The sequence below is a fragment of the Rhinichthys klamathensis genome, unplaced genomic scaffold (assembly GCF_029890125.1).
Source record: "Rhinichthys klamathensis goyatoka isolate OS25496 unplaced genomic scaffold, OSU_Roscu_1.1 h1tg000424l_1, whole genome shotgun sequence".
Lineage (NCBI taxonomy): Eukaryota > Metazoa > Chordata > Actinopteri > Cypriniformes > Leuciscidae > Rhinichthys > Rhinichthys klamathensis.
The window spans coordinates 542-72,630 of record NW_026606922.1 but is presented as its reverse complement, the minus strand read 5'-3'; the positions used below and the strand labels follow the sequence as shown (position 1 = coordinate 72,630).

The 72,089-nt window shown below is 38.0% G+C and overlaps 4 protein-coding genes across 5 annotated transcripts; 3 read left to right on the top strand and 1 right to left on the bottom strand.

Moving 5' to 3' along the window:
* The first annotated feature begins 11,402 nt into the window (after positions 1-11,402).
* Positions 11,403-23,945, top strand: smarcb1b (SWI/SNF related, matrix associated, actin dependent regulator of chromatin, subfamily b, member 1b). 2 transcript variants are annotated; one of them, XM_056235619.1, is made up of 9 exons: positions 11,403-11,534; positions 12,924-13,035; positions 13,177-13,285; positions 13,645-13,782; positions 15,582-15,709; positions 17,067-17,233; positions 20,658-20,848; positions 23,285-23,416; positions 23,533-23,945. In XM_056235619.1, the coding sequence occupies exons 1-9, from the start codon at positions 11,451-11,453 to the stop codon at positions 23,570-23,572; spliced, it is 1,101 nt and encodes a 366-aa protein (XP_056091594.1). In that variant the 5' UTR covers positions 11,403-11,450; the 3' UTR covers positions 23,573-23,945. The 2 variants fall into 2 exon arrangements, with proteins under 2 accessions (XP_056091594.1, XP_056091595.1); XM_056235620.1 differs by lacking the exons at positions 23,285-23,416; positions 23,533-23,945 and adding an exon at positions 22,834-23,278.
* Positions 23,946-30,949: 7,004 nt separating this feature from the next.
* Positions 30,950-56,391, bottom strand: mmp11b (matrix metallopeptidase 11b). The gene is made up of 8 exons (XM_056235623.1): positions 56,059-56,391; positions 46,904-47,205; positions 41,247-41,390; positions 38,927-39,060; positions 37,989-38,227; positions 37,701-37,905; positions 34,922-35,182; positions 30,950-31,483 (listed from the first exon to the last, which is right to left on the bottom strand). The coding sequence occupies exons 1-8, from the start codon at positions 56,200-56,202 to the stop codon at positions 31,356-31,358; spliced, it is 1,557 nt and encodes a 518-aa protein (XP_056091598.1). The 5' UTR covers positions 56,203-56,391; the 3' UTR covers positions 30,950-31,355.
* A 7,936-nt stretch (positions 56,392-64,327) lies between these two features.
* Positions 64,328-67,660, top strand: chchd10 (coiled-coil-helix-coiled-coil-helix domain containing 10). The gene is made up of 4 exons (XM_056235621.1): positions 64,328-64,461; positions 64,995-65,226; positions 67,148-67,289; positions 67,473-67,660. Exons 1-4 carry the CDS (start codon positions 64,418-64,420, stop codon positions 67,490-67,492), a joined length of 438 nt encoding a protein of 145 aa, XP_056091596.1. The 5' UTR covers positions 64,328-64,417; the 3' UTR covers positions 67,493-67,660.
* Positions 67,661-68,192: 532 nt separating this feature from the next.
* ddt (D-dopachrome tautomerase) lies at positions 68,193-70,736 on the top strand. Its single transcript, XM_056235622.1, has 3 exons — positions 68,193-68,353; positions 68,478-68,653; positions 70,454-70,736. The coding sequence occupies exons 1-3, from the start codon at positions 68,246-68,248 to the stop codon at positions 70,524-70,526; spliced, it is 357 nt and encodes a 118-aa protein (XP_056091597.1). The 5' UTR covers positions 68,193-68,245; the 3' UTR covers positions 70,527-70,736.
* Positions 70,737-72,089: the final 1,353 nt, after the last annotated feature.

Here is a 72,089-nt window from a genome sequence, read left to right as displayed (position 1 = left end):
AGTCGATGAGAAAAAAACGCGCAAGGATGCATCTTGTCGTCTGTGGGAGAACGTTGGGACAACACTGCACCTACTCCCACCTCCGACGCGTCGACCTCCACCACGAACTGACGTGTGGGATCAGGGGCGACAAGGATGGGGGCTGAAACAAAGCGGCCTTTCAGTTTAACGAACACAGCCTCGGCTGTGTCCGACCACCTGAACGTCGTTCTGGGGGAGGTCAAGGCAGTCAGAGGTGCGACTAGTTGGCTGAAGTTGCGAATAAAACGCCGGTAGAAGTTGGCGAACCCCAGAAACCTCTGCAGGGCCTTGCGGGAATCTGGAGTTGGCCACTCCACCACAGCCTTAATCTTCTCAGGGTCCATCCGCACTCCCTCAGACGACACAATGTAACCTAAGAAAGGGACAGACTGTGCATGAAAATCGCATTTCTCCGCCTTGACAAAAAGCCCATTCTCTAGCAACCTCTGAAGCACTCGTCGAACGTGTTGCACATGTTCCTGGAGAGACGAAGAAAAAATCAATATGTCATCCAGGTAGACATATATGAACTGATCGATCATGTCTCGCAACACGTCATTGACCAATGCCTGGAAAACTGCTGGGGAGTTGGACAGCCCGAACGGCATGACCAAATATTCAAAGTGCCCCCTAGGGGTGTTAAAAGCAGTTTTCCATTCATCCCCCTCCCTAATGCGAACCAAATGATAAGCGTTACGCAAATCCAATTTTGTGAAAACTGACGCTCCCTGCAACCTCTCGAAAGCTGAAGACATCAACGGCAAAGGATAAGTATTCTTTACCGTGATGTTATTCAACCCTCGGTAATCAATACAAGGTCGCAGAGACCCGTCTTTCTTCCCCACAAAAAAGAACCCCGCCCCCGCTGGAGAAGAGGAAGGGCGAATGAACTTGGTTGCTAGAGAATCAGAAATATATTTCTCCATAGCCTCTCTCTCAGGAACAGAGAGTGAATACAACTTGCCCTTGGGCGGAGACTTACCTGGCAGTAAATCTATAGCACAGTCATAGGGACGATGCGGAGGTAGAGAAGCAGCGCGAGACTTACTGAACACCTCCTTCAGGTCATGGTACTCCGCGGGCACGTTAGACAGATCCCCTGCTTCCTCCTGAAACACAGAAACAGGCACAGACGAACAAGCAGACACAAGACAAGACTTATGACACCCCTTGCTCCACTCCAGCACCGATCGGTGATGCCAGTCCACTCGGGGGTTGTGTTGGATAAGCCACGGGTGACCAAGTACAATGGGTGCCAGGGGTGAGTCCAGAATATAGAATGAGATAGTTTCAGAGTGATTTCCAGAGGTAATGAGGGTGACATCTTCAGTGGCAAGGGAAATGGTGGGTAGCTCTTGTCCATTGAGTGCGTGAACTGAAATCTTGTGAGTGAGTGGTTTGAGTGGAATCTGAAAATCTTGAGCAAATCTGTAGTCCATAAAATTACCTTCCGCGCCCGAATCCAATAGTGCCAGACAATCGTGTTGGTGAACTGACCACCTAAGCCTTACCGGAAGGAGCGTGGAGGTTGATGTAACAGCTGATGAGGTCTTCCTGGCAGAGATCCCACCCGATAGTAGCCTCAAATTTACTACCGGGCTGGGCCTTTTACTGGACAGTTGTATGCAAAGTGACCCGATCCTCCACAATAGAGACAAAGGCCCTGGGATCTCCGCCTCTCCCTCTCCTCCCGGGAAAGCCGAGCTCGACCCACCTGCATGGGCTCCGGATCGTTGTTGGGACTGACCACGTCCCTGCCACTGGACCGAAACCTGTCGACGTCTCCGAAGGTGCGGGTGGATTTAGCCCGGCGCTCAACTCGAGCCAACCGAGCGTCCACCCGCAGCGCCAAGTCAATGAGCCCGTTCAAGGTGGTGGGCAGGTCCAGGGCGTAGATCTCCCTCTGGACGTGGTCAGCCAACCCATGCAGGAACATGTCCCACTGCGCCTCCTCGTTCCATCCGCACTCCGCCGCCAGGGTTCGAAATTCAATAGAATAGTCCGAAACCGATCCTCCCTCCTGTCGCAACTCTGCCAGGGTCCTAGCGGCCTCACGCCCAGAGACCGCCCGATCAAACACTTTTCTCATCTCGGCGGCGAGGGTCTGGAACGAGGCGCAGCATGGGTGTTGATTCTCCCACACCGCCGTTCCCCATAGCGCCGCCTTCCCCGTCAACAGAGTCAAAGTAAAAGCTACCTTCGCCTGTTCGGTGTTAAAGGTGCGGGGCTGTAGTGAAAAGTGCATTGAGCACCGAGTGATGAACGCTCTGCAATGGGAAGGTTCTCCTCCATATGCTTCAGGAACAGGAAGGCGTGGCTCTGGCTGGGAAGCACTCTCAGGTGGTGTGGGGGGAACGGCTGGTGTGGGCGGCGCAGTGGGAACTCGTAGGCGTTGGATCTGCTGGGTGAGCTCGGACACCTGCGTCACTAGGGCTTGTACTGCGCGTCCCGTACCGCCGATCTCTCTCTCTTGGGCATCCATTCTGCGAATGCTATGGTGGATGAAATCCTCCAGGGATGATGAAGACGCACTTGCTGCTTCCATCTGTTGGTCAGTACGTTCTGTCATGCTCGCGGGATGAAAGACAGGAAGCAGATGCAAGTTACTCTTTTAATGGTAAATATGAGACGAACACACAGTACAGCCGATGGTGAAGTGACGCAGGGGCTTCGGTGGCCAGGACTCGTGCAGACGTGCAGTGAAGACGTGACGACAACGAAAACCCCAATCCACTTGAACACGACGACGAACAGGAACACCAGGCTGGACAGGACACAGGAACACCGACACCGAGGACCAGAGACAACGTACTGACAAGGATGTAGAAACAGTGGTAAGCATATATAGGGTTGAGAGATTGCGTGCAGCTGGTGAATTGATGATGATCAGCTGGAGCGGATCCGGAGTGCCAATCATTCACGCCCACACGCACGTGCACTCATACAACAACATAAACACGAGACTAGAAGAGAGCAGAGAATACGTATACCGTGACAAGAACGTTTTTTGGAATGGCATGAGAGTGAATAAATTCCCGGTATATCGAATTTTGACTTTTGAGAGAACTATCCCTTTAATAGTGACATTTGTAATAGAATAGTCCTCTTAAGTGCATCAGCTCATGAAATTTTGTCTCATTCTCATCACTGAGAGGTTCAACAGATTTTCTGTGGAATTACATTGAGATTTGAGGGCCCAGAGCGGCATCATCAGGATAAGGAGGGGAATCATTTTTACTACTAAAGAGTCACTTGAATGTGAGCCATCCCAAATGACATATTAAAGTGCCTGCCTCTCTCTCATCTCTTTCTCTCTCTCTCTCTCTCTCTCTCTCTCTCTCTCTCTCTCTCTCTCTCTCTCTCTCTCTCTCTCTCTCTCTCTCTCTCTCTCTCTCTCTCTCCCTCTTAAAATTCATGCTTTGAATGCTCATTTGCACTCACGACAACAATGCATCAATCACAGTCGTAATTAAAAACATAATCATAATCGTCTGGATGGGCTCCTAGTGTTCAAATCAAACCCAGACATTTCAATATTAAAGGTATTGAAAAATAGATTTATTTTAACAAAAATCTGTTTTATTGATAATTAACCTGTACATTTAATTCTCAATAGAAAGTTCTACTCTGGCTTGAAATGCATTTGGATATCCACTTCCATTTGATAGAAGCACGCAAACTGTAGCACAGAAAATCGATTACTGGGAATCCGCAGTGAAAAGGATAGCAGCTCACAGCTGTCTAAAATGCTGAAGGGTTGAGCTGAAAAAAGAAGGGAGTATAGTAGGCCAAAACATTGACAAAAATGGAACTAGAAAAGAAAGGAAAGAGGAGTGAAGACGTCTGGCGGTTTTCCAGGGCCATCTTTAAAGTGTCAACAAGATCAGGCTTTGGAAATATTCACAGATGATATCATGGGAAGGGGCAGAGGTGTTATTGATTTTTCTTCTCATGGCAGTTTATGAAATGTTTGCACCTACACTAAACAACATTGAGGCTGTAGTCCCATCTGACTTGCATAGAAAAGCATCTGACATTTTACGAAAAGCAGCAATGAAAACCTTGTATGCATAATATTAGCTTTAATAAGCCCTAACCAAATATCAAAAAGCAATGTCATTGTTATAATTCAAAGTTGCATAACTCTTATTTAGTGAACGACAGTCATGAGGGAGAGTCATGTTGATGAAGCAAATGGAAGTGACCTCTAATTAGTGTGTCTCAAGATTAAAATGAAGGCTGTTGGAAACTATGCTGTCAAAGGAGTGATTATTGTACCATAAATCACACTGTTTTTTTTTTTCAGGCAATTGCACAAATACAATTTCTAATTCACACCTTCTAATCTAATTTTTATAATTCAAAACAACATTGTCATTGTTTTTTATATCATCAGTATAGCAATTTGTGAAATTTAATTAAAAAAATAATGTTTTTTTTTTTTTTAGAACTTCTTAAAGGGATAGTTCACCCAAAAATGAAAATGTTGTCATCATTTACTCACTCTCAACTTGTTCCAAACCTGTAATGAATTTCTTTCCTCTGTTGAACACAAAATAAGATATTTTGAAGAATGTCGTTAACCAGAAAGTTGACGACATTGTCTTCCGTAGTAGGAAAAGAAAATACTATGCAAGTCAATGGCTACCGTCAACTGTCTGGTTACCAACGTTCTTCAAAATATATTTTGTTGTGTTGTATTCAGCAGAACAAAGAATCTCGTACAGATTTGGAACAACTTGAGGAGTAAACGATGACAGAAATTTCCTCTTTGGTGAACTATCCCTTTAAGATGCGGTCATACTTTTGTTTGTCAAATTTCCATTTCAATAGGAATTTGCCTGATTGGCAATTTGGCGTGATTCAAGTTCAAGTTGGTTCAAGGCCAAACAGGTTCAAGTTGGTCACCAACAGATAACTGCTTGTTTTGAAAGTTACTTCTGTGTGTGCTGTGTCATACGTCACTACAATTAACTACAATTTCGTCTACATTTTGCTAATGTGATGTGAGCTTTAGTATTTGGTTTGTCCTCTTCAGTAAGCCAGCTGCATGAACTCCACAAATATTTGTAAAACATGATGATCGTGTTCTCCAGCATGATTCTCCATGAATGATCCTATCTTGTGCTTCAATGGAAGCATTATCCATGAAATTTAATTACCTCAAGCACAATCTGAAATATCTCCTGTCAGAATGTTTTTTTGTTTTCATTTTTTTTTTTTTTTAAATCCTTAAGCTTTCTGTTTTTTCCCCAGGCTTATTTGATTTTGAATACCAGATGTTCAATGTGGTCTCAGACATTTAGTTCCCACTATGGACGATTCCTGGTCCTTTTGTTTTTTTACTTGAAAGTGCTTGCCAGCACTCCAATCCATCTCTCTAATAAAGAATAAAAGCTTTCTGTAGGGTCAGAAACAATCATGCCAGTGCGCATGGAGCCTGGTATGTCCATATGTGCACTAAATTATTATGTCAGGAATTCATCATAATAATTCCTTTCAGGAAGACGGGTTTTTATGTCTGCAATATTGAATTCATTGGAAGTCCTGCGTGCACTGTAAAGTTTATGGCCACTGTGAGTGCTGGATTATGACCAGAAATTGAAAAAAAAAAATGTTTTCCTTCATATGAATATGCACTTACACACACAGAGAAGTATAAATATAACATTTTCAGGGAAGACGCATTTAAAAAATGCCGCAAAACGCACAATAGCACACTATTGACAACAGAAGGTGCCTGTATTTGAGAAATATGAAATGTGCCTGCATTTCATTTCATTGCTTACTTTGCAGTTCTCTGCTGGCTTTGAAGGCTTTGGCAGGCGTTCGAGACATTCTTTTTATGCTGAATCACACATAAAAACATTCAAACTGAGTAAATACTCCCTATACACATTTCAATAGTGAATGAGGGCTGACAGACCAGGGGAACTGAGTAACTTCCAGCATAGTCTCACTGAAACCATCTCAATGTTATGAGGGCATAAACGTATACGTAGGCTATAATACGTTTGGGGTTGAGGAACATTTATACAAGATAGCCATCTAGTGTTCATAGCAGACATGGACAGCAGAATCTAAAACGGGACAAGACTTGCCTGGAAAATAGATGCAAGTGAATCTTATCAATTAAGTCTCATTTGAATTTTCGTGGTTAGTGTTTAACACCCCTAAAAGCAAAGATATATCATTTATAAGCTACAACTAAGCCACTGCGGATAAAGGTACCTTCTATTCAAACAGGCAATGAAGTGTTATATCTGTGGGATTATCCCATCGTTTCATTAGGATTATAAACCAGTATGAGGGCAAATTGCTTGAAAATCCAAAAACCGACTGAGTAAAGAAACGCATATACTTAGATGGAGGTTTCTATTTCCTCTGAGGCTCAGTTCTGTCTTTTCTATTATCTTCCACTATGTTTGAATCTCTCAAACTATCTAAGAGGAGCACTCTTGTAAAATTATGATTTTCTTTATTAATTGACTGAACAGATTGACCATGAAATGAGGCCACATAACACTCTGGGCCTATTTTGTTTTGCAGAAACAATTATAACAGTAGTGTCCCTTAGATTAGGTCTTTGCTGTATAGAACTATCTTTGTTTAGGGTATTTTATATATTTAATAAAAAAAGTGTGATAGAAAGACAGACAGACAGACAGACAGATAGATAGATAGATAGATAGATAGATAGATAGATAGATAGATAGATAGATAGATAGATAGATAGATAGATAGATAGATAGATAGATAGATAGATAGATAGATAGACAGATAGACAGACAGACAGACAGACAGACAGACAGACAGACAGACAGACAGACAGACAGACAGACAGACAGACAGACAGACAGACAGACAGACAGATAGATAGATAGATAGATAGATAGATAGATAGATAGATAGATAGATAGATAGATAGATAGATAGATAGATAGATAGATAGATAGATAGATAGATAGATAGATAGATAGATATGACAACATATTACATTGCTTTAACTCATCAAAATGAACAGCAATTTTCAACTTTTTTATGTTACACAAGATTTCAATTATTTTTTTAAGTCAGTTTAATGTAATTTAAGTTGAAATGACTTTGTGTTGGGAGGCCCTGCGATAACCACCACACAAAAACCACCCCCACCCCAAACCCCAGCCCCACCATCCCTCTTCCCATCCCCCATCCCCCACCCCCCACCCCCAAAAAACTGTGATGTGAAGTTAGTTTAAAAAAAAAACATGGGGAGTTCATTTTGGGTGGTATATTAAATGTTTTTGCCAAACAGTTTACAACATCGATTAGTTTTGTTTCACAATTGTTTCCCCAAAGGACACCAAAGGATGATTAAACTGCTTCAGGAAGAGTATTTGTGAATCTTATTGGTAATGACTGATTATTAATGTTCCAAGCCAAAGGATAATGTGAAGTTTAATGGATCATGTTTAATGAAAATATGTGTTTGCGTTAATGAAGCGAGTTCAGGCTTTGACCTGTGTTAATGGTTTAGATCAGTGAATGCCAGCTTCTATCCATCAGGGCTATGTTTCAGGTGTCTGTAAAGTGCTGCAGATGTAAGAGTTTCACCACCTTTTTAGGAAATACCACCACAGGAATGTAGAATGAGCAAATTTCTTCTTTCTAATGGAAATGTCACCTGATTACCATTTTAAAAGGTCTGTTTTAAACATTTATGTCTGTACCCTTTAATCGCAAGCACATTTTCCTCCAAACTTCCCAGTCTAATTAGCATAGTGACTATAGTCACATAATTGCAAATACATTTAAATAATTTGACTTTAGATTAAATGACTCACAGATATCAAGCAAGATGTTCTTCAGTGAAACCCCCCTGGGCTTAATGGATAATGCTGTTTTAATAGTCTCTCAGTAAAGTAAATATTTTTAGCAGCCTAATCCTTATTGCCCTTTCTTTTAGCGTGTACCGTGTTGTTTGTAATTAATTGATTGAATATTGAAGTAACACAACTTGAGCGAAAGGCCACAGCTGGTTCTTAAAATGCAAGAAGCACAGGAACACTTTTCAAAAATTGTTACATTTAAAAAAGCAGTTTTATTCAAATTAAAAATTTACTTTTATTGTATTTGTTCATGTTCCTGTACAAGCATGACAAGCAATGGCAAACAAATGATGACTATATAAAATGTATACAGCCTGTTAAATTACTCTCAAGTTGGCTTGGAGCATAACGTTTTTAGTAATTCCATTACATGCTTTTTGTATTACTTGTTTAATTTATTTTTTAGTTCAGTTTTAGTTTTAGTTAGTTTTAGTTTTATTTATTTCCAGTTAATAATTTTAGTGCTTCAAATATGGACCTATAATGCCCCTTTTTACAACATGTAATATAAGTCTCAAGTGTCTTCTGAATGTGTCTGTGAAGTTGCAGCTCAAAATACCCCACAGAGATTTTATTAAACCATGATGTAAATGCCCATTTTTGAGTGGAAGGAAAAACATGCAGTTTTTGTGCATGTATCTTTAAATGCAAATAAGCTGCTGCTCCCCACCCCACTTTCCAGAAGAGGGCGGAGCCTTTATAGCTCCTGCCTCAGATACTACTCTACGGTGGCCGAGACAGCTCAACGCGCTGCAACTGAAGCAAACACATGCAAATAGAGAAAAACGTGTGCAAATAGAAAAAAACGCATGCAAATAGAAAAAAACACATGCAAATAGAAAAACACTCGTGCAAATAGAAAAAAACACCAGCAAATTAAAAAAAACATCTTCATCAGTTTCACAACACATGTGTGCTCCAAATAAGGAAACGCGCTGCAAAAGTTCACAACACAACCAAATACAGAAAACGCGCTGCAAATAACACAGACCACAACGGAAATGTTTCCAGGGGAACCAAATAAGTGACGAACCCGGCTGAGACGTGCTTGCTCGTGAGCTTCCCTATGCCATACTCCCTTCGAAGGGCAGATTGCAGAGCCCTTTTGGAGTGAGCAAACCTCTAGTGTGCTGTTAGGCAGCCGTGTGGAGCGCACTTGATGAAGGGAGCAACTAAAGACAACGTGGGATGTTCCCATGACAACGCAGCACGGTGTCCATCAGCTGGTCTTACGACAGAAATATGATGCTGTTAACATAACGGATGCAAATACATTTTTATTTTTAGTTTACAAAAAAAGCTTTTAAAATATGTGTTATATATCTGTGTCTCAACTTTAAAATTTAAATTTTGGACCCTACATTACCTAACATTTCTTACGAAACTTTTCTTTATGAAAATGTAATAACATGAAACAATTTGTACAGTGTAACTGATGTAACTTATAGATAAATATCTTTCCTTCATGTTTTTCTTCTTTATCTTTTTTATTTATTTATTTTAGTTTCCAGCTCATTGTTCTTTTCTCATTTGTATTATGATGACATTGAACATATTGTTAATACATTTTGTACATTGTATACAAGTTGTATGTCATAAAAAATGTAATCTGTATGTTTTGCACAAACAAATAAATAAATAAACAAATAAATAAAGTATAATTTTAAGCTGTAAGCACCAGCACGCATAGATTTATGGATATCTATGCCGCCACGTCCCAGCCGGGTTCGTCACTTATTTGGTTCCCCTGGAAACATTTCCGTTGTGCTCTGTGTTATTTGCAGCGCGTTTCTGTATTTGGGTGGTGTTGTGAGTATTTGGAGCACACATGTGTTGTGAAACTGATGAAGATGTTTTCTTAATTTGCAGGTGTTTTTTTTATTTGCACGCGTTTTTTTTCTATTTGCATGCATTTTTTTCTATTTGCATGCGTTTTATTTTATTTGCATGTGTTTTTTTTTTCTATTTGCACGCATTGTTTTCTATTTGCATGTGTTTTCTTCTATTTGCATGCGTTTTCTTCAGTTGCAGCGCGTTGAGCTCTCTCGGCCACCGTACTACTCTGCCAAAAACTAAAACATCTGTTTGGTTTTGATTATCATATCGCGGTCACGCTCACGTGACATTGCAGTTCTTCCTCAACATTAAAGTTTTTTATCTGCATGCATTTTAAAGCCATATCGGTATAAACTGTTACTTGTGATTTAGGCCTATATGGTTTGCTGAGCGCACACCCCCGAAGCATGCGCAGTTGCGCACTGTCACCGGGCACGCAGTATTGGTTCTTTGGGGATAGAAAAGAGGACGTGAGGAAGAGCGCAACCAAAAATACATCTGACCACCATGTTGCTGGCTGCGATGACTGACACTGACAGGTTCTCTGAGAGGCGGTGCACCGATAGCCGCACCCTCATCGGCTCTGGCCACACCCCTTCGCCATGGCACGTGACCGAAGGAGAAGAGAGGTCGTTTCGAGGGGGGAGGGAAGGGTAATGTATTTGATTAAAGATTATAAGGGTACATGAATTTAAAAAAAATAATGAAGTGCACAGATAAATCATTTATAATAAACACTACAAGTATATAAAAAGAAGATTTGTCAAATTTGATTTCATGCCGACTTTAAACTAAGTTATTTTTCACATCTTATTGCGCTTCAACTTTCAAATACACTCACATAAACTCAGTTGGTTATGTCTGTGAATGTAAACAACAAGTAAAGAAATCGCATACAGTAGTAGGCTATACCTGCTATGCTGTTAATAGCCTATGAATCAAACAACAAAAGAAAAACAGAAAAACTCTCACTGCTCTTGATTGAATAAATGTATAGCTTTAATAAAAAATATATTTCTTACTTCAATGCTACTGTTAAATGCTCTGGTGAAGAGATAAACATGGTGGACTGTGTACAGCTCACTCAGGGCGGGGTCTATGCTAATAGGGCAGAGTCCATTAGCAGTCGGGGGCATCACAAATGCTCATCACAAATGCTAGAATATTCAAATGCCTTGTTCTGAGACTTCTTATGAAAGAAAAAAAAGAGAAGTGGATTGGTTTTTACCATTATAGGGTGGTTGTGTGTGTACACACAGTGCCAACAAACATTTATGTTCAAATGTAAAAGTGAATTTTGCATAATAGGTCCCATTTAAAATTATTTCAGTTTATTGCCAACTTGGCATCATTTCTATTTTTGTTTGTTTAGTAGACATAAAAAAACATGTATGTTAAAAATTTCAAATGTAAAAGTGAATTTTGCATAATAGGTCCTCTTTCAAATTATTTCAGCTTATTGCCAACTTGGCATCATTTCTATTTTTGTTTAGTTTCAGTTTTTAATCATTTATAATAAATAGCCTACTGCAATATTCCGTAGAAAAGTAGACTGTTTTTAGGGCTTCCTAGCCTTCCTAGTACAGTAACATATCCACCAGTGAGGTGTCCTCCAACGGCAGGCATTACTGCACGCCTGCAGCGTTGCGCCCCAGAGCATGAGCTCTTCCCACCTCGCCGCTTCCTTTATACGCATGCGCGTTGTCGCTCATTGTGTTCGCAAAGATGGCGTTGAGTAAAACATTTGGACAAAAACCAATAAAATTTCAACTCGAGCAAGATGAGGATTTTTACATGATAGGTTCAGAGGTACGTTTTCTGTCTCACGGAGAATTGTGCGTATTTTTACACCTGATATGCATTAATGTAGCCATCGTATTAACACTAAAACATCTTTGGCTTGTCTTTGTTGGTTGTTGCCAGTTAAAGATGCTGACATCTGCATATCGACGTTATGAATGAATGATTAAATGATCAATAGAGCTTGCAATCATTCCTGTTTCTCTATAAAGTGAATTGCATATCCGATTTATAAAATTCAGATTTGAAGTGCGATATTTATATTTGGGCCAGACAACTTGGCAGATAACGTTATAAATATAGCAGTGTTTCGTTTCAATAATATGTTAAACATGTTAAAGCGAGTTCACGCAGAAAATAGTTGTGTGATTATTTACCCTGTTCCAAACCTTTATGCCCCCCATTGGAACACAAAAGGAGATGTTAAGAACAATTTTAGGAACTGACAGCCTGAGCCTCAGTCTCCATCTACTTTCATTGCTTCTGTTCTCACAATTCAAGTGAATGGTGACCTAGAGTTTGTAATAACAGTGTGAATGATTTTAAAACTCTTTCAATTTAAACATTATTAAGTGTTTCCATGTGCATTATGTCATACCATGCGCATACTATACTAACGTTACTCTTACTATTTTTAGCACCTCTTTCTATGCCAGAGATAGTAAGAGTAGCTGTGTTTGCGAATACAGCAATGCATTTCTTTTAAAGGGATAGTTCCCCCAAAGATGAAAATTATTTCATACTCACCCTCATGTTGTTCCAAACCCCTAAGACTTTCATTCATCTTCGAAACACATATGAAGATCTTTTTGATGGAATCTGAGAGATTTCTGTCCCTCCATAGACGGCTACGCAACTACCACTTTAAGTTCAAAAAGAGATTGTTAATCTGATCCATGTGAATAAAGCGGTTCAGTCCAAAATGTTCTGAAGAGACACGATTGCTTTATATGATGAAAAGATTGAATTTAGGCTTTTATTAAACATTCATCAACTCACACATCAGTTGTGGTAAAGTAAACGGAAGCTCAAGCATGTTCTTGACGTGCAAGAACTAATGAGGTTCATTCTCGTGTTGATATGATATCTACACAGCTCCATCTCGCGCCGGTTTTAAACAGACCGCGAGCGCTACCCTGCATTAGCAAACGACAAGAGAAACAAAGCCATCGCGGTCTTCTCACAGGTCCTGTCCTCATCTTAAGATGCAAAGAGAAGTGTAATAAAATAAACACTTCAATTTATATTGTTTTTTTTTGTTTTTTTTTCACTAGTCTGAATCAAAGTCATGTTATGGGAGCAAAATAGCCCAAAATCTCAAAATTGACCAGTTAATGAAAAAACAGTATAGTGTCTTCTTTAAACACATTTAGTATTTACTTTGTCTTTGCTTTTTAGGTTGGCAACTACCTGCGTATGTTCAGAGGCTCTCTGTATAAGCGGTACCCGTCACTATGGAGACGCCTTGCGTCCGTGGAGGAGCGGAAGAAGATTGTAGCATCATCACACGGTAAGTGATTCCTTTCCCTTTGAATGATATTCAAAGTCTTAGTTCCAGAAAGCACCTGTAAGCAGCACCTACCTCATAGTCCATTAGTCCTGCTTCTTGACAGCAGTTTGTGCAGTGTTTTTGTTTTACACACAACTTTAGCCACCAGTGTGACCCTGCTGAAGGCGTCTGAATGTGAGGAGATCTTCGAGGGGAATGATGAGAAGTACAAGGCAGTGTCCATCAGCACAGAGCCGCCGGCGTATCTCAGGTGAGAAGTCTGGGGGTCCTCGGTTATGTGATGTACAGGTCTAAATGGAGAACAAGAAATTATAAAAATATAATAAATACAGCACCAAGTCAACTGGGGTTGTTTTTATTAATACACATATGAACACTTCCAGTCAGTTTTGTGAATAGATTTTTTAAAAACTATTTTATAGCAGATTTTATCTATGTATTCTTTATAAATTTATAAATTTTATGTGTTTTATATATATATATATATATATATATATATATATATATATATATACAGTATATATTTATTTTATATATACTATGTATGTCCCCAAAAATATAATTTTCTATTGGAGTTTATGTTGTTATAACTTTGTATCTGAAATTTAGGGAGCAGAAGGCAAAGAGGAGCAGTCAATGGGTGCCTACCCTACCCAACAGCTCCCATCACCTGGACGCAGTGCCTTGTTCCACCACTATCAACAGAAACCGAATGGGACGTGACAAGAAAAGGACATTTCCATTATGGTAATATGAGTAATGAGAGTTTGACAAGTACAGACTCTGTTTTTTGGCTTTTCGTCCACTTCTGTTAGCTTTAAAAAAAAAACATTCACTACCATTCATAAGTTTGGGGTCAGTAAGATGAATTATATATTTGCTAACCCCAAACTTATGAACGGTCGTGTATGTGTTTGCGGTTTTAAGGTTTCGCTTAGCTTTGCTGCTCTTATTTGTGTTTTATGTGTTGTTATGCAGGTCTTACTATCTTCTAATCTGGTTGTTCTGTAAAGCACTTTGGTCAGCCTAGTGACTGTTTTAAATGTGCTATACAAATAAAGTGAACTTGAACTTGTTCAAAAGTTTTGGGGTCGGTAAGATGTTTTTAAAAGAATTCCCTTGTGTTCACCAAGGCTGCAATTATTTGATAAAGATACAGTAAAAACAGTAATATTGCAAATTATTACTACTTAAAAGTTATAATAATAATAATTTAATTATAAATATTAATACAATTTATTACTAATTTAAAATGCAATTTTTCCTGTGATGTCAAAGCTGAATTTTTTGCAGCCATTACTTCAGTCTTCGTTGTCACATGACACTTAATAAATAATTCTTAAATGCTGATTTCTTTGCGCAAGAAACATTTCTTATCAATGTTGAAAACAGTTGTGCAGCTTCATATTTGTGTGATGCATTTTTTCAGGATTTTTTCAAGATTAAAAAGTCTTACTGACCACAAACTTTTGATTGCTAATGTATATGCTTGCGTACTTCTAAATGTTGACAATTTCTTTCTGGGAAAACAAAGCATAATTGATGCTGTCTGCCTCCGTTTGAAATATTTCAGTAGGAAATATGTCAACACAGGAAAGAAAATGTGCTCATCAAGCCATTTCACATCGGGTCTTTAAACATTTCTTAGATTCGACCTGTCAACAATCATCGGCATGTGACTCAATCTAAATACCGGTATAATTAAGAAATGTAAAACTCTGGATAATTATTTAAGCAACCGTTGATTGTTGCATGATGTTATCAGGACATTATCGAAGCAGAGGATGTTTATTAAGGAACCAAACCACATTTCTGCTATATACTTCCCATGACTTAGTTGTTTTGGGTCAGCAGATGAAGCAATAGTCCAAAACACTGGCTTGTTATTGCGAAGATTTCTTTCAGGTTATGTTTATCACTGACAGAATCTTTTCTGATTGTAATGAAAAGCAAATACCCATGATAGGCTAATTTTCCTTTGGACATGCTGAAGTTCCTTCTTCCTCATTTCCTACACGAAAAGATAACCTGATAATGGTTCAAACGCTCAGAAAGTCCCAGTTTTTAAGACAAACAGAAATTAGCCTGATGCATTTGTGTTTGTAGGTCCTCAATTGACCTACATCATCTTATCCCAAGAGGAAGTCCTTTGGGGGATATTTAGCTGAATGTAATGACCCTTGCAATATTGTCAAAATACCCTTCTGAGGACTGTGGTAAATGTCAATGATTGGCTTTAAATGAGACAGTTCAGACTCGAATGCCACCATCCAGCTGTTGGTTTAAAGCAATGCTCCAAAACAACTTCATTCTGCTGTCATTACTTACAAGACAAGCATTTTAAATCCCTCACATAATCATTACATATGTAGGTTGTTAAACTTTCAGGCATTTGTTGTTTCAGGAAAGGGCAGGACATGAAGGAAACATGTGGGCAGTTGTTCAGAATCAGAGCCCTGGTGTGGAGTTGAAGAGCACATGCTGCAGCATGGTGCTAATTAATTATAGAGTGTGTTTATGGGTCTCTGCTTTCTTTCAATGCATAGTTTCGATGACCACGACCCGGCAGTCATCCACGAAAACGCATCCCAGGCAGAGGTCCTGGTGCCTATCCGCTTGGACATGGAGATTGATGGGCAGAAGCTCAGAGATGCCTTCACCTGGAACATGAACGGTAATTTCATGCACATTATTTTCATGACAGTTACGCATAATTTCCCCCCTAAATAGTCATTACAGTAAGGTGCAAAACTCTCATTCTCATTACTTTAATAAAGAAATGAAAATCATTAAGTTCAGACACAATCTGTCTGTGTGTGTTTTAGATGCTGTGACATATTCTTACGATTTAAAGTAACTTTTCTATATATTTTAGTATATTTTCATTTGCAGTATCTCATGGTCCTCCAGAAATCATTCTAATATTCTGAGTTGGTGCTCAAGAAACATTTATTACTTTTAATAATAATATGTTGAAAACAATTGTGCTGCTTCATACATTTTTTTTCAGGATTCTTTGATGCTTACAACGTTCAAAAGAACAACATTTGTTTGAAATAGAAATCTTTTGTTACAGTCTTTATTGCACTTTAATGCTCAATTTAATGCATCCTTGCTGAATAAAAGTATATAAAAAAAATGTTTTTTCAACAAAAAAAAACCTCACTGACTTAAAGGGATACTCCACTTTTTTTGGAAATAGGCTCATTTTACAACTCCCCCAGAGTTAAACTGTTGAGTTTTACCGTTTTTGAATCCATTCAGCCGATCTCCGGTTCTGGTGGTACCACTTTTAGCATACATCATTGAAGTGGACAAGACCATTAGCATTTCTCATAAAAAAATGACCAAAGTGTTTCGATATTTTTCCTATTTAAAACTTGACTCTTCTGTAGTTACATCGTGCACTAAGACCGACGGAAAATGTAAAGTTGCGATTTTCTAGGCTGATATGGCTAGGAACTATACTCTCATTCCTGCTGCAATAATCAAGAAACTTTACTGCCGTACCATGAGAGCAGCAGGCGTAATGATATGACGCAGCTGGGGACTATTTTCAGGCGCTGCGTCTTATCATTACGCCTGATGCACTGATTATTGCAGCAGGAATGAGAGTATAGTTCCTAGCCATATCAGCCTAGAAAATCGCAACTTTACATTTTCCGTCGGTCTTAGTGCACGATGTAACTAAAGAAGAGTCAAGTTTTAAATAGGAAAAATATCGAAACACTTTGGTCATTTTTTTATGAGAAATGCTAATGGTCTTGTCCACTTCAATGATGTATGCTAAAAGTGGTACCACCAGAACCGGAGATCGGCTGAATGGATTCAAAAACGGTAAAACTCAACAGTTTAACTCTGGGGGAGTTGTAAAATGAGCCTATTTCCAAAAAAAAGTGGAGTATCCCTTTAAGGGTTTTGAATGGTAGTGTATGTTTTTGCTTTTCATTTGCTGTTGAATGCAAGATGCTTTCATACTAAAGACATTTAGTTGTAGAAGTTTTTAGAAGTGTCTGCTTTTGCGTTTCCAGAGAAACTTATGACTCCAGAGATGTTTGCTGAGATCCTGTGTGATGACCTGGACCTGAATCCTCTCGCCTTCGTCCCTGCCATCGCCTCAGCCATTAGACAGCAGATCGAGTCCTACCCTACCGACAGCATTCTGGATGAGCAGACAGACCAGAGGGTCATCATTAAGGTGTCTTTTACAGTAGTACCCAAAAGCACATTTTTAATTTTTATATTTTTGGACTAAATTAGACTTAATTAACTGATCAAGGCCTGATTAATATTTGTCTGTGAAATGGTCTCTTTATGGCAGTGTTCACACAGCAGCAGAATACGTTTTGTCAGTCCTGTATTTGAGTCTTTAATACAGTTACGTTCACACACAGTTCAGTTATTTACGGGAGTTACCGCATTCTATACCCGAAATCACACCTGTACAATTTCAGGACTCACAACCACATTTTCGAAAATCCTGTGCTGTGTGAACGGAACCGAACGTTTCACATCATACAGTGCGAGAGAGCCGCTCTGCAATGCACAAACGCGTGTCAATCGTGTGTTGCAGGTTTTCAGGTTTTTTGTGGTTTTGCTTTTGGTAACTTACAGTGATGGAGATATGAGCTATGTGTCATCTGAAGGTTTTAGATCCAGTAACTGTTCTGCTCCCGTCAGTTTTGTGTTCTACGCATGACTCAAATGCTCCGCTCTTCACCCAGATATAAAAACTGCTGTCATTTAATGAAGATTGGACTTGTATTAAAAGTGATAAGACTTTTTTGGACGGTCACTGTGGTTACTAGTTAGAGCAGTGGTTTTCAAACCCTGGGTCGCGACCCTCGGGTGGGTCGCGAGAATTAAAAAATGGGTCGCCAGTGATTTAAAAAAAAAAAAAAAAAATCCGTTTTCTAATTAAATTAATATTAATAATAATAGCTTTGAAACAACGAAACAAACTGAATGCTTCTCCTGACATGCGTCGCGTGTTGCCCTCTCGTCCTGCGAACCGGCTTGGGAACAGATTATGCAGAATAAGCAGGCCCTTCTCATTAATATACACAAAACACGCACTCGTTCGCTCCACCCGCAACACACACACGTTCGCTCCATCGGCAACAACACACTAACACTCGTCGTTCCTTCCTAGGGCTGTCAAAATTAGGCTACTCAAAAATTAAGTTCTAAAAAATCCCTCTAAAAAAACACATATGCTATATTCGAACTATTCGAACATCTGGTTGTGCATTTTGTCAATGACGCGCATTACGTCAATAACAGGTCAAATTAATACAAAGAGACATAACTACTTGTTTAGGTAGTTTATTTAAGTTTAAACATATTTGACAACGTATTACCTACACAAAAACAAGTAGCCTAAATCAACTAATAGCCAAGACCGCAGACCTCACTCTCGCTAGGCACTCTTTCTCTCTCTCTCTCCCTCACCTCACGCTCTCTGCCCATAACGGTTTAAATGAACAACAACAACAATAAACAAATGTTGAGTGCTGATCAAGAGTTTTGTGCAAGCAATTTAAGGTTGCGACTCTTGTCCCAAATATAGCAGGCTTCATTCAGTGATTGAAACAAATATTATTAACATTAATTGAAGTTTTAAAGGACCGACATTGAACGCGCCGAGCGAGCTGTGCTGTGGTAAACATGGAACTTTTCCTTGACATGAAACGGTAAATAATCAAACCAGTGAAGCCTGCGATGCATGGAACTGCTGTATCTAACCTACCTTATTCATGCAATAAATAAGAATAAGAAATAAAAAAACTTTCAGCTGTGCCAGTGCGACTCTAGTGACCTGTCCCTGATCCCTCAGGCAGCGCACTCGCAAAGCAGACAGCCGCGCCTCTGATACCGCGGGCGTGTTTTTCCACATTCAAATATTAATTTTCACATTCGAAATTCTGTTTTTTAAAACTATTCGAATATAAAGGCCTATTCTAATTTAGAATATTCGTTGACAGCCCTATTCTCATTTGAATTATAAATAAGTTTGCTTTTAAACTGTGTGTGATTTTGGTTGGGTGACAGTTAAGTTTGACAAGAGTTTACAGTTTGACAAAACCACAATGTTGTGTTTTAACAATGTTGTGTCGAGTGTACACAAGTATAAATAAACACTTTGCAGTTTGAATGATGTCCTGTATGAACGACGGAGTATATTTTTTGTTTCCAGTGACGCGCCTCACACACACACACACACACACAAATACACCATTCCAGGCTTGACATCGCAGCCTGCTCATTATAGCCGAAATAAAAATATGACAATAAAATAGTCAACCTAATATAAAAATCACACTGCTCTGTTTAAATAGTCAATTCGTACCATTCAGCGTAAGCACCGCTCAACTGTGATGTTTCCAAGCACATTTTTGCGCATGTGAAAAGGATGATTTTTTTTCCTGTCGATATTGCAACGTGAGTGAAGTTGCTACAACGCCTATAATAAAAAATAGTTTACCATCAAATACATCGCGAATGTTAAAATATTTTGATTCTAATGAGAGAGTTAGGCTACGTGAGCATAATGCCCCTTTTACTTTCCCTTTAAATTATTTCGTTTTGGCTTGTTTAGTAATTATTTTTTTATTCTTGTTCTGTTCTGTATATAATGAATATTACATTTAAAGAGTTTGTTGTGGAATATGTTTTGTGTATTTGTATTTTTTAAGCATTCAGCAAACGATAAGTTATTTATTGGTTAAAAGTCCTGTATGTAGGCCTATAGCTTGATCAAATTATTTCAAAATCGACTTTGCGTTGCAATCGCGTCAAGGATCAGCAAGTGCACGTGCATAATCAAAAGTAAAGTGGTTAAAAAAAGTGCTTAAAGAAAGGTTAAAGAAAAAAAAATTCTGTGCACAAGCCTATGGGTCGCGTAAAAAAAGAAAAGAAAAAAAAAGGGTCCCTCTTGAAAAAGTTTGAAAATCACTGAGTTAGAGAATACAGGCTTGACTCCCGTTGCACATTCATACAGACAGTATTCGAGGCGTTACGGTAAGTTGCTGTGTGAATGGGACATTGAGACTCACACCTGTTAGTGAATCCAGTTGTTAATCCCAAAAACGAAGTGTGTAAATTTAGTCTGTTGAAAGCCAATCATAATGCATGTGGCTAACTGTAGGGATGCACCGATATCGTGGCCGATACGATAATTCTTTATATTTAAAAACCGATATGTTGGCTGATAAATCTAAATCCAGATCTTTCTATATTTTTTGAGAGCCTAAACAAAAACAAAAGTCTCACCATTAAATCCATTTATGGTGGATAGAAGCACACAATTATAATGATATTCTCATTATAATTTTATGTAGCCTTAGCCTATATGACGGACTTGCACTTTACATCTTGCACTTAACTGTATTTTCCTTTTTGAAGTGATTCCAATCATATTTCAAGCAATTAAAAACCACCATGGCGAACAGTGCGCATCTGAAGTGTCTCAGCTGAAGGAAATAATCCATTATTTTTCGGCCAAGTTTTCTTATTGGGCCGATAACGATAAAAACGAACATATATCGGCCGATAACGATATGGGGGCTGGTATATCGTGCATCCCTAGTTAATTCCATTGCTGACCTGCATTGTGCTTTCAGCTAAACATTCATGTGGGGAACATCTCTCTGGTGGACCAGTTCGAATGGGACATGTCAGAGAAGGAGAACTCACCAGAAACGTTTGCTTTGAAGCTCTGCTCTGAGTTGGGCCTCGGAGGAGAGTTCGTCACCACCATCGCCTACAGCATCCGCGGACAGCTCAGCTGGCACCAGAGGACGTACGCCTTCAGGTGGGCAACACGCATGCACTTCCAATACTGGTCAGTGGGTTAATGCTCACCTAAAAACATCAGTTCTAGTTCCATTTTTATTATTTTGCTTTCTCATATAGATGAGCAGAGCTTCACAGTGTGTGAAAACTATTGATAGAAAATTCATGTGCCTTGGGGCTTTTAGTTTCAGGATGATGCTGGTCCATTTTTATGCAGTAGGTCATAAATGAAGTAGCTTGATGCACAAACCCCTCTAGAAACACTGTATTCCCCGTAGAGTCATTTTAGGACAGTTTCTTGTTTTCAAAATCACTGCTTGCCATGATTTATATGTGCTGACATGATCTCCAAACTCATTTATAAACCATACAGTGAGTGTAATGGAAGACTCGCTGTGGTATTCCCTCTGCGGCTCACTGTTGAGACATGATTTGTTCTTTAGTATTTATACCGCCACTTCACTGTCATAAGGCAGAGAATAAATTATTTCCCTAGCCTGTAATATTGCCTTGGAATTTACCCAAGAATCAGTAGGTATTTTGTAAACAGACTAAAAACCTATTCACAGTTTTCGCAGAAGAATAAAAAAAAGAAACTATGCATGCCTTGACAATGATCCAACTTCTTTGCGTGTAGGTTGAATTTTTTTCCACTTGCCACAAAAACCTATTTATCAGTGAGAAAGATGCTTATATGGGTTATGTGTCTGGGATGGCATTCTAATCACTGTCAAGCAAGGAACTATAAAACTCATAGCAGCAACAAACAAGTGGAGTGAAAAAAATGGTTATGGATGAGTACAGAGGATTGTATTTATTAAAACATTTTTAGAAGTAATAATAAGTTGATTAGTAGTAATAAATGTTTAAATAAACTTATTAAATAAAATAAGTAATATATATTTTAAAGAAATTAATTATATTCAGCAAGTATGCAATAAATTGAAATGGAACACGATTTCTATCTTAAATTCTTTTGAACTTTCTGTTCATCAAAGAATCCTGAAATAGTATCAGGTTTCCGCAAAAATATTTTAAGTAGCACAAGTGTTTTCATCATTTATAATAATATGAATCAGCATATTAGAATGATTTATGAAGGATCATGTGAAACTGAAGATGGAAGTAATGATGCTGAAAATTCTGCTTTGTCATCAGGAAAAATTGGCATTTTATGATTATTTCACAATATTGCTGTTTTACTGTATTTTTGATTAAATAAATGCAGAATTGAACGTAAGAGAAGACTTTAAAAAAAAACATACAACCCCAAATTTTGGACGGTAGCATATGTCTCACATGTATGGTGTTCTTGCATGTAATATTTACATTGATATCTGTGTTTGTTTGTGCTGTACTGTATTGTTTGACCTGTATCTATATCCTGTGTGTCTGTAGAGATGTCTGGGGCCTGGTTCCATTTTAAACAATGATTTACTGTGTTATATAAGGTTGTATGAAGTGGAATTTCCATAATGTGGTCATATATACACAAACACACACGGCATGTCTTGTTTACGCCGCGAAATTAAGACCATCTTTAATGCGGTCTGAGCCTTTACAATCTCGTTTATTTGTCCGACAGCAAGCAGACAACCGTTTAAGCATTGTGACTTCTCTTTATTGTGCCCTAAAGTAGTTTTATGTGTTTCTCTTTCCTCCATTGGTTATAAAGTAACATTTTCTCCCTGCAGTACAGCTTAGATTGATTTCTGCTTCCATAATGATTCATAATTCAGTTGCTTTTCTCTTGCATGGCTTGCAACCTTACTTTTGCCCTTTAGAGGTCGGGGTTTGTGGGGGCGTAACCAGTTAGAATTACATTTTCACCATGAGATCATGCTGTCTGTAGATCATAGGTGAAAATGGCACATTATTCGCTTTGTGGTTTAGTTAAAATGTTAGAGTTTTTGTTTCATTCTTTGTGATTAACTTCATTGCTTTTTGTTTTTGCTTTGCTATAACCTTCTAATTGTTTGCTTCTCCCACTGTCTGTTCCAATAGGTCTGATTTCAGGTCAATATGCTTCAAAATTTCTTGATCTTCTCTCCCTCTTACCCCCCACGTTTCATACCCTGGGAAGCTGAGTACTTTCACCTTTTCTTATTTTTGTTATATCTTTGCAGGACTTGTCCCTGTGTATTGACATTCCGATAATGCCTAATTCAGTTTTCCTCCTAAAAATGACGTAGCATAAACCTAGTGATACCAGGACAGACTGTTCTGTTTGACCCCTGCATGTGCTGCCACAGCATGGCTTTGATATCTGTATGACGGTTAAAAGTAAATCGTATAATTTATATAAACCGTTTTTCTTAACAAAAGTTGAATAGGTATTTCTAGATATCAGTCTTCACCTTTGTGCCTCAGTGGTCATCAATGATGCATCATTGGTCTTCAATGATGTTTAAGTGATGCTGTCCTCTTCTGACCCCATCTGGCTCATTTCCTGTAGTGAGAACCCATTACCAACGGTTGAGATTGCCATTCGGAACACAGGTGATGCCGACCAGTGGTGCCCTCTGCTGGAGACCCTGACAGACGCAGAGATGGAGAAGAAAATCAGAGACCAGGACAGAAACACAAGGTGACAAATTAGACCTTGCCTACTAGACACCTTTTTGTTTATTTTACATTCGTTTTATATATAATGAATTCATATGTATTGCACCTGAATAATATTGCTTTCTTTTAATTTCGCAGGCGTATGAGACGACTTGCCAACACCGCCCCGGCCTGGTAAAGACAAGACGTTACTGATGCTGCCACTCAATAAGCTCAGTCTCTCGAATGGCCTCAGGGTTGCTGGAGGCCTTTGCACAGATCCACACAGCTCTAGATAACATTCCTCCAGCCTTCTGACCTCCTCAACCCATACAGCATTACACACTTTCTTAATACCAGGCCTTTAAACTCTGATCTGGCAACCTCGCGGAGGCTGTTCGGGACGTTGCCGTTTATCTGGTCTCCAGTTATAGAGACCTCTGTCTAGTCTGGTTGTAAGAACAGGACTTTGTTGAGAAGGTTTGATTGAGTATTGTGTTTTTCGTTAAAGGTGCTAATGCATACTATGAACTTGACTTGCTTTTTTTAAATAAAGACAATGGCAAATTGTATTCTTATAGTTCTCTGTGTATATATTTATATAAATATATTATTAATATTATTATTATTAATAAGTACAATGATCTCAGTCATTAAAAACCTCTAAGTATTTCAAAAAAAAAAAAAGATTATTAGATAATATTTTAATAATTAAATGTCAATGTAAATATAATAACAATAATTATTATTTCCAGGAATCATGGAAATGAATAAAATCTTAATTTTATTTTAATTTCTATAGTGAATTCTGTTTTTTCTACTCTTCACTAAAATGTTGCACTTTGAGTCATACCAATTCCTTGCTTTAAAGCTGTGGGAACTATAAATTTGTTTTGGTTTATATTGGTATGCTTAAAAATAAGTTTTTCAATGTCTGTTTCAGCAGTCATTTGTTTAAATGTTGTCGTATGCTGTCTCATTCTGTGCATTAGTTCATCAGCTGGGCCCAGAATCTGTTCTCTTAACCAGATACGTCATGCACAAAGAACCGCTCGCTTCAGTTTCCAAAGCATGCTTTTGAAATTTGAGATGATGTGTTTTTAATGTGTATGGAAACTGGAAGCAGTTCAATCAAAATCCAGAAAGCCCTCATTAGACGATGCCTGTGATAGATTAAGCATTCCTATAACCCCTGTGCCAATCTATCACAGCACATGCAATTGGTGGTTCTGTAGAAAGTAATGGAAATAATAAATACACTAGAGTCCCAACCCCCTTGACATTAGTTGTGCGCTTAAGAAAGAATCAATGACATTCAATTTTTTATAAAAGTTCATGAATCCTTTTAAGCAAGCACTAACATACATTGAGTAAACAATAGGTCCATTTCAGACGTTTTATATTATTTGTTCACTGAATATTTGAAACCTATAAAATAAATGTAAATGGAACATACTGATGCAATGTAGGAACTTTACCTGAACATGTGTTACTGCATGCCTAAAACTGGAAAGTCATTACACTTTTTTTTCTTTCCATTATTAGGGTGTTTTTCTTTCTTGCACTTGACCACTAAAACCAAAGCACAAGCATCTCTGTGTGACTGTGAAGGGATTTCACGTGATGTGACTAAAGTATAACAAGAAAACACTTAGGCTAATAGGCGACTGAAGTAACTTACTAGTGCTGAACCACAACGAAAAAGATTTTTCACAGATACGACATTTCTGTGTTTTTCAAGCTTAGAAACTGTTCACTTAAACCAGTAAACAAACAAACTAACGGAATGGGTTTGGAAAGAAATGCTGCCATTTTTCTGTTATGTACATTGCAGCTTTGACAAATATCACCTTGTAAGTTTGAAGGTGAATTCCAGGTGCGATAATCAAGAGGCGCATCATCGCTGATCGCAGAGCTTTTTAAAAACTCTTCACGTAGCCTGAGGTCATGCTTGTACCAAGACTCGAGAGATATAGCCTCGCATCCAATTTGGCGTGCTCTTCGTCGGATTCGTTTGCATGTTATTCGAGAATGGTTGGGTTTATCAAAAAAGCTTTTCAAAACTTTTTGCCAGCATGGTCTGAAGATGATTGAATCGTCTTGAGCCAAGGAATCAGAGGAAAAAAATAATTTTAGTTTCTAGCCCTTATGGATCAAAAGTTATTAGAACAAACATAAGTGAAACTTTGACTTGTAGACTCCAAAATTGCTGTGGTTAATGTTCAGACTGTCCTCTATCTCTATCTGTGTGCCAAATTTCACAACTTTTTACCATACGGTTATGGGCTGCCATAGACTCAAGAGCGGAAGAAGAAGAAGAAAACTGGCAGATACAATAGTTGCCTATGACCCCTAATAACAGTACAACCCAATGAAGAGATGTATATCCTTCACAGCCTCTCTTTCATTCGCATTTAAAATCAAAGTTGGCGCTGCTGTGACGTATTGCTTGTTTGTCCTTACTCGAACAAACAAATTGGACATTTCAGTCTTATGAAGATCAGCTATCAGTAGAAGTTGACAGTACATGATTAACAAACTGAAAATCTGACTTGTTGCTGACTTTTAATCAGATCATGATTCGGACTGATTAGGAACAGACATGATTCTGAAAAGTTTTTATAGGTTTTATTCTGCAGCAATCATTAAAAGCCATATGTTTTTCAGTTGCAATGTTCTCTGTGATTTATAGGAAATATGTCGACATACAAACAATCTGCTTTTTAATTTAATGAGAGAAATATTGCAGGGGTCGATCGGGTCAGCTGTGTGCGCATGCTTGTGGTTAGACCTGTGCAGGCTTGTTTTATCCTGAAGGCAAACGTCCTTCAAGTTCAAAATGCAGACATGTGTTTTACAACATACTCTTAGAAGAAGTACATGTGTATGCGTAACAGCAGCACTTTAAGACGTCTGGCACAGTGTCTGGCCTCGGTGACTACTGAAAAAGAAAACAATGCCACTTTATTAATATTGCAAGAGTTAGTCTTTAATCATGATGACAACATGAGTGGTGTTGACGTGTGCAAAAATCAGTTACTCAGCAACTGATATAATGGGTTCTGTCTGGTTGCCAGAGTGTTCTGGGTGTTAGAAAACCTTGAAAATAATTTCATTTTTGGAGGATGTAATATGCATAATCAGAACTAGAGGCTCTTGAATGAAAAGCATGAAACAAAAATGCTTCTGAAATGTTTTGACTGTTAAAGAGCCCCGCAATCATTTAGTGTAAGACTTTCTATAAAGTTCAGAGAAGTGGCTTTCTTCTGTGAAAAAAAAAACACAAAGCCACTCATGACTCTGGTGAGCCCATTTAGTAAGCACGGTTATGAACCGATTCTCTTTCAAATCCTTGATAACGCAAGAATCTGGGTTCATTTCGTCCAAAGCAGCCCGAAATCTGTAATCACTAAAGTGAAACCCTACGAAACGTGTTAACTTGGTGAAGGATGGCGCCAACAGATGCTTCACATAAAACGGAACCGAAATAATGATGTCATCGTGTTGCAATGTCATTGTGCTACAAATTTGCTCTGTGTGATAGAAGCGGGGGAAAGGGGAATTTCAGTCTGAAACCGAGCCAAGACAGCAGGATTCTGGAATTGTCTCGACAGGAGGGTCTGCGGTACACTGCCCTACAAAGCAAAAAGGCAGTAACTACGCAGAGTGCAGAACAGAGAAAAATGACTTTAAAGTTATCCTGTCATCCAGCCTAAGTAGTTGTAGGTAGATTATTGGACATGTGGCTGTTTTGTTACTTTATATTAGATTATTCTTTGTACATATCAATCCTCATATTTAATTTGATAATTTACCCCTATTTTGCAGTTACTGTATTCTTGCTTTGTATTACTTACCAAAAATGTGGCACCATATTAAGGAAAAAGGCAGTAACTACAGATTCTACAAAAACTATTTTGCCACAACTTGGGCTCTGAGTTTGATAAACTGTGTTTGAAATAATTGGAACCATTTGGACAACATTTTCAAAAAATTTGTGTTGCGAAACTAGTGTTGCGGAGCGGGCGTGTTACGGATATGTGGTGTAAATTTTTAGTAATCAAAAATCATGTCTAATTAATTGAAATCATGAAACTTTTATTATAAACTTTTATTAAACTTATACCATATTTTAAAAACAAACATTTTTGGTCAAACAACATGCTGCACAATGAGCTTTACTGTGAACAATTGTGATTATTCCTTTAAAAATTAAGTTTTAATCTTAATTTATTTGTATTAGTGTTAGTATTATTACATCGAGACGTTTCTAAATTCTACTGTACAGCAGTAATATATTTCTTTCAAGTTAAACCGAACTTTTATTTTGACGGGTTGCCGTGAAGACCGTGTCCTCATATAGGCAAAAAACAGCTCGAGCGTCACACACGTGCTTCAGCGCGCGCGCGCGAACAATTAGGGAAAACACTGCATCTCATACAAAATTTGTGCGAAGTTAGAAGCCGTGAGGATGCCGCGAAATCAGCTGTGTGTTCACCATGGCAACAGTAACTACACTACGCAGCAACACGGTTATTTTTTGTTAGGTAAAACCAAAGTCCTTCTCTGGTAAAACATAACAAGAATACAGTAATGGATGTTACTGTACTCTTGCTTTGTTTCACTAGGGCTTTTTGCAGTTACTGTACAAACGACTACCATTTTTCTCCAAAACGACACACATTTGAGATAAGATGTTTTGTCACATAACAAAGGATGCCTTGAATGTAGGGTTGCCAACCGTTCCGTATAATACGGAATCGTTCCGTATTTGACACATGAAAGGCTTGTTCCGTATTGAACTGATACGGAACGCACTTTGTTCCGTATTTTTGAGAATCAATTCAGTGCAAATCCATGACAGACGCATAGCTTCTATGTCAGACAGACTATGATGAATGAACGAAGACCCGCTGCTATAATGGCAAATTCGGGGACTTGGCGCCACCTTGACGGGCTCTGACGTGTAATGACGTAGAGTTGGCTCATTGGTCGCACGTCAGAGGCGCCCGCGCCATTGGATGTGCAGTTGCCGCAGCACAGCCTGAGCGAGCCAGACACTCAATGTGCAAGCTGTGCAGCTGCAAATGCGTTTTACAGGCTTCAGTTAATCGAGTAAAATATGTTTCCGAAGACATTTGTAGGCTATGATAAGAAAAACTACTAAAATTAAAAAATATATTTTTTTGCACTGGAAAGAACATTCTAGAAGTCTAATTCTATTGAATAAGTTCGCACAAGGCTACAGAAAACGGTTGTGTTTATTTTTCTTCAAATGCAGTCTAAGCCGATGAGTTTCGAATGTTATATGTTGTTAAAAATAAAACGTATTATAATCTAAACAAAATACATGGTTCATTTTTGGCAAAATGATCATGATAGCCTTTATATATCTGTGTGTTTAAGTCTTGTATAATGATGAAGCCTACTTTGCTATTCTATAAATATATAGGCCTAATAAGTTGCATTATAATATGATATAAAATGTATGAATTTCAGGGATTAGTTTTCGAAACACCACCACCCAGACCACCCCCCCCCCCCCCCCCCCCCCCCCCCCGTTCCTTATTTCCATTTCAGAAAGTTGGCAACCCTACTTGAATGTCATGAAAATGATAATAACTCATTTTTGACCAAAAAATGCAGTTACTGCCTTTTTGCTTTGTAGGGCAGTACAGCCGTCTTCCATTTCCACCCCAAAACCTCTGATAGAACATATTAGAACCAGAGGGTGGGATGGACACTTTTGGCCCATTTCACTTCACCACAATGTTATTCCCATCGCATTTCATGTGATGTACCATATTGCGTCTGATAACGTTCTGTGGTGGAAATGACATTTAAAACATTTTTAGAATAAAATTACATTTTAGATTATCCAAAAATTGTTAGAATTGAATATATTTTACATAAAAAAAATTATATTTTAAAATATTTAAAACATTTTTTTTTTATGATGGATTGAGTTAAAATAAAAGTCTGAGTCAAGGACAAGGGTAAAAAAAAATAGCAAAAATAAATAATGAAGGCATAGTGATTAATTTCCAAGATGTGATTCTCATATAAACAATAAAAACTAAAGTATGTTCGTTAAATAAAAATCATAAAAGTGCCCGAGGGTTGAAAAAAACACACACAAACTGATAATATTACAAGCTGTAAAGGAAAGTAATTTAGGAGCAAAAGCTCTATGCAGAACTTTTGATGATTCATATTATCAAATTATCTCTGAAATGAGCCCAGACAACAGATAATTAGACAGAATACAATAAACAAAGAGAGGCTTTTATTGGAGCTGGAAATGTAATACAGTTCTTTTTACAAAATATTTACACAGTAAATGGATCATTAAAAACAATAACAAGAGAAAGAACTGATTACATGTCAAAAATTATAATAATAGTGAATGATAAGTGTACAGTTTCCTTAGATTAAAAGCCATCATTACCCAGGCTATAAGGAATACCTCAGTAGCCCCACTATGCAAAAAGTTTGATTGGAATTACACAACATGTGCACCAGTGACCTGCACTGTAACATAGACATTATCACAATTGAAGAAGAGGTCTTCATAAGTCCTTTACACACTGACAGCCATTGTGAAATTGCCATTTCTCATTGAAAATGAATGAAATCACTGTCGGTTTGAAGAGCACTAAATGCCTTAACAAACAAAATTAAAAACATGTTTAGCTGGATCTACAAAGTCCAGTAAACACTGGTAACTACATTTTTATCACCTATATTTGTACCAAAAGTGCCTCTGAACTTAAACTGCTAATGTAAGTAGATATGTGCACTTTTATTTTGAAATATTTAGGGCATTAAAGGAATCTTCCAGATGTGACACATTTTAGCAACAGCACCTGACACGCTGTCTATTACCAGTTCTTCCACGCATTCCCACCACTGAAAAAGAACAATTTAGATAACGTTACAACTCAAAAAGCACATTTTTTTGGAGGAATTACTCTTTCTATTAGCATACCTTTCTGCTTTAACCCCCTTAGGAATCACTTGTCTCATAGACTTCCATTGTAAGTGCATTATAGTTAATGCTTTTTTTTTTTTTTTGCTTTTTTTTAAGGGCACAAATATTTTCTGTGGTAATCAACAGCAAGTAACTGTTTTTAACCCATAAAATTCTTTCAAATTGCCAAATAATTTATCTAATGGCATGGCACAATATGGTATTTTGCTAAAAAAAAATACTGTTTTCCTAACTCTATCAATACTGCCAAAAATATACAAAAATAAATAATCAATTACACAATACGTACGAAAAATATTGTAAGGCCAGAATTTCCTGAGCGATGAGAGTCAATGTGTTGCAGATGAGAAGCAACAGTCAATTTCCGTATAAGTTTAAAGGGATAGTTCACCCAAAAATAATAATTCTGTAATAATTTACTCACCTTCATGTTGTAACAAACCTATATGAGTTTCTTTTTTCTTTTGAACACAAAAGAAGATATTTTGAAGAATGTCGTTAATCAGACAGTTGATAGCCCCCATTGACTTCCATGGATTTTTTTTTTCCAACTGTGGAAGTCAATGGGTGCCGTCAACTGTCTGATTAACAACATTCTTCAACATATCTTCTTTTGTGTTCAAAAGAAAAAAGATACTCATACAGGTTTGGAACAACTTGAGGGTGAGTAAGTAATGACACAATTTTCATTTTTCTATCCCTTTCTATTCAACTATCCCTTTAAGTGGTGCATATGTAGCATCTTGAGTGACAGACTGAGTAGATACACAGTATCTGCTTGAAACCACAGAAAAGTGTTTAATCCAGTGGTCAGATATGGAGACTGCATATCTGACGCTTTACTTGATTTTAAAAATAACCCTGCTCGAATAACTACACTTGAGCTTGATTGATTCAAAACTGTTTGTGGGGTACTAGTTGCACTAGGTGTGTGAAAAAGATGAACAAATTAGAAACTAATTTGCTAATTATGCCTAGTTGCACCCATGATTCATTGATACAGGGCTGCAGAACAACGGAAGAAATCCATGCCAATATATCGTGGGTATCCCTCCAGAACCCTCACTTCCACTGGGTCAAACTTCCAGTACTGCTTCCCTCTCAAGAAATGGGCGAAGCCTGTGGCGAGATAAGGAACAGAATGACTTTAAAAACTCTTTAGTTTCCATCAAGAATAACCTTTGTAATTTCAAAAACATTTAAGAAACTATGTTTACATGCAACCTAATAATGTGTTTATAATGAGATTCAGGCAATACAACGTATTGCAATAACAACTGTGGAGTGAGTGAGTGAGTGTGTGAGTGTGTGAGTGTGTGTGTGTGTGTGTGTGTGTGTGTGTGTGTGTGTGTGTGTGTGTGTGTGTGTGTGTGTGTGTGTGTGTGTGTGTGTTTGTGTGTGTGACCCATGTAAACACAATACCTAGATCAAATTGACTAATCTCATAATCATAGTAACTACAGTATAATCATAGTATAATATGTGGCATTAATCACAATATACAGGCATGTAAACATTTTAAAAGCATCTATTCCATTCTGACCAAAGTGTGCATGTGCTTGTGACGTACACTGATGACGTTGTCATGCGCAGATTCGTAAACATAGTGGTTAAGGTATTACATTTTTGGGTTGCTGAAGAAACTGAGTTCATGTTGATAATGTCGCGCGACATGAATATAATAAAGTGTATTGATGGTCAAAAACATTGTAATAAAGACATTTGTAGATTAAAACCAGTAACACGGCTACTGTACGTGAGGTATGTGAATAACAGTGGTAAAAATAACCACCATTTTTTGTGAATAATCAGAATAATAAAAATTGCATGTACACATGAGTGAAGAAGTTTACTCGTGTCATGTAAACATCTTACTGCGATTAACAGTTTAATTCCCCCCCCAAAAAATGATCCCATAATTTACTCACCCTCAAGCCATCCTAGGTGTATTTGACTTTCTTCTTTCAGCCAAACACAATTACATAATTATATAACACAATTATAGCCATATAAAAAAATATCCTTGCTCTTCCAAGATTTATAATGGGAGTAAATGGTACCACAGATTTTAAAGCCCAAAAAAGCACATCCATCCATCATAAAAGTAATCCATATTTTTAACTTTATAAACTAAATTAGGTCAACATATGATGTTCTCCCATCACCGCAGAACCTAAACCTCTGGGTAGGAGAGGATCCCTCTTGTCCTTTGTGTTCATCACCTGCCACATTAAGGCACATTTTGACAGGATGTAAGGTGGCTCTTAGCCAGGGTCGGTTTACTTGGCGCCATGACCAAGTACTGCGATGTTTTGCTTTAGCATTAGAAGGCAAGCATAGTATGACCGATAAGTTGCCGCCTGTTCTAGCAAAACATTACACGCAGAAGACAATATTCCTCCGCCCAAGCGAGGAACCACCAAGAAAAGGTGTTAACACCAATTCTCGCCCAGGACAACTGGAAGCTGCTAGGGACTGGAAGATGCTGGCTGATCTTGATCAACGGCTTATTTTTCCACCTGAGATTGCCACCACTAACCTACGACCAGATATTGTTTTGTGGTCTGGATCAGCACGCATTGTTCAACTGATAGAGTTAACAGTGCCATGGGAGGATGCGGTAGATGAGGCATATGAGAGGAAGAAACTGCAGCATGCTCATCTGGCCACTGAAGCAGAACAGCGCACTAGCCCACGACACCTCAAGAGGGCTCGACAGTGACTCTGGCGTCCCAGAGTCACCCCCCTCCGTCCCCCACTCAACTCAGCCCAGCTTACTGACCTCTACATAGAGGTTTTTGGGGGGGGAATTAAACCTTTAATCGCAGTAAGATGTTTACATGACACGAGTAAACTTCTTCACTCATGTGTACATGCAATTTTTATTATTCTGATAGAGTTAACAGTGCCATGGGAGGATGCGGTAGATGAGGCATATGAGAGGAAGAAACTGCAGCATGCTCATCTGGCCACTGAAGCAGAACAGCGAGGATGGAGAGTCCAGGTTTATCCAGTGGAAGTGGGTTGTCGAGGTTTTGTGGCACACTCTACAACCCGGTTCCTCAGAGACATCGGATTCAGCGGCCAAGAGTTGCGTCGCACAGTAAAGAACTTATCTGAAGCAGCAGAAAGGAGCAGCAACTGGCTGTGGTTGAGACGGAAAGATTCTAGCTGGCTGTGTACAGGCCGCCACGCTACGGTTTCGTACAATTCTTGAAAACTTGAAGAGTCTGTTGGTTTATTTGTATAGGTTGTATAGTATTTACAGTCATTACATTCCTGCGTATATTGCGTGAATGACGGGTGGTTGGGCAGATATTGTGTTTTGCGGTAGGTGGTATGCCATACGGAACCGTTGCCACTGAAACTGCATATGAACGCACCAGTGGGGCTCGACAGCCTTAGTCAAACGGGTTGGCGCGTATGGTTGGGTTGCGGAGAGATTGTGAGATTGTGGTTAGGTCTCAGCAGCAGGAGGGATGTAGAGGTCAGTAAGCTGGGCTGAGTTGAGTGGGGGACGGAGGGGGGTGACTCTGGGACGCCAGAGTCACTGTCGAGCCCTCTTGAGGTGTCGTGGGCTAGTCGACGAAACACTGAGGACGGAAGGTGCCCACTTGAAGACCCTAGAGATGTCCCCTACTCGGCTCAATCCAGACGGTTGTCGTGCTGGTCCACTAGGGAGACCACACTGTAGTTGCAGCCGTCGTGTATGCTGACGTGCCAAGTACACTGCAGCCGTTAACGCCGGACAGAAGGGGAGTCACACCACCATATGGAAAGAAGCGTAAATGGATGGAGAAGCATAGTTTACTGTAAAGCTACGTCTTAGTGTTGCTTATCTTGGCGAAAGCCGAGTACAAATCAGCATGAAGTTTTAACATCTACTCTCGTGTAATGGAAATCATAATCACTGGCTTCCGGTAACGGCCGTACGCGAGTCTAGTTTCGGCAGAAGAATGAACTCTGACCCGACGCATGACGTATTGACAAACACGGAAGCACAGAGGATAGAGCAAAACAAAACACCGGTCACAAATTAAAAGTCGAAATTGTTTGAACCGCTAGAGGCATCTACTCTCACCTAAGCTTACGCTACTCCTACATCCTACGTCATGCTTCAGGTCAGAGGTCACTCTTCCGCTGGAACTAGACTCGCGTATGGCCATTCCCGGAAGCCAGTGATTATAGTTTATAAAAGTTAAAAATATGGATATTTTTCTTACAAAAACGCATCCAGAAGGCCTTTATCAAACCACTGGAGCCGTATGGATTACTTTTATGATGAATGGATGCTCTATTATGGGCTTCAAAATCTCAGGTACTATTCACTCCCATTATAAACCTTAGAAGAGCCAGGATATTTTTTAATATAACTTTGAACTTTGGGTTTGGCTGAAAGAAGAAAGTCATATACACCTGTGGCTTTGAGGGTGAGTAAATTACTGGATAATTTTCATTTTTGGGTGAACTAAGTCCTTAACTCTGATTATTGGGGGAAAAAAAAACACAATATTGGTGGGCATGTAAACTTAGTCCATGTCTCAGTGACAACCGTACCGAATCGGTCCTGGAAAGCAGCATCAATGTCACTAGGTATGCCTCTCCAGTCTGTCATGCTGCGAGGGTGGATGCTGTCTACACGGTTTTCCTTCAGGTTGAATCGCCAGTAGCTTCCTTTTTTGAAGAAGTAGATCTTCTGGGCCTTATCTTCCCCCCACATAAGGGCTGCCTGGATGTCGTTCACTGTTAGACCAAGTCGGCGTACAGAGTCTGGCCCTGTGATCTGCCGCTCTGCGTCAAACACCCAGTAACTCTGGCCTACAGAGAGAATAGTGGGTGAGAGAAGTTACATTAACCAGCGGCTGATGAAGTTTCCATTCATCTCTAACCCCTGCTAAAGCTGCTCAGTTTACTGGATAATTAGGGCAACAAAGGATATCTGAATTATAAATTGTCTCAATTGGGAATTTCAGATTTCCAAATTCACCCCTCTTACATGGTGTCCCCCAGGGTTCTGTCCTAGGTCCCCTGCTGTTCATAATTTACATCCTTCCTATTGGCCAGATAATACAACATTATGGTATCAATTACCATTGTTATGCAGACGACACTCAGATTTACATTCACACCAATCCCACTCACACATTGTCATTATCCAATCTGATTAGCATCTTAAATGCCATTAACAACGGGATGATTCAAAACTTTCTCAAACTTAATCAAGATAAGACAGAAGCTATTCTTATTTCCACCCCTAACATTCTAAAAAAACTTAAACATCTGCAGCTATCCATCCCTGGCTATTTCACTACAACTTCTGCAGAAGTCAGAAATCTGGGCGTAATCTTTGATTCTACTCTTTCTTTTGAGTCACATATTAAAAATATCACCAGAACATCTTTCTTTCATCTCAAAAGTATCTCCAAACTACGCCCCTCGCTCAACTCATCTGCAGCAGAAACACTTATACATGCATTTATCACATCAAGGCTTGACTACTGCAATGCTCTATTTCTCGGCATTCCGGAAAAAATCCTAAATAGGCTGCAGTATGTCCAAAATTCTGCTGCAAGGCTGCTTACCCGCACCAGGCCCTGGAATCATATTACTCCTATCCTCCAGCAGTTGCATTGGCTCCCTGTCCACTACCGCATCCATTATAAAGTCCTTCTCCTTGTTTATAAATCCCTACATAATCTGGCCCCATCCTACCTATCAGATCTCCTCACCCCATACCTGCAATCCCGCACCCTTCGCTCTAGTGATGCGTGTCTCTTAGCAGTTCCTACATCTCGACTTCGCTCCATGGGTGACAGGGCCTTTAGTGTGGCAGGTTCTAAAATGTGGAATGCCCTACCACTTGAGATCCGCCAAAGTACAAGTGTTACCATTTTTAAAACTAAATTAAAAACACACTTTTTTAGTTTAGCTTACTTGTCAGCCCGCTGATTTTGCTTGCACTGTCTTCACCTCTTGTTCAATGCAGTCATGTTTGCCATTTGAGGGTGTTTATATCTTCTCTGCATCTTGGCATTTTATTCACAGTGTACTGTTTATGTACTGTGTACTTTTGTATGTTCTTTACTATACCAATTTGTACAGTGTCCTTGGGTACCTTGAAAGGCGCTTTTCTAAATAAAATGTATTATTATTATTATTATTATTATAAAGTGCAATGCATGAAATTGCATGCTTGGAATTGAAGAATTTCATGCTTGGGATTGCAGGATTTCTATATTTATATTTAAGGAACGTTAAAGGAATGTTAGGGTTTTAAAACATCACAGCATCTGTGACATGATTTAAAAAATAAAAAAGCTCAAATAAATTGGCATTGTAAATCAAAGTAAAATAACAAAATGATAAACAAACATTAAATTTCAAATGTATAGCTGCAAAACTTAAAATGGTACATGATATTAAACCTGTCCATACCCCATACCCTAACCCAATATTTCAACTACTGTCATAACCTAAAGCAGTAAACACAATCAATTTCATGCAATATGCACAAATACTTCTACCAGAAAATGACTGTTTACGTGAAGAGAAATATGCCAGAACACATAACAAGCCAATTCCTTCATACCCCACCTCAGTCTGTCTCTTTCTCTGGTATCTTCTTAATTAAAGTTGTTGGATAATTTTTTGTAAATATTATTTGCTGGGGTTATTCCCAGATCTCTCTTGTAGTCAAACGTTTTTGAGTAATTTGATACTGCATCATGCTAAAAGATCTAGTTTGCTTAGAGCAATTTCCTTAATGATTTGTTTTGGCGCCAGTGCTTGCATGAGAAACCTCCACAGAATCCATCATTTTCCACATACATTACCATTCACTCACTCACTCACTCACTCACTCACTCACTCACTCACTCACTCACTCACTCACTCACTCACTCACTCATTGAAAGACTTTTTTATTCAGCAAGCCCATATTAATTTGATCATAAGTGACAATAAATACATTTACAGTGTTACAAAATAAATGCTGTTATTTTGAACATTCTGTTAATCCCAGTTTGCACAAAAATATTAAGCTGCACAACTGTTTTCAACACTGATTATAATAAGAAATGTTTCATGAGCAGCAAATCATCATATTAGAATGATTTCTGAAGGATCATGTGACTGAAGACTGAAGTAATGGCTGCTGAAAATTCAGCTTTGCCATTTGAAATTGTAATAATAATACACAATAGTACTGTTTGTACTGTATTTTTATCAAAGAAATGCAGACTTGGTGAGCATAAGAGACTTCTTAAAAAAAAGAAAAAAAAAATGTTTTTACCCACCCCAAACTTTTGTATGTCTAAATTATTTTGAGACAATTTACCTTGGAAAAACCAGATATTTCCAGCCTTGTCCTCAAAAGCAGCATCAATGTTGCCTGGGATTCCTCTCCAGTGCCTGGATGCCAGTGCAGGATATCCAGCCTGGAGCGTACCATCACGGATCCGCCATACATAACCCGACTTAAAGAAAAACAGCTCGCCTCGGATCATGGATACAGCATCAAAGTTGGTTTGGCAAGCATCAGGCTGGAAAGATAGGAAATAAATATAAAAAATTAGAAGGATTGCCAAGATTCCCAAGTTCAGACAGAATCAGCCATATAACTCACCACTGTACTTTCAATCTCATTGGTCTCTGTGACTTTGGGAGGTCTCTCTTCCTTCTTCCTTCTATCATCTGAATGTTTGGATCCATAGAGGGACTGTATGCCACGCTTGTCATCTTCACTCAGTTGGAGCGGGTAGGAGAAGGTGTAGAAAGGAGACATCACCGCGCCTAGTTCCATGGAGTGCTGCAATCCCAAAACGTGACCAATCTCATGAGCAGCCACCTGGAGGAGATCAGTACCTAGTAAAAAGAAAGAGGATTCAAATATGTATATCTATAGTATATATATATATATATATATAATGTAATTTCTATATATATATATATATATATATATATATATATATATATTTCTGAAAAATATCATTGAAAGATGGGGTCGGTGGTCAGTTTGTGTGTAAATACAATATTGTGTATGTACGCTTTTGACCAACGTTTTCCACTTCTGACGTCATTTCTAGGACGAACATATTATTGTAGTAATTAAATATTAGCTTAGTTATCACCAAAGCTGTCTCTATTTTGAGCCCTTTAAGCCTTCACTCAAATGATTTAAAAACACTGATTCAGTCAGAAACGAAACACCACTACAGCGTGTTGCTCAGAGATGTGCAAATGTTGATTTTGCTTGGACTTCGTTTGGAAGCATTTTTGCACAATAAAAATGGACAAAGCATTTTGGAAATACTTTTTTTTTTTTTATGCACAAGAAAGTTGTGCAAAACTTCCTTTTGTTGAACAGTTGAATAAAGATGCTAAATTGTTTAAAAAATGTATATTTTCTCTACTACACAGAAGAAAAAAATTGTGCAGAAACAATTTTTGCTCAGAAATGGCTAAATATCACAAATAATTACAAAGAATTGAAATAGTTTTTTCTAGTATTTTCTAGTATTTTTTACAGTGCAGGGCACCAAATGAACCAGGATTCTCACTAACCCATACTGTTGCCCACTGTCCAAGACTCATCATAGTCAAAGTGAATGTCTCCCTCCCGGTACGTTCGGGGAAAGAAGGCATGAGCCAGAATTCCTCCTGGACCATCAAAAGGAAGATTGTCTCCATGCCAGTACCTGAATGTGAAACACAGTATCTCAGGCAACAGGACAATACCAATGATTCTCATTCTCTTATTTCATCAACATTCCTAATGAGCTGATCACTGAAAATAATTTTATAACAACACTTCGTATGGAATGGGTGAGAATAATGGCCTGCATAGAGGCATTGCTTTAATACCATGCAACTGTTCCACATTATAGTACTGTAACTGCCACACCTCAGTAACTTTCCTGATTCCCTTGTTTTTAATGGAATGCCAAATTCCACCCTGCCTGAATGGTACTGGATAAACCAAACCCCAAATTTTCCATTGTGAAATGTAGGGAAGGTAAATTATGCACATCCTTGCAGGATCATATATCTTTAAATCTTGAAGACCCGAAAGGTCAAGGAAGGCCACTATTCGGGCTAAAACAAAACCTCAAATGTTTGGTCAACTGCTATCCCATTGATGGAATCTGAGATTGAGTTAGAACAAATGAAATTAGTATGCCTAGAGCTCCACACTTAACTACACAAATCAACCCAGATGTTTTGCTTTATGCGAGATGGATCTAGATAGTTCACTCTGCTTTGAAGAAAAGCGTTATCCCTCATTGGAGCTTCTCAGAAAAACAATAACTGTATATCAGTGCTTCAATAGAAATCCAAGTTTTTATATGGACTTTAGTTTTCAAACTGAGAAAAAGAAGCGCTGCAGGGAGCGAGAGCCACTGGCTTGAGCAAAACAAAATACACTGTTGTAAAAGAGGACATTTATATTGGTCTGATGTGTAGCTGCATAGTGTAAAAAGCATTAAAACACCTCAGCTTTTTAATGACAATTATTGTGTTTCTACTCCAAATTCTTGTCAAGATATAGTCATAAAAATTAGTTTGAGGAAGATTTCAAACAATTTTCATACATTTTAGACAGAATTGGGAGATTATATTAAACAATACAATAAACAATTAAGACATCAGTAACAGTTATACTGTAAGTAAAAAAATCCTTATATTTTATGTAATAATCTGCTACCAACTAAAGTCATGCTTTCTAACATACAGGTTAGTTTTTCAAAAAGAAAGAAATTGTGGGATTGATTTTGAGCCGCAGTGTTGCGTGTCCATATTTAGAACTCAACCCACGGGTGTTCCGAGTTATGACTTTTCTTATATGGGAATTTAAAACGTAACACACGTGCATGAATGGACGTGCAGTGTAAATTTTCAACCTATAATCCTAAACCGACACCCTCTCTAATCTCCCACTTCTAGAGGAGATGAAAAGCGTCTGTGTTTGACTAGTGAAGTGGAAACTTTTCCTCTTTGTGTCAATGAACACACATCTCTCAACTGACAATGTGGTGTTACAAGCTCAGTGAAATGAGAGGCCAGAGAAACAGTTTTCATCAATAAAATACAGATTTATAGAATATAAGGTGAAAGTGAGCTAAATTGAAAGTAGTTGCTAACTGTGTTATTTTTTTCCCTGCAACATTGTCTGGAATGCAACTTGCAAACTTTAAAGGGGTCATAACATAATAAATCAGATTTGTATTAATCTTTTTAAAATAAGAGTTTCATGGACTGTGAAACATTCTGTAGGCTAATTTTCAGAGCTTTTTCTTCCAAATTCAAAAGGATAATATAAGGCTGTAAAAGGTTCAACCAGGCGCTCAGGTAAAGTTATAAAATCCGTGATAGGTGCTCTTGGGGTAGGGAAAAGATCCAAAGAAACGAAAAGTGTTTCTTTGCCCTGAAGAAGACCACTTGTTGGTCGAAACATGTTGGCTCGTGTACTTTTAAAATGATTTAAGCCATACTAAATAAAGGCTTTTTAACTTTATCCTTCTCCTCATTGAAAACTTGACTGAGTGCCTGGGACCTGCTTTTCGTTTCTTTGGATAATATAAGACTATTGAAAAAGCTGCAAATATGACTTATACACAAATCATTCTCCACGTAAACCAGCTCATTATATATTCAAGGACGTTAGCCAATCACAACATAGTACATTTACCCTAAAGGTGCAATAATAAACATCAAACAGGGTGGAAAATGTGCATAAATTATGATGCAAGACTCCTTAACTGGACCTCAAGTGAAAAAAAATTACAAAATGTTTGATGTGACCCCTTTAAACACATACAGTGAGGTCATCATTCTTGCCAATGCAAGGCACACAGTGTACAGTGAAAACAATTTTTTTTTTTACCTGTTAAAGTCGATCATGATATCCGCCCTTCCGCTGACGACCTCAGTAAAGGTGAGAGGGGTGACGTCACTCCAGGCCCGCAGTGCCTCCCGTAGTACTTCTCTGACTTTCTCTAAACTCATCTGCCAAGGGGTCCGCATGATCCTGTAACACGAGCGCAAACTCTCATAAACGCTCATTACAGACCACCCATTTGGATGAAAGTGCATGACCTCAATAATCCCCTTTACTTAAACATGTTTGCTGTCTTGGTGGTGAACTAAGGAACTGGATCAGAATCTTTTGTGAAAAGCCAAGCACAGTCTGAATGTTTGCCCAGTTAGGCACGATACCACTACTACGCTCTCTGACCACAATCACAAAACAAATGTGATACTTGATCAGTGTGTGACAGTGATGGCACCCCTATCCAGGATTGTTTAAGTGCTTAAGCATTGTAGAAATACATAGCATCATATTTCACCACTCTTTTGTTTCTTGTCATTTAACAAGATCTTAATTCAAAACAATTCACAATAGACTGCACTAGTGACCATTTTTTTGAAGAGGCTTTAGTAGCATTTTAACTTGAATTAGATTTGCTTCCTCCCAAAAACAAACCATTGCTCTTTCTATTCTTGATAAACAGCTTAGATGTTTAAAAATTAAAATGCTACTTTCATCCCTCATGGAGTGAGCCCAGAGGATTAACTTCTCTCAGATGAAAGACGACCTGCATTATAAAGCTTGCTGAGTGATGGAGACATGCATGCTTCTTTTCACAAGCAGAATCCCCACCGAGCGCATTTAAACTGGTAGACCACAAGTTTGTATCATGTTCCACAAAGCTTCCCTCTGGTGCATTTCATTAAAAAAAATAATGAAATGTTTTAAAGCAGCAAGTATTGTTTAGCTCCTGACCTGCAGCTATAGTTGCAGCTGGTACCTCTATGTTGTTTTCATGCTTGGACACCTTCATGCTTTGGTCATTATTAGCTTTGTGGGACGGGGGATCGCTTTGGGGTTGCATGTTGGAGCCACAGACCATCTCAGATCGTGGGGCCTCTGCCGTCTGCAAGCCCAGACAGGAGCTATGACAGCGGGAGAGAGCCCAGTGTGGTAGTCTGTGGATTAAAAAAATTGTCCTGCCATATTCACTGTTCCAATTAGAGGATCATGTTCTTAACTCTTGACTCTCGCTACAGTCACAAAAGAATAGATCAAATTTAAACCAGGTTTAGACTAGTGACTTTTAAAAATCCAATACAGTGGCCCTCAAAAAACTTAAAGTCAATGGTTTTTAAACTGGGGTCTGGGGACCCCCAGGGGACCACAAGAGGCCTCCACATGGAACTCGCTGCACAGGTGCCGTTCATTATTATCCACTGAAGGTGAACTCACACTAGACTTTAAGGGTGTATTCACACCAAAGCCCGCTAGTTCACTTGCTTTGGTCCGGACCAAATACCGTGTTGATTTTTTTTGTTTGGTGTGGTTCGCGTTCACATTGCCCTTTTTGCAAGTGAACCAAAATTTGTAAACAAAACCACACATGTGCTAAGATCATCCATTTAGTGGACAGAAATTCGAACCAGAGTTCGTTTGGAACCGGACCGAGACCACCTCTTCAGCTGGGTCTCGGTTCGGTTGTTTGGTCCGCACCCGAGTGCGATTGCTGTATTCACACCTGCCCAAAAGATCCGCACCAAGAGGGGAAACGACCTTAAGTTGGATTCAATCGAACCAAACAAGACAGATGTGAATACACCCTAAGAGTGTGGTCACACTTGGCAGCTTTGGTTCGATTAAAACAGACTCTGGTGCGATTGCTCTGTTAGTGCGGTTAACTTGAATTAGTGTGTGAACACTGCCATCCAAACCCTGGTGCAAAGCAAACAAGCGATCGAGACCCACCTTTTTCATACAAACTGTCATGCGGTTCGACTGAAATATGAACGCAACACGGACCAAAGACATTTAAACAAAGCGAAAACAGGACATGACATCACAAGATGCGACCCTAAAAAAAAGGATAGAAAGCTCAAGCATACCTGTTTTTCTGGTCATAGGAGCTACAATGTCCATCATAGTACGGTACAAGCATCTGAAACGCCATCTCATTGCAGCAGATCTTTGTTTGTGTGTGTGATGGAGGGATTCCTGCCACTGTTTTGACTCCTTTACACATTTTATAAGCTCTTCACAAATTTTCACATGGTCAAAATATTATCATACGTACGCACATACAATGAGCGCATTTAGCCCAGAACACAGCATTGTTTTGGATGTTTGTTAAGTTCCGTCGCAAAATAAGTATTTTTCTTTTTTATCTTTAGGTTCGGTCTTAAAAATGACAGTGTGAAGCGAACCAGGACAACCATTTTTATTATTTAGTTTTTTCACACCCTAAGGGCGTTTTTCTGGCTCATAGCATTTTGTTCTGGAACCTGGTGTGTTTTCTCCCTTAGTTTGGTTCGATTAGGCATATGAACACGGCAATCACGCCCGGATCCGCACCAAGGGCCAGATTTACTAAACAGGGCAAGTTAGCGTGAGAGCGCAATTCCACAAAAAAAAGCACTGATGGGAGTGGAAAGTTCTGCATGTGATCTACTGACGACGCCATAATTAAAGAACACAAACGCAGATCATTTCCATAAAGACCAACGCAATCTACCAAGAGCAGCGCAAATTAGCGTCTGGTTTAAGACATGCTTTTTTGGGGTGTTACATGGCACAAATACCAGTAAATTGGCTAGCGCAAACCTTAGTAAATCACCTCACATTGTTCATTTAAAATACTCTCCTCCCATAAATTTAGCATCTGAAAGGGAAACACCAACAAATGCATATGCAATAAGGTCAGCCGAAAAATAATTTTTCACTGCGTGTCTTTAGTAAATCCTGACAGTAGTTTAACGGCAAACGAGTTTGATTTATCAATCAGAGTGGGTATCAAGGGTGCATTCATAAGAGTTTGCGAGTGTCACGACAGCTACAGATGAAGCCACAATAAGCCCGCAGAGTGAATGTCAATCCATCTTGATGGATGACGCAGGGAACGTAAACAGGTGAAATCTGACCAATAAGAGGACAGTTTCACTCACATGTGACTTGCATAAACACATTTTGGTACGCTTTGAAATGTTGCCTTGTGAAAGTGAACCGAACCAGGACGAAAATGTAACATTGTAACAAATTATGTCCCTGTTTCGGAAAAAAAGCAATACAGGTCTGAAAACACCCTAAGATGCAAATTACTTCAGACCCAAAAAAACGGCACACATGTGACATGAGAAACACATACTCATTAAAACAGTCATTAGAGTAAAGAAACTCAATTGAAAGCGGGAGTGGGGGTAGGATGGGGTTTGGTGTTTTTGAGCTCACTGTGCACATGAACAGTCCGTCATTAAGTGAGGGGACAAATTACAGAGGACAGTGAGGTGCTATAGCTCATAAACAACATTCAGAGACGTGAGTCATGACAGCACATAGTGGCACAGCATTAGAATGGTGCTGACTGGGGTGTGCTGGGGATAAAGTATGTGTGTGTGTTGCTGTCTTGACATCAGATTCTGATGAGGCAGCATCTAGGTTACAAATTACATGATTTCGGGGGGGGACGGAATCTAATGGTCATTTTCAGGGTGCAACACGGTTAGGTTTGTCTCGCTCAACCCAGTTAGCCAAACATCAACTGAGACAAAAAAAATATATTTGTTGTATTTAAATTTGAAAAGCGATTAATAATTGCAAGGGATGGACCAATATTAAAATTCTTCATTTTCACTTTAAAGTCGGAATGAAATGGAAATTAAGACCTCAATTATCTTATTGCAAACAGCTCATCCATGCATGTTTTTTTTTTTTTTTACCTTATAATTTTTTATTAAAATGTCATAACTCGATCTTCCAGTAAAACGACAGACTTCTCTCTGATGATGTATGCTGAACTCCAATTGTTTATTCTGTTTAAATCCCAAGACAGAAAGCTTGCATTCAGATCTGCCTCCATCCAATAAATAACCGATGGGTAAGTCCAAGACCCTATTGTACATTTTTTTTCCTTTTCCGATAATGTAGTGCTGTATGTCACAATATGGAAGAAAAGATCTGTCACTACTTCCCTGCTGCCCAAAAGACAATTTTTCTGTTAAGACTTCCGTCTCTACAGTATGCAGACGTAAAGACTAGTTTGCCCTACAGCAAAGTTGGTTGATTTGGATGGAGAACCACAGAAGATTTATGGGCTGTGACATTTTATGGGAAGGGCCATAAATCAAGGGGCAGTTTTAATCAAGGTTGTACGCCTGGTTTTCTTTGTCTGGGCCCTCATCTCACCCCCCGCTGAGCACTGAAGAGACAACTAGAAGCATTTGGGCACATGATTACTCTGAAATATAACATCTTCTCCTGATCTTCTCCTGATCTACTGACTTGAGATTACAGAGGAGTCCTGTCCGGTTGGAACCATCTTGACAAAGGTGTACGAGCAAGTCAGTCAAAACATGAAGTGGTGAGCAGACAACCACAATAGTAAGGTCATCATGCCAATCAAAAAGGGTTCTTAAAACGGGATTGTTCACCCAAAAATGCATTGTGCTGTCACCATTTATTCAGCCTCATGTCATTCCAAACCGGTTTGCCTTTATTTCTTCTGTGCAACACAAAGGGAGGATAGTTTGAAGAAAGCCAGTGACGTTCAAAACAGCATTGATTTTCATTGAATGTACAAAAAAAAGACATTTTGAGACAATTTCAAAATATCTTCTTTTCCGCAGAGGAAAGGTTTTGGACTGACATGAGGGTGAGTAAAGAGTAATTTTCATTTTGGGTGAACACTCCCTTAAAAAACAATAAAATTCAAGTTGACTTGAATAGCACCTGTGTCTGTCTGTCTGTCTGTGTCTCTCTCTCTCTATCTATCTGTGTGTGTGTGTGTGTGGTTCTGCCATTTTTTTTGGTCCCATCAATGAATATAGCTTACAAATCATACAGAATGATGTTGTTTGAAAATGTTCAAATGCAGAAAGTTTTCTGTGATGGGTAGGTTTAGAGAATAGAACAGTATAAAATCATTATTGAAAGTCCCCATAAAACATGAAAACTCAATGTGTGTGTGTGTGTGTGTGTGTGTTTGAGAAAATGATTTACTGCTTTAAATCAAAGTGGGCTTGGTATTTCTAGATGTGTTCTGGAGCCATGCAGTCCCGGGTCTGAGACAGTTTACTGCTTCTAATTAAATGGGTGTAATGCAGGAAAGAGTGTGTGGTCTTCTTTACAACCGATAAGAACTATAGGAAATGTGAGAAGATAGAGAAACATTCTGATTTATTTCCTAGCATATCCTGTGTGGGCTGTAAAATACTGTATTTCTGCCATAAAAAGCTAATATTTCATTAAAAAACACACTTTAATATGAAAAAAAAAACTTAATGTATAGATTCAGTCAGATGTGTGTTGACTAAAGCTAGAATACTAAAAATAAGCTATATCATTGCCTCAGTGAGTCCTTTGTTGTGTACGGCTCAAAATGGTATGTTGGCAAATACATCAAAGTTGGTTTCTCCCATTTACGATTTTATGTTTCATTCATTTTATGTCTATCATCTCAATAAGTGTAGACACTGTCTGCAACCAAATACAACCGCAACCACCATCCGTGCAAGTCTTACTTGTATGTGAGGTCTGTTTTGTCCCAGCGTCCTCCGAACAAATCAAAGCGTTTTCGACGATGACGGCTCCCAAGCAAACCTACTTTGTGGGTTGAGTAATGAAGGGCGTTCCCTCCCTTCTCTGAGGGGTAGTCTGGGACTCCACAGCGAGGCCTGTTCCAGAACTCAGTGTCATTTTTGGGAAGAGCCGAGTGTGGGTGCACTCTCTTATTGCCAGAGTCTTCACTCAGGGTATCCTGGACATAATGAAGTTGGTTTCTCTTTTTGAGGCCATGGTGATGATGGGTCTTTTGAGGCCAATCCTGTCAACACACACATAAGCTGTCAATCAAATGCACCGTTGACCAGAAACACCTTCATTCTTAGATGCTACACAATTTAAATAAGTTGGTTTGGTTTGGTTTGGTTTTGCGGTGGCTTTTTCTGGGTGGTTTTTAAGGTGATGCTATCAGTATTGTTATTGTTAATTAAAACTAAAACTATTACAAATATTTTTGTTAATTGAAATAAAGCTGAAATAAAAGATGCTAAACTTAAAAAAAACCTAAATGAAAATTAGGAATGTTGCCTTAGCAACTTGCTGGAAAAAAAAAAATCAAGTTTAAAGGTGCATTGCGCACCTCTCTGAGTTTTTGCAGAAGTATGCCCCCCTCTGGCGACAAGCGAAACTGCCTTACTGTCTTTGTCTTGCGTGGAGTTTGCGTTGGGGTTTATGAACTACAAGCCGGTCTCTTTTAATCCATCTTCTACTTTTGTCGAAAGTTGACTGAAGTTTTGTCGCTCGAGTTGTCTTCGCTGATACGGACAATGGCGGCGAATACACAAACCTGCCAGACATAGCCAGGGGAGCGTGAACGCGCATGACGTCACGCCCAGTCTCACGTTCCGGCCCGAATCCCTCTTATTTATTTTACTGTGCAGGATTATAGAGGCAATCGCAGTGATCAGAGAAGGGCTCATTCAGCCCATCAGGCAATTGTTTAAGCATGTATGGGTTAGAAAAACGGGTATTTTTAACATGAAATGTTGCGCAATGCACCTTTAAGTTGAAGTAATAAAATTAATAAAATTAAAACTGAAATAAAATAAAGCTCAATAGAAATATATATTTTTTTAAACGAATAAAAATTGTGTTAATAAAAAAAAATATTTTTAACTTTTAAAACTAATAAAAAAATAATTAAAAATTAAACTAAAAATGTTATGTAACTAAAATATCAAAGAAACTATAATAACTAAAAATTTAAACTTAAACTAAAATTTAAAATAAATAGCAATTCAAAATATATAAATAATACTAAAATAACACTGTATTAACTTCAACTTCTTTTTTCAGTTTGTTGACAACATTTCTCATTTTAGGGTAAGTTTTTTTTAAACTAAAACGGAAAAAAATGAATTTTTTTTTATACAAAAATAAAAAATAATACAAAATATAATGATACAAAATTACTAAAACTTAAACTAAAATTAAAATGTAACTAAATATAAACTAAAAAAATATCAAACTAATTTTTATTTTTTTTTTCAATTATAAAAAGTATAAACGTTAACACATTTTTTTTTTTTTAAAAAGCTGATAAAAAGATAATAAAATTCAAAATAAATACTATAATAGTAAATAAAAAATGCTTGGGTGCTTGCTAGGGTGTTCTGGCCAGTTTCTAAGGTGTTGCTTGGTGGTTGCTTGGGTGTTCTGGTTGGACAAACAGTAAGGTGAAGTGAAGGGGGCAAATAAGGCTACATTGTTGGCTACATTGTAAAATTATAGTTATGCAGCAGTTGGTTTTACGTCACTGATAATTTGCAAGAAGCATTATCACAGTCAATTTCCTCAACCAAATTTCAAGGAAATGGTTCTGTTAATGGACTGGGAGGTTAGTTGCCTGAAGGGAAAGTCAGATTGCCCCAATATCTCTCTTTCCCCAAACCTCCCTCTCTCTCTCTCTCTCTCTCTCTCTCTCTCTCTCTCTCTCTCTCTCTCTCTCTCTCTCTCTCTCTCTCTCTCTCTCTAATTTGTGCATGGTTTAGTGGTATAGGGGGTGGTATAGGGTGAACAATTTTTTTAAATGCTTTTAAAAATCCTTCCGCCACTCGTAGCCATAAGGAGTCTTTTAAAAGCTGTAATTTAAGTACAAGATATATTTAGACAACCATAAAACATTTAGAAATATAAAGTAGCATGTCTGAAAAGAAAAAAAGCCATTTGTTTAAGTGTTTCTTTATCACAGAGAGCAGGTTTGACTACTATATGATGAAGTGAGTGGCTTTAAAGTGAATAAAAATGAGTGGCCATGGATGTTTGTTTTTTCTTCATTTGCTGTAGACAATAAGCAATTCATGACAACTCTTCAGTTATCACAGTGTCCTAACAAAACGGTAAAACGACCATGCAGGGATAAAAATCTTGTGACCACAACAAAGAATGAATGACAGGACAGTTAAAATCTCATTGGTTAAAAGCATGCTCCACATTATAGAGAGCTGCTGCCGTGATGATGTATTTTTGTTGGCCAACCCGTAAGATAGAAACACCCTGGTTCCTTCGACAAAAAAACAATAGGATCTTTACATTGTCTATTGGATTATTGCAGAAAATACGTGGCCAACACACATTTATGATATTTACGCATTTTGTTTATCATGAACATATTCACAAATTAACACAACTTTGAAAAATTTGAAGCCTTTAATACATTGCCAGAAGTAAAAAAAGATAAACGTAGGCTATAAATGAACTATACGCCATGGTCACATGACTTCAAAGTCACCATCACTAATCTTCCGTCAAGTCTTTATTTTGAAGCCTTCCGGCGTATATCAGATCGGCACAGTCCTTAACTATTTTTAAATCGTCTCTTCAAACTATTTTTTTTTTCTCTTGGCTTTCAATTCACTGTGAGCTTTTGTCGTTTTTTGTGTTGTTCAGCACTTTGGTCAGCTGTGCTTGCTGTTTTTAAATGTGCTATATATAAAACAAACTTGAAATTTGAACTTGAAACTTTATTTCAGAAACATTTTTCCTGAAATTTTGAGTTAGAAAAGTTTGCAAGAGCGTGATTATAAACACAGCAAACTAATGAGTAGATTAGTTTTCCTTTTCGGTGTGGTTAGCCACTTGTTAGCAACCACCTTTTTAAACGTTTTTTTTTTTTGTAAACAAAATCTGATGTATTTTATTTCATAGAATAAGACATGAAAATAACTTGAGCTTCTGTTCACCACACTTTATTTCAAGCATTTAACAAAAAACCCATTCAAAAAACCCATTGACTTCAGGACGATGGAACTGGAAAGGCGTAAATGCTCATTTCTGGGATTTGGCCTAACAAATGTAATCCCTACAGCACTCTATAGTACATCAAACATCAAATATCATCTGATTGGCTACAAACAAACAGTTTCCCATTCAGTGCAAAGAGACAAATTGCTTATTGCTGGACACTTGTTGCGTCGCATCTGGTTAGAACACGGTGTAAATCAAGACAAATTCTAACAAATAAAAGGAAAAACAACCAAATATTTGTGGGCAAGTTGAGACATAGTACCTTGGTAAAAATCCACTGACATGTGAACTTGATAGCGTTGCTAAAACATGACCCCACACCCCCGGCAATGAGGAACCGCACAAATTCCACAGATAGAAGTGAAGAATTCACCGCACTTTATCTACTCTCAGTTTGTTTCTCAAATCCGCTGAGTGTGCATGGACTTTCCATGGGCTGAACCATCATTAAATGGTCATACATGTTGAAAGCATGTAATTTAAGCAGTCTCTAAACAACCTGGAGACAGGCAAGTTTTTTGTACAACAGTCAAGATTGTTTATTGTAGAGCAGTCAAACCTTTCAGCAATGACAAACTGGCCTCAAGACTACTTAGGGAGCGACGGAGGTGGAAGAAAAACACCCGGGTGTCTCAGGTTCAACGGGAGTCAAGGGTCAAAGGTTAAAGCCTAAATCAATAAAACAGACCCCTTGGGCCAAAGTAAACACGCATACTCCCATTTCAAACTAAACTCAGCAGACAGCCTATGTTTTTTCCCCTTCTAGAAATTTTTAACTGATAAATTCTGTATAACCAACACACAATTCCAAGTACTCTACCGTTCAAACGTTTATGGTCGTTATTTTTATTTTATTTGTTTACATTCATCAATGCTGCATTTATTTAATCTAAAACACGGTAAAACCATAATATTGTGAAATTTTGATCAAATTAATGTGTCCTTGCTGAATAAAAGTATGAATTTCTTTCAAAAAACAAATCTTATACTGAATGGTATAAACTTTATAAAAAACTCTATGAACTCTATGATCCAATTCTGTTACCACATTTCATAATACGCTATCAGTATGTTATAAAAGGTAGAGGTGCTAAGTGCAAACAAGATGGATCAGGTTGCTGATGTAATGACACATAAGTGTATATTATATCACCTGAAACTGCTATAAGCCTCAAAGCCAAGTCTCGTAAGAAACAACATGCAGCCAGAATTTTTCTCAACAAACATCCCAACTATCAATATATAATTAGATCTTATGAAACACTGCTCCATAATTGTGGTGAATCTAAGAGCTAAATTAAACTGAGACCTGTTGATATGTATGTTCATAGAACACAAAAGGAGAATTTTTACAAACCTTATCATTTTTCAATACACATCTTTCAAGCTCCAAAAATGGTGAACTGTTCCTTTATGACTAATTCAAAAAAATGACTGCACTATTGAAAGACTGTGCTGGGAAATCTTTACTTTTAATATTAGATCGTGCCAACAATTTACCCTAACACACACACACACACACAATAGGCCCAATTTAAAAAACATTTTCTCAACCAAACATTCCTCAAGTCTGGGCATATTTTACAGCATCCACCTGCATGTAGTGAAACATGAGAAAATGGAAGTCCATTCGGAAACCCACTGAAACGGCTTCAGAATTACCACTGCGGCCATATAAAACAAAACTCTCTTTTTCCAAACCTCATCATTTTGTGCACATTTTTGACATTTGTATGATACCTTCCTGACAGATATATGCCTCTCATCAGCTGAGAAACAAAAACAACTGGGAATTATTTTACCTTAAGCGGTATAACACCTTTACGCATTCAAACATCAGGCATTTGTGCCTCCGGGAAGATCTGGCATGTTTTTAAACCATACAGAAGAACTATTAGTTTTAACACCTCCATTTATAATATCAAATATCCAACATTTGGGAATCTTTTTAATGTAAATGAAAACAACTAGGCTGCATTTCTGCATAAATGAAATTCACTGCTCATGTTTACCACCAGCATGTGCATCTGTAGGTCAATAGGCCAGTGGGTAAAAACTCTAACATGATACAGTATGTTATGCTGAAACAAAACACAGAGATCCTGAGCCGATGGCAAGCCTTTGGGGGAAATCCAGAAGAAAAGAGCTGACATGTCAGTGCAAGAAGAAGGTTTAGAGAGAGTTGGCGTGCCTGGCATTGTGCCATCTCTATAGGGTTCCTGAGGATAACCTCTTTGTTTGTAGCCGAATCTTTCTCTATGGGGCATCCAAATGATGTCACCAGCTCCTGACAGATCCCTTACATTCATCAGCACAGCCGGCACCAGGAGCGAAACATTATGCGTTTCCAAAACAAACTCAAACGCCTTTCTACATTCGGATGACTGTTTACTACTGACTCAGCAAGCACTAAAAATACAGCCAACAGCACTTCCTATCATCCTGCTTTTCTGGCTTGGCTATTTAGTTCCAGTGCAACTATGATACAAACATCCTGGCTCTGTCTCTTTGTCTCTCTCAAGAATGCCATTGTCCAGAGAAAAATTACAAACTAGTAATTCCACAAACAGGCATTTTCTGGCACATTAAAATAGGCCACAACTAGAGATAATGAATGAACCCGAGGAAATCGGACTATGGGTAAATATTTGCATGCAGAGACCTCCAGAGATCTGCATTCTTTTGGGGTTGTATACATAAGTTAAGTGATTACACTGAAAAGGAAGACTGTTTAGTGGGAACAGGATAGGGATGATGTTGATTGAAGATATTCATGCAAAAACTCCATCAGTGTCTACTCTAAAGTCAAGTCTAAGGAGGGAAAATACTAGTGCTTATAAATGTTTTAATGGTTTCCACTTGTCAACTCTTTCTCTTCCATGTGGAACAACTAGCCAATATCACATCTGATGTATTGCCATGAGCAGCCATTAACTTGAATTAAGCATAAGTTCTTTTGTCTCTTAATTTCAGTAGAGATATAGGAAACAGCTGGTGAGAGGTTTCTCTAAAGGTCAGGTGACTGGAAAATGGGGGTTTGAATCAGAACCAGGTACATCAGGGTTTCTGGTGTCAATCATGCTCTCATTTGAGCCTACGGGCGAGAAAGCTAAACCAAACCGCTCCACAGGTGGTGTGTTGCAAATGACCCTGACCTATAGACTCGACCCTCTCTAACCTCGTGTGTCCTTTTTTCTCACATGTTGAGATTGGGTTATCAGGATAACCAAAACTAAATAAATTGGTGCTGATTAACAAGGGTGCCTAGAATGGGTAAGAAGATCTTTTCCTTCCCTCTCCCTAAAATTTTACAAAGGTTACATCGTGGACTGTGCACGATTCAGAACTGAATTGAGAACACGTTTTAAATTGCAATTCAATTCTTGAATTTGAAACTGGATGCACAGACTGAAATTCAAAGAAGATAATATAACACACTTTTGTCAAGCAATTTTTGAAGTTTGGCTTGACAAAGACTTGTTTAAAAATTTTAAGAAAAAAAAAAGTTAAAAAATCCTTGAAGTTTGAGAGTTTATAGCCCTTATGGACAGACAGATAGACCGGTGCCATGGAATGATAGAACGAGATAGAACGGTCGGTCGGTCGGTCGGTCGGTCGGTGGATGGATGGATGGATGGATGGATGGATGGATGGATGGATGGATGGATGGATGGATGGATGGATGGAATTCTTGTCAAATTCCAATTCAACTTCCTGTATTGTGTGGCCAATTCAATTCAAATTGCAGCTCGTGATTTTAAGGAGGATAGAACGAACAAACAAACGATGGATGGATGGATAAATAGATAGATGAAAATCTTCCTCTCAAATTCCAATCAAACTTCCTGTATTGTGTGGCCAATTTGATTCAAACTCTAGCTCATGATTTGAAAGGGAATTCAGAATTTTGCATAACCCTGTGGATTGCACATCAGTCATGTTTGGTTAGTGTGTTGACTGGGTTGTATAATGTTCTGGCAGTTCTCATGGAGCTTGTGAAGCGTGCACAATGCCTTAAAGAAGGACATCAGCTTTTCTTTTTCTCAGGGGGGGTCAACAAATCCAGTGGTAGCTATCTGGATCCTTCCATTTTCCTCTCTGTCAGCAAACACAGGGTTTGTTATCCTGTTCAGCGTGCCAGTTGACTTGTCCCTGCCTGCATAATCTCCTGCTCCCGCTTTGTAAACATTCAAGAACAAATTGACAGCACATGCTCCGCATCAGAGCTGCCTCTCTACTTTCAAACATGAACAATGTTTTTTAAAAATGTCTGGAGCTGGTTTGATTGCAGGTGCCATTCCTATTTGATTTGCAAAGTGGGTCAAGACAAACATACAATAAAAGGAAGCTGTTCTTTATAGCCAGATGCTTTGACAGCATGCAATGTTTCATTGTCATTTTGTGGTAATGCTTTGCGTTCTGAAACAAAGGCAGTGTTCAGTTGTTCTCCGCCCTGTTACAACTACTCGTTTCTGCTCTTTCATTCACAGTTTCAAATAGATGTGTGTTTTTTAGCCCAGCTTTTTCCCTGGAAAAATCTTTGTATGGATATTTGCCAACTGGGTTACAACAACAGCCATCTGTAGTTCTTCTTTGTCCACTTCCTCTAAGCCCTATACAAGCCCTCTCTTTCTTTGTGCAAAACAAAGTTCTTATAGCCAGATTTTAGTTCTTCAAAGATCAGCAAGAAGTTTAAACCATAAAGACTACAGGACAGTTAAGGATCTTTTCTGAAACCAATTCAACATAAAAGAGCTGGGTTTGGTTCTAAAGTATAACATTCAGCTATATGGATTAAACGGCATGATACTGACAAATTAATGCAAATGCAGTGAATCTATATTTAACAATGGCTATATGTATGGGAAAAAAAATCCAACATTTGCACCACATTCTAAATGGCATCTGATGGAGCGGTTGAAGTGAGTTAATTTATGAATGTAAATTGACCTATTATTTCATAAACAGAAATAAGAATTGTATTAAATAAATATTTACTTGGCTATAAGGTTCATTATAAATAGTTTTAGACCCTTAGACATTATGTTGTGGTGTTTTTGGAAGCCAGTTTGAATCTGTGCATTTATACACAAAATGCTGCCTTTCACTTACTGCCAATGAGTCACTGACTCAAACACACTGCCTGAAAAAAACAACAACATTCCAATAGGATATCCCACCCAGTTTAGACAAATGCAAATATGCTAAACTACACTTATTAACATTTACAACGAAATTCTCGATGGCAGGGTCATAAAAATAGAATAGAATCCAATAGAATAGAATCGAGACAAGCTCTTTAGATTCTTAAGGTGTATGAGTCGTTTGGTAAATGAGTAAAACCAGTCAATAAATAACTAAATACCTAAATAAAGAACACTAAGAGAATACTGGTAGCAGCATAAAATGTGAACGCACCTAATCGAAATTTTGCTTTTTCAAAGTCAAAAAACTTAGATAATATTAATCTCCACTGTTACAACTGTGACAGTTGCCATAGATTTCACTGATGCAACTAAAATGTAAATGAGAAAAACAAACATAAATAATCTCTGCTGGTCAGAGGTATTTCCTTCTTGTCTCATCTACACACGTTTTGTTTATTGTAGTAGGCCTTGCATATCCTGTGTAGATCCCTGTGAAACAGGTGAATTGTAACAAACGGGTAATAAATCATGTTCCAAGAAAATGTGAACTTCATCACTTGTTCACAGTGAAACAGAGGCTTATATGTCAATATTTGCAACTCAATCGTTTAGATATTAGTTGGTTTTTTTTGCAAGTATTTCTTTATTTCAAGTAATTATGCTAATTGTGACTATTTTCTAGATATAGGCTAGTCTCTTAAAATAATTTTAAAATCACTCACCGCAGCAGGTTTGTTGTACCTGTAGCTGTTCCCGTCTGGAACCGGTAGAGAATGAATGCACACTGAACAGTATAAGACTGCAGCGACAAGCTGTGCAGATCGCATCATCCTGCTGTGATTCAGAGCCGCACGCACCACCTGCATGCGCGCGGGACACTTTACTAGACGAGCGCGAGAGAGCGAGAGCGCGCGCGCCTGTCTGTCGAGCTTTACTGTGACCAAGCGCAGACTAGCCGAGGGATTTATACTCTCTGATTTCTTTGTTCTCTTTTCTTCAAATTACACTTGTCTTTCAGTGGCTGGAGTGGCAAGTTCACCGGCAATCACGTGATCCAGCCCTCCATTCCTCTGGCGCGCTCCGTCGCGAGAGGGGAGACTGTGTAGAGAGCAGGATTGGTTTTTAGTGATGTGGGTTAGCAGGAGAGGTATAGATAGGCTAGTAACCCTTCTCTCTAACAGTTGGATACGATAATAATATGCTGTTAACATTTGTCAGTTGTTTTATTAAATAGCCTATTGTCCGCCTTATTATTTGTGATTAAGGCAATTTCTAAAGGGCACCTGTTCCATTTAACCCTATATTATCTACAGATTAAAATGATACCATGTTAAATATTTTACAAATAAAAAAAATGCAATATAACATATTCAAATTATAAATTAGCTTACTTGAAAATGCTACTGTGTGTGTGTGTGTGTGTGTGTGTGTGAGAGAGAGAGAGAGAGAGAGAGAGAGAGAGAGAGAGAGAGAGAGAGAGAGAGAGAGAGAGAGAGAGAGAGAGAGAGAGAGAGAGAGAGAGAGAGAGAGCTACATTTGAAAATCTGAGGGTGCAAAAAATCGAAACATTGAGAAAATCGTTGATCGGTTGTCCATTTATTTTGTTCGCGATTGTGCTGGATTTACTCAAAAAAAATTTTTTTTTATATATATTTACGGTAGGAAATTTACAAAATATCTTCATGGAACATGATCTTTACTTAACATTCTAATGATTTTTGGTATAAAAGAAAAATCGATAGGCCTACATATTTGACCCATACAATGTAGGCTATTGTTGGCAATTGCCACAAATATACCCGTCCTACTTTTGACTGTCACATAGTGTTGATTCAGAATAATTGGGTTATAAAAGCTTTACTTTTTTTTACCAATTTGAATTTGTTTACTGTAAGAACGAATTATTTTTTTAAAAGGAATATAAGGCATTAATTTTGAAATTACTATACTTTAAAACATAAAACAGTAACCTGTCTCATAAGGGTTAAAGTCATTAATAGAGGAGAAACAATACTGGAGATGAAAGGTTTATACGTGAGTAAAATACAGACTTGCTTTTTTGAGATTGAAACAAAGGCTGTGTTCTCTATTTGGCACCGCTCAGAAAGTGGCATGCTTGATTTATCCACCTGACCCTAAAAGCACCTGACAATGAGAAGACACATTTCTCAGATGCCTCTGGTTAAAGCGCATGAACAGTGTCATTAGTGTTGAGTCCATTGTTGAGGAAATTGCCTGCTCGGGAAGCATGCAAATTAAAGGGCTCTTTTGACATGCAGCATCAGTCTGTGGTGTCAAGAAATTTGCAGTTTTGAGGAAAGGATCTGATGTGCCAGTGTCAAGTACTGACCTTAGGAACAACTTTGTCAAATCTTTAGTGTCTAACGGTACTGGACTGTTCATTTTGACTGACTCGAACAGCATTCTAAATCTTTCATGTGCTCTGTTTGTTCACTTGTTTGTTGTGTACTAACTAACGGAGAAAGATCCAGCTTGATTTTTCTTCTCAAACTTTTGGCAGTTTTTTCATTTTGTTTTGATATAAATCACAGCTGGGGAAAATGCTGAAACTATATCTATATCCTGTTTTAGAACTCCTGCCAAATGAGTCAGATCCTTCTTTGTCTCTGTCACTGTAACAAAGAGCCTTGTTTAATTTTGCTCCACGCATTTGGATCCAAACCAAGAGAAATCTTGCTATGCGAAGCAGTTTTTTGAAAGAGTGGGCTGATGATGGTTTTAGATAGCTGCCCTTGGAGGGACACGCATGCAAGCTTCTTCAAAACAAACAAACAAACGATTACAGTTTATTACGGTTTTTACTTCTAAACTTCACTGGAACTAATCACAAAAGGTTTGGTTTGAGTTGACCGTTGAGTATTTCAAGCAATTTCAGAGATAAGCTTCGACTTTTATTCAGGAGATGTTTTTTTGCCTATGATCTCCAGCTGCAGTTTCTCCTCAGCGTTCTATAAATCGATAAGGGGCATTCATCTATTTTTTAAGATGAAGCTTCTGCACAATTTCAAATTCAATTTTACATGAACCCTCAAATCCTAATAAAACATTTTAGCACCATCCTGTGGATAAACAGAGAGTGTCTTGTTACACACTTTACTTCGTCCAGGAATCACCTGAACCTATTTCACCTTTGTGAGTGGATTTCACATACAGCCTCAAAAAATAAAGGTTCTTAATTGGCATCTGTGGTTCCATAAAACATCTACATAGCATACAAGGTTCTTTTGAGTGGGAAAGGGTTCTTTATTATTAAAATGTTCTTAAAATAGTTATCTTAAGAGATTTTTCAAGGTTCTTTGGGGAACCCAGAATGGTTCCTTAATGGCTTCGCTACAAAAACCTCTTTTGGAACCTTTATTTTTAAGAGTGCTGCCCATTTCCTCAAACTATATGCCAGTGTTTGTTAACCCTTTGACCTGAGCCAACCACAACAAAGCCAATGAGACACGCATATAAATCAATTATGTCTTCAGATAGCTGTCTGAAAACAAAGGAAGACTGTCCAGACTTCCTTTAAAATCCATCAATCCCCCTCACTTTTGTGGAAAGAACCACAATGAGGCTGACTCATCTCAAATAACAGGGTCACTTGTAAACCCCCATTAGATGGGGGCAGGGGGAAAAAACACGTTTTATTTCTCTCGGTTTTCTGCCAGGTATCCCAGGTGTGCAAAGCCGGAGAGATCAGAAAATGAAAAGCACAGATAGTGAATTCACTTCTGTTTGCACTGTCAGCTCCGTGTGAACGCAATATACCAATAGACGCTTCCACATCTACTAAAGGTACGTCTACCTTAACAGCACCTATATTTACTTTAAACTCACTCACACTTTGCTGCGACAGCCCTGCGGTGAGCTTAACTGTGTATATACCGATAGCTGTAAAGTTAAGGGCCTCCTTGCTGTAAAATCTCTGCTACTGAACATTCAAAGCACATTTACAGCAGGGACTATCAAACAGGAAAATCTCTAGAGATGCTTCTCAAATGTGCTTTTTTGTCTTTTTATGCCATTATTTGATGTTTTAGCCGTAAACATAGGTATGTCTCTCTCTCTTTCTCATCTGCACACCTGCAAAAATCAAAGTCAGCATCTGCTAGGGGTCATTAGGTTTCCCATCATTGCATTAAGCTGTGACTGAATCACATAATCACTGACACGCAGTCACATTGATCCATTTAAGAGAGTGACTGTCTAATGGTACAATTCATGCCATCACACTGGCTCATAAACATTTAAACGTATCAAGAACATTTCTGATAGCAAAACCCGAGCCTTAGAAGTAAATGGAATACAAATGTGTCTTTTGCCATACAACACTTGAACTCCGTTTTACGAGGTGTCTGGTAACACTTATTTTTCACCCTTCCATGAATTATAGTCCTTTTTTAATTCCCCCAAAAATAGTTGGGTGATTCAATTGTGTACAACAGCTTTGGGTTCTTCCCAGGTAAGAAATCCCCTGTCTTTTACTTTTTATGGTAAAAGATTTGATACATGCTGAAAATGATTAATGTATCATCAAGCACATGATCTGAATTCATACCTTCTCCAGCTGGTTCTCTTCCACAAGTGATTATGGTGTGTCCGTACAGGACCTGAAATGACACTTAAAGCTAATACTAAACATATGGGAATAGAATATGCTGTTAGTGTTCAAAAGTTTATGGTCAGTAAAAAAAAAAAAAATGTTTCAGCAAGGATGTATTAAATTGATAAAAATTGACAGTAAAGATTTTTACATTGTTACAAATCTATTTCAAATAAATGCTGTTAAATTAATCAAAGAATCTTGAAAAAAAAAGATCAGTTTCCACAACAAAAAAAAATAAGAAGCACAAATGTTTTCAACATTGATAATAATAAGAAATGTTTCTTGAGCACCAAATCAGTATATTATGATTTCTGAAGGATCATTTCACACTGAAGAATGGAGTCATGATGCTGTAAAATCAGATTTACCATCAAATGAAGACAATATTTACAATTTATATTAGAATAGAAAACAGATATTTTTAATTGTAATAATGTATTTCACTTTATTACTGTTTTAACTGTGTTTTTGATGCAACCTTGGTGAGCATAAGAGACTTCTTTTAAAAGCCTTAAATTAAAATGTAACCGACCCTAAACTTGTGAACCATAGTGCTGTCACAGGTTGCAGTAGGCCTATAGCTGCAAATAATTCCAGTAAAGTGTCTTTAATACAATAAACAACAGAATATAGAGTAGAATAACAGGGGAAAACACATCCACAAGACTAAGAAAAGACCAGACAAAGAACTGAATAAAGAGAATATTTACACAGGGCACAGGCTAACCGAGTTAATCAATAGAACGACAGGTGAACAGAATCATTAAACCATCAAGGGCACAGACCTTGATTACACAGGAAAACAAAAATAATAACCAACGCTATCTCACGACCAATTTGTCCGAATTTGACGAGTGATTAAAAGATGGCTAATTCGTACGAATTCGTACGGGCTAATTCGTACGAATTTGTACGATTTGTCTAAACCCACGTGATGGGTAGGTTTAGGGGCGGGGTCAGGGGTAGGTCATTCGTACGAATTCATACGAATTGGGCAACTCGTCAAATATGTAAGTTTTTAGCAAAAATCGTACTAATTCGTACGAGTGAGGTCGTACGAATTGTTACGAATTAGCCATCTTTACACATTGAAACTAAACCAAAACAGAACATACAAATATTATAGAAATGTTCAATAGCTTTAAGATTAAGATGTGCACTTATACTAAAATTGCCTTAATTATTATTATTTTTTTAATAGTCAGGAGTAAAATGAGTGAAAATAACCCCTGTCTCTCTTCCCGATTCTGTACATCTGAGATGAAGTGCATACATTTTCTCTGCTTAGTCAATGTGCTCTAAATTTAGATTCCTCAGGTGAAATCCTTCACAATTACCCCTCGAACAAAGTTCAAAGCAGAAAGATATTGTGGTTTAGTAACTCTTTAGTTACCCTGCTAAATTAGTATTTTATTAACACACACACATAAAACCACCACACAGCATTGTGCAACTTGATTACAGATATGAACGCGTGGTTGCAGTTATAGGTGGGTTTTTACTGAATGAGACATGTTTTGTTTCATTGCCAAATGTTTAAAGCATTTATAGCTATATTTTGGGAGTGCAACTCTTTGAGATTCAGTCTGTTGTAAGAGGTGGGTAATGACGCCTATCGGGAGAGAAAGTTAACAGTGGAAAAAGATCATACAGCCAAAACTACCTGAAGCCTCCCTTTTCTTCCTCTGTGCCCCATAGGACTTTTCAATAATAAGGAATCCTGTAAAGAAATTACAATGCTGGAACCCTCACATCCCACCAGGATCATGAACCTTTGCGGTACGAATGGCATTCAGAAGCCTCTAATGAACAACTCGACAAAAGACTCGCTTCTATTTTTGCTGTAATGTTATTGTGTATAGGTCTATGTTGTGCATGTCAGCAAATAATATCAGCAATCTTTATGCTTATCACACAAGATGTTTGCTTTACATTTACCCATTCAACTTACAGGACCTTCAAGGAAAATATTTTTTTAGTAGCGTGTGCCACGCTACAAGTTGAACTACAGGGCTCCATATAGGCTCCATACCAGCATGCAGCTGTTAATTACGTGTTTATTTGTGAAATTCTATGTTGATTAAGAACAATAAAGCTAAGGTTTCGATCATGAAGACCAAGAAGTTCAAAACAAGCTTCTTTTGTGTTGTTGTCAGTCTTTCTCGGGGTCCGGGGCCCCATCAGTCTGATAAAATGCAAGCCAGACTCCTCAAACACTCCACCATGGAAGCAGCTTCAACCAGACCCCTGAGGCTCTATTAAACGTCACTCATGAAACATGAAAGAAAGCCCCGTGGAAATGAATCATAGCCTCTACCCCTCCTCACCCTGAGCCCTCCATCCCATGTGCCTGTGACCACAAGAAAGAGCATGGAGAAGGAGTGGAGGTTAAAAAACACAAGCTGGCTTTAGTGCAACTTGTTGTTTTGCACTGTGATGCGAGATGCAAATGTTGCCACAGTGATATATATAGTTTCTTTCATCCGTTGAACACAAAAGAATATATTTTGAAGAATGCTGAAGTTGACGGTATACAGCCATTGACTGCCATAGTATTTTTTTTTTCCCATACTGTGGTTTTCCATACAATGGCTACAGTCAACTGTTTGGTTACCAACATTCTTCAAAATATCTTCAACAGAAGAAAGAAACTCATTCAGGTTTGAAACAATTGAGGGTGAGTAAACGATGACAGGATTTTCTTTTTTGGGTGAACTAACACTTTAAACTGATATCAGAATTTTTCAAAACGTACATAACAAAATTATTGCACTATATTTACCTCTTGGATTTTTTGCTTTTAATTGGAATTTTGGAATTCACCACAAAGGCTTGTGGAACTCTGGTGCATACCTCATCACGGACCATAATGGACACGGTATTCCTGTTGAGCCCTAATGGTTAATTAAGTTCAATCTCATAAAGTCATATAATGTAGACACAACAGACCTATAATGTTGAAATAAGGCAGAACCTTATACAAAGCCTATGTATGCTGAATCACCTCCTGCCATCTGAGATTGGGGTGTGAATCATGCCAATTTAAGTAAATTTGAGCTCCCCCATGCCACACACTAAGCAGAAATTATCAGGCCAGCTGTAACCACAACACAATCTTGGACATTGTTTGTGCTGTTTTTATGTTTATGTCCCTGGATTTGACTAAAAAGCATTTATGTCAAATTACAATCTTCCATTTTGCCTAAAGTTGAACCTTTCTTCACAGATTTATTTAAGACTACAGATGCTTGTGTGATTCAAGAATTTAAAGGGATAGTTCATCCCAAAACGTTGTCCTCATTTACTCACCCTCATGTTATTTCAAACCAATACTTTATCCTTGAGAAGAATGCCTATAATGAAAGCAAATGGTGAAGCTGCTCCTGTTGTCAAATTTCCCAATGTTTGAGTTTAAATGAGTTGAAAATCTGAGCTTGGGCATTCACAAGAAAGAATGCCATGTTTGAAATTATATGTAATGAACATTGACAGAACTATTAACAAATGGATTACAAGATTTATCTGAACTTAAATTTGATTTAGAAAAGCAAGGATGCTCATTGAAATAGATTTTGAAATAATATGTCAAAAACATCATCACACATTACATTTTTAGACATAAAACCAGCAAAAGAACTGACTATGTTCACATGCAAATAATTCTACATGACACTCTGGGAAAAATCGAATGGATTAAAGAAGACAAACAGTAGGCCAGGCATAGGCTATCTATCTTCCCAACAGAGAGATAAAATAGTAGCCTACAGCTTTACACAATGAACACATGATACAATAAAACATAACACATTTAATAGAGCCTCTGTATTTTTGTCTACATTTTCCACTCGCTCTATTCTGTGCCAAATTGAAATTACCCCATTATTCTTACAGTTCTTCAAATGGATCTGCGTTCACAGCGATGGTTTCAATGCCGATATTTTAGTGCCATCTAGTGGGAATGCTTGTGAGACGTGAGTGTGACATAAGATGTAATGTAGTGTTGTGTTTCTGTTTAGTAAAATGTGGGAAAGGATTTCACATTCACAGTCATGAATTTAGACAATTAAATTAAAAAATCTGTCAAATCATTCTTCCCTCAATCTCAAATATCGTATAAGAAAGAGGAGCCAGTATTCTACTATCTTGCCTGGGTAGTTTATGAAAATCTTAGAAATCACTCGAGCATATCTGTTATACATAATACATTTATGTGACGTACACACAAAAAATTTTTTATCGAGGCGCTTTTCTACAAATTTCTAGAACACTGACGCGCGCATGCGCCATTTTCTGTAGTTAGAGTTACAACACAAGGTCAAACGCACGTGCGCATACCGGCTGTCATTCAGCACTACTCTGTGTGGATACACTGGATAGAGAACATATAACTACCCTCGCGCTTTGTTCGAGACTTTATAATAATAATAATAATTGGGCATTAATTGCGGTTACGATCTACTTTTGAAATGGCAAGAGGAAGCCGCAGTCGTCCTTCAACAGCACAAGCAAGGTATGCCAACTGGTAGTTTTGTTAAGCACTGTAAATCTGCGTTAGCGAGCTGCAAGCTTATTTTGACTCAATGTAGGAGTAAAGTTACACGATACGTTAGCTGCATTCAAGGAAAAACTCCAGACTGTGGGACTGTAGAAAACCCCCCACTAATGTTTGTTTGCTTAGGGAATTCAGATATCACCTTTGTGTATCCTAAATACATCCAGACCAGAGAGTAGGTGAAAGGTCAAACCAAAAACCTTATTCTTAGTGACAAGGAGTTGAAAAGCATTACTATCTGCTTAGTATTTATTTATGCATAATGTATGTCATTGAATAGCCTACATGACGCAAGCAGGTATAAGACTTCTTTCCATCTGAAGTTGCCAAAAGCAGCTCAAACTAAGTCGTGTTTGCATCACGTGATACTAATTCAGGTTAATGTAAAATATATTCGTTATATACATATATATATATATATATATATGCATGTATAACTTGCTTATAGTTACTTAGACTCAATAACATAGTTCACCTTATTTCCTTGTCAGTGCTCCTGCCCCATCCTATGCTCCAGCCCCCGCACCAGCTCCTCCAATGGCAGTGGCCCCTGCCGCGGTCCAGCCCAAGCAACCAGGTCTCATGGCCCAAATGGCCACCACAGCTGCCGGAGTGGCAGTCGGCTCGGCTGTAGGGCACGTGATGGGCAGTGCCATCACAGGTGCTTTCAGTGGAGGCAGCAGCAGCAGCTCGGAGCCACCCAAACCAGCACCTACATATCAGGTGATGCCTGAAAAAATGTCATATTTCTCTGTGAAACACAAAATATTTTTTTTCTTTTCCATTGAGTGCAACTGTTTTATTGGGATTTTTCAAAAGGATTCATTACAGAGTTATAAGCCACGAACCAAAACATCCGAAGTTAAGACATTACAAACTTTGATTTGAAGCAAAAAAAGTATAAAAAGATAAAGGTACAAGACTTATAGGCTTTGAGGGAAAGAACTAAAATCCCATGAAGCATTGCAAATGACAAATTAAAAACCACATATATATAAAACTGTTGATTTAGAGATGTTGTTTACAAATATTTAAGTAGTTTGGGAGTGTAGGGAGTGCTTTCACAGTGCGTCATGGGACTTACATTTTTCTGATTGGTGCAGAATCATGGGTAATGTAGTTTTTCACCAGGAATTCTGCTGTTAAACATGATCATTTAAAAAAGTTGAAATAATGCGGACGGCTTGGATCAACAAAAGCATATACCATTGATTAACAACCTCGTAACTCACATTACTCTGTCTTTAATGGTTTACAAGTTGTTGTTAACCCGTCCCGGTACCGGGACGCCTAAGTTTACTTCACTATATTACAATTAAATCCTAATCTAATCATGACAAACTATGTATTGTTGGAAAGATCTAAGACTCCTAAATAGATATTTTAGCACTGTTTTTTGTTACAAATTATGTAGGAACAGTAATAGATGAATTTATGACATGAGTGCACCTCAAAAAAAAATCTACATCATAACAGGAGTTCTGACCTTTATCACAAAAAGTCGACGCACACTTTTTTAATAATTGAAACTTTGGTTTTCATGCTAAAAGTTCATAATAAAACATATAATCTAGTATTTGTCAATGAAAATGATAAAATAATATTATCCTCTATATGTATTATATTAAAATATCACCTTTTTTATTACATCACATAGCCTATTTTAGTAGTTATCATAAATTAGGTATCATCTGAAAGCTTACGAACTCAGAATTCATCCGGTGAAAACAGTTTTGAAATTGGACGCTGCGTTACCATAGAAACGGTACTCTAAATTATTTTATCGGGCTCCTCCCCTTTTGGGCGTCATCATGTTTCATAATTTATTATCAAAAACTTTTCTAATCTTGACAAAACACATATTGTCAGAAAGGTCTGAGTCTCAAGGTTCCATATTTTGTGAAAGAAGTGATATTTGGACAGAAATGTATTAATTTGTTAAGGCAGAATGCATACATTTTTTTTTGGTATTACGCCTAAACAAAATCTCATGGGAACTTCAATTTTTGTGATATCAACTTAAAAATTTGGAACACAACTTGGTAAGATAAATGGCTTTGATTTTATAGAAATTTTATAGTAAAACATATTTTGTAAAATATATATTTTATATAAAATAAAAAATATTAAGTACAGTATATTTGATTTACTGTAAATTTAAACTCCCATAACTTTTTCATACTTTCATTTTTTTAAGTGCTTTCACTTCGACAATATTCCAAAGCATTCTTGAATCACAACCATTTAAGTTTGAATAGTGCATTTTAACATCCATTCTCAAAAAGGGGGGTGACAGTAACTGTTAAAGAACGTATTATCTTATGGAGAAAATGAATGGGATTTTTACTTCCAGAACCCGACTGTTGCACTCGGCAACAACAGTTCATAGTGCCCACATATATCCGGCTCCAAAAAAATAAAATAATTAATATTTAAATTTCCATGGGTGCAGTTTTCCTTAAAATGTCACTATCACCTTCAGTAAACTTGTCTAATGGATCGCTGGCTTGCATATGTGATGATAAGATTGATTTTAATGTACTTTTTTATCTTCATGAAGAATATGGAACAAACCGAGAAGCACCAAAACCTGGTTACATCTCCTCATCTTGTATTTCTCTGTCTGTTTTCTTCATGTTTTCAGGAGCCCTCACGACTTCCACCCTCTCAGTCTGGCCCGTGTCTCTTTGAGGTGAGGCAGTTCCTGGACTGCGCCACGACTCAGGCTGATCTGACCTTGTGCGAAGGCTTCAATGAAGCTCTTAAGCAGTGCAAACTCTCACAGGGTAAGCCTCTTTTCAACAGACAACAACAATTTCAAATCGGATTGTTTTGTTTCAAAGTGCTTGAAATGCGACAGAATGTTTTGTAAAAATTACTCATGAATAAAGTGAAAGATACACTTGCATTTATGTAATGTGACAAATAAAAACTCTTGTCTTTGGAATGATGATATGTTGTCCCTTTAGGTGTAACATCTCTGGTGTGATGGAGAACTTGGAAGATCTAAACACTAGATTGAAGATTGGTCCTCGAAATCTCCAGCAGTTAATGTGAATTACTTATTATGTAGATAGTTGTGAAATACATACCAGTACTTCTGAATGTGAGATCATGTAAATGATGTTGTACAATTAAAAAGCTGCTATTTATCTTTTTTCTTTGGTTTATTTTTTTTAAGCATATCATACAAAATAATATGTCGTCATGCTGCTCTGATGTGTAACTTTTCGGCACATTACTCCGTTTCATGTGCACGTGAAACATGCCGTTTGATAATGATTTGTTAATGACTTACAAGGATTTAATAGAGTTACAAAACAAAAGCCTGATAACTAGTGATATGACATATTTCCTAACTAAATTTGCTCAGCAAGACTTGATTACACAATCTCTTAGTTTGTCAGAAGTAAAGAAAAAACAAATACTGACAAGCATTTACTTTACACCAACAATAAGGAACAGAGCATTGGATTCAGTATGCAGAATAGAACCACTATTTTGTAACATTGCAATTTTATTGACATTCATTTTGAATAAAATAATAATAATCTTTGATTCAACCTGTTTAAATCTCATCCGTACAAGAGGCGTGAAAGGAATTCGGCACGCTGACCAATCACAGAGCTCGGTGAACAGGCGTCTCTGTCTTTCAACCAATCAGAGAGGGCGGTGTATCTCAAGGAAGAAGAGGAGCTGTAACGTTCTCACACATTAGTCGGCAGCAGTAACTTGTGAAAAAATGCCGTTCATAGATTTAGAAACTAACTTACCTGCAAGCAAGTTTCCAGAAGACTTTCTGAAAAGACTATGCGCTACATTGGCTACAGCGTTGGGGAAACCGGAAGACGTGAGTATGAAAAAAAAAAAAAGTTGTTCTTACAATGGTGTGTGGACAGAAGAGATTTTTTCTCCGCGTATTATAACGTTATGCATTGACCTTGGTCATATGACTTCCGCCGCCATGTCTCCAGAGGATGAATCTGGTGGTAAAGACTGACCTGCCGATGATGATCGCAGGGTCCTGCTCCCCGTGTGTGTTGATGTCCGTGTCTGCCATTGGAGTGACTGATACTGCGGAGAAGAATAAGGAGCACAGCGCCAAAATCTTCCAGTTCCTGAAAGGAGAGTTAGGGCTGAGCGATGACCGGTAAATTAATACAATAAAGACGGGAAAACACAGGGTTGAACACACCTTGAATATATTGGCGATCTTTAGTTACCTACTTCAATAACAGTTACAATGTAGAGCTTGAAATCTAATAAACAACAAAAAAACGTTTAACATACATATTTAATTGTTCTGTCTTTGTGAAAGACAGACCAAAATATTGTTGATTGACATTACATTAATGTGCATGGCTATTTGATATTGTTCCTCCTCCCCCTTTATAAATCCCACCTGCTATTGACTAGTTAATAAGTAGAAAATCTTGGGGTGTATATCATTCAGCTCCCTAGTTCCCTAGGTTGTGAATTAGTATACTATGTACACGTATTCTGGCACTGGTAAGGACCTTGGCTCACTACACATTGGCTGCCTCTGAAATCTCACACTCTCTTGAGTAGGTTCTAGGTAGCATGAATGTGTGTAGTATGAATGTAATTTGGACTTATTACATTCGCCATGGTGTCATTATCATGTGACCTACCAGGGTCAGTTGTGTTGCTTCACTACCATTCATAAATCCTCTCCTGTGGTCTCACGGGATAGTAAAGTATCTTTATCATAAACACACTTCAGAATCTCGCCAGAAGAAGTAGGTCATCCGAGTACTTTTTGCCTACTGTTTCATGAGTACTTTGAATTCGGACATAGCCTACTACTTTTGTCACATACTGTTTTTCACCTACTATATAGTTGGGAAGTATGCAATTTCGGACACAGCCATTGGGACACTGATGAATGCCAAGTCCGTGGTTTTCCATCACTATAAGTAGGATTTCGGCGGTCCAAAACAGCCCCCAGACGTATAAATTCAGCCCCCCGATGGAGAAAATCTTTTGTTGCACAGACCTGGCAACCCTGCTGATGACTCTTTCGGCGACATGACACCATCCTCATTGTACAACATCATTACTGGTATTTATGCACAACAGCATAACTGATGTCTTTCTGGCATTATTTTTTAAATGTTATTGAAAGTATAAACACTTTGCTTGTTATACATGCAACATTTCAGCCGTAAACAAAATTACAAATGTTAGCTAGATTGTTATCTGCCTAGAGATGTATATGCTGAAATATAATTAAATAATAGTATTTTAAAAACATCTTTTGCGTGTTATTATGTGTGTTGAGTCGGCTCACTTGCTTTGTATCATTTTATTTATTATTATTATTTTTATTCAGAATTTCAGTTTAGGGAACATATGGTGCATCCGAAATCGCATACTTCCCTACTATATAGTGGGTTAAAAACAGTGTGACAAAAGAAGTATGTCCGAATTCACAGGAATCATAAAAGAGTAGGATGACCGACTACTTCTGAAGAGATTCTGAAGTGTGCATATGGTGGACACTACTATCCCATGAGACCATGGGAGAGGATTTGTGAAAGGCAGTGAAGCGATATAACTGACGTTAGTAGGTCATATGGATTACATTCAAACTACACACATTCATTCTACATAGAACATACTTTTTGGCGGTTCAAAATAAGTACCTTCTCAAGAGACTATGCGATTTTTGGATCCCTGGTTTTCATGGTGCATTGTGGGACTTTTTAGGGAGTAAATGTTTCAGTGCACTGGTAGGATTTTGCCATTGAGATAGCCCTTAAAATGACTCCCTGGTCAGGGCCCTGACTACTGAACTAGGGATCTGATTGTGATTCAAAATGGCTACCAGATAGACCAACTTGCCTTAAAAGTGACCTTTGTTCAAGCCATAGTTTGCGTTATAAAATATAATGTCCTGATTGCCTTTCTCTTCTTTGTTCTGTTGCAGTATATTGATATTGTTCTACCCTCTGGAGCCGTGGCAGATTGGGAAGAAAGGAACAGTTATGAGCTTCTTATAAGGCCTTCCTTGTTTGAAAGTGAATTCTTCATATGTGATTCCTATTTGGGATTCAGCTAGCTGGGTTAAAAGGAAGTTGTGTTCTTATCGGATTAAGAATATTTTGCATTAACATCTCCAGGTTCTCTTGAAAAGTAGCTAATTTATGTGATTTGAAAATAATCTGTTTACTAATATGTGAAATATAAAATTCATTTAGCATTTTGATAGCGAGTCATAGTGGGTTGGGTGTGTCTTTTATTTTTAAAAGGTTGAAGAAATGAAGTTAAGAGAGTATATTATAATAATGTATTCCATTAGCATTGTGTTTGTCAAACTTTTTCAGGGAAAGTGCCACATCAATCAGTTATCGATTAACCACATCTATCGGTCAAATCAGACCATATAAGAATCAAGAATGATTCTTGGGTGAGTTTTTGCTTCATACTTCTTTCTAATCACAAGTGTAAGACTGGAAAAACTGGAAGAACTGGTTGAGGAATGACCACTCTGGAAATTACCATTTGAACTCACCATTTGAGACAAAAGTCTCACCTAACATACTTTCCCTCATCCCCCACTCCTTCTCCCCCATGCGAAGATCACCAAAAACTCACCCAAGAATCTAAATGGTTTAATGTGAATGATTATCATCGAGTTATACATGTTTGTCTATACTGACTTTGACATTCGCTCACATTTAATGATGCACGGATATCATTAAAACCTTTTGATTTATGGAGTCAGATGAAATAGTGAGAAAATACATATGAGAAAATGTATTGCATTTAATCAAAATGCTTTTCCAAGAGAAAAGACAGTAGCACGTAAAGACCTTCCGTGGTCGGATGCCGGATTTTGTTCCGATCGGGCGCGAGTTTACACAGGCTTGCAAAAGCCATACAAATTATTCAAAGCATGTAGTCAGTTTAGAGTGATTTATGAATTGCACATTTATTTTAAAGACATAAGTTTCAAACATGTTTTCTTTGGCATAGTACAGAGTCAGATTGTGTTTGTCAAAAATATTGATTCAGCCTTCCAAATAAAGATTTGCAAAAACAATAAAAAAAGGCTCTTGAGTAAAATGTCTGTGTAATTCATTTGGGGGATTTGGTACAACGTAGGTTGCATTTGCTTAGACAAATTGAAGTAGAAGTAGACAAATTAAGTTCAGAACTCTGTGTCTCGTGGTTCAATAAGAAAGGTAGAACACTGAGTGTTTTTTGCACATAAATAAACTATTATTAATAAATTGTAAAGTGATTAGACAATTTTACCTCAAAGCAAGTTTTATAAAGACTTTCTAACGTCAGGAAAGTAGTTTATTAGTATTATCTTCTGTAGGGATATCTTCAATATCTGTAGTTTTACAAGACACTGATCAAAGCAATATGCAGCATACATTAATTTGTAAAGAATAGATTTCTTGTTCAATGAGCTGTCACGGTCAAAATACCCTCGACTTCCGACAGATGGCGCTCATTGTACCAGAGAGGGAAGAAAAATGGAAAAAAATGTCTCCAAAGTTTTTTCTTTCTCATTTGACATTATTAACTTTAAATGTTACCATTATTGGGTCATT

What these genes read in the sequence shown, in the direction of transcription:
- smarcb1b (XM_056235619.1), top strand. Translation starts at nt 11,451, where the DNA reads ATGGCGTTGAGTAAAACATTTGGACAAAAACCAATAAAATTTCAACTC. An exon ending in GATTGTAGCATCATCACACG is followed by an intron (nt 13,036 to 13,176) that starts GTAAGTGATTCC and finishes ACACAACTTTAG; the next exon opens with CCACCAGTGTGACCCTGCTG. An exon ending in AAAAGGACATTTCCATTATG is followed by an intron (nt 13,783 to 15,581) that starts GTAATATGAGTA and finishes TTCAATGCATAG; the next exon opens with TTTCGATGACCACGACCCGG.
- mmp11b (XM_056235623.1), bottom strand. Translation starts at nt 56,202, where the DNA reads ATGCAGGTGGTGCGTGCGGCTCTGAATCACAGCAGGATGATGCGATCT. An exon ending in ATCATGATCGACTTTAACAG is followed by an intron (nt 39,061 to 41,246) that starts GTAAAAAAAAAA and finishes TTTCACATTCAG; the next exon opens with GTACTGGCATGGAGACAATC. An exon ending in TGCTTTCCAGGACCGATTCG is followed by an intron (nt 31,484 to 34,921) that starts GTACGGTTGTCA and finishes ATCTCGCCACAG; the next exon opens with GCTTCGCCCATTTCTTGAGA.
- chchd10 (XM_056235621.1), top strand. Translation starts at nt 64,418, where the DNA reads ATGGCAAGAGGAAGCCGCAGTCGTCCTTCAACAGCACAAGCAAG. An exon ending in CCTTCAACAGCACAAGCAAG is followed by an intron (nt 64,462 to 64,994) that starts GTATGCCAACTG and finishes TTTCCTTGTCAG; the next exon opens with TGCTCCTGCCCCATCCTATG. An exon ending in AACCAGCACCTACATATCAG is followed by an intron (nt 65,227 to 67,147) that starts GTGATGCCTGAA and finishes TCATGTTTTCAG; the next exon opens with GAGCCCTCACGACTTCCACC.
- ddt (XM_056235622.1), top strand. Translation starts at nt 68,246, where the DNA reads ATGCCGTTCATAGATTTAGAAACTAACTTACCTGCAAGCAAGTTTCCA. An exon ending in CGTTGGGGAAACCGGAAGAC is followed by an intron (nt 68,354 to 68,477) that starts GTGAGTATGAAA and finishes CCATGTCTCCAG; the next exon opens with AGGATGAATCTGGTGGTAAA. An exon ending in TTAGGGCTGAGCGATGACCG is followed by an intron (nt 68,654 to 70,453) that starts GTAAATTAATAC and finishes GTTCTGTTGCAG; the next exon opens with TATATTGATATTGTTCTACC.